General features: G+C 43.4%; 1 protein-coding gene across 1 annotated transcript; it reads left to right on the forward strand.

Annotated features, from left to right (window-relative positions):
* The first annotated feature begins 9,640 nt into the window (after positions 1-9,640).
* On the forward strand, positions 9,641-30,624 carry SPRYD7 (SPRY domain containing 7). Its single transcript, XM_055121181.1, has 5 exons — positions 9,641-9,838; positions 17,372-17,488; positions 19,917-20,083; positions 25,291-25,393; positions 29,690-30,624. Exons 1-5 carry the CDS (start codon positions 9,733-9,735, stop codon positions 29,785-29,787), a joined length of 591 nt encoding a protein of 196 aa, XP_054977156.1. The 5' UTR covers positions 9,641-9,732; the 3' UTR covers positions 29,788-30,624.
* Positions 30,625-72,089: the final 41,465 nt, after the last annotated feature.

The following is a 72,089-nucleotide window of genomic DNA, read 5'->3' on the forward strand; positions in this document are numbered from 1 at the left end:
TAAAATAGAAAAGGATTTATTAGGGGAACAATAAGATCAAGAATGTTCTAGTACTTTCCAAAACCATCCAAGCATAATTACAAACCTTAATAAAACTGAAATTCTTAACATACTAAGATGATGGGCATTAGCAAATTCGACCTTTATTTAATTAGCGGCATCTGTGCCACATTTCCAATGTGACTTCTGGTCAGACACGAGCTTAAATTTCACCTGCACTGGACATTATGATGTTAACAAAGTTCAATAACTTCAGTTATGGAAGTGTTCAATGATGCGCTAAAGTAGAAAGGCTAATAATTGATCTCTCCATAGGCATCCCCTAGGCCCAGCAGCCATTCACTTAGTGAAATGCACGGCAGGTTCCTCTGTGCTTCTACATGAATCAAGTCTACCCCCAGGCATTGCCCAGTAGTGCTTCATTGGTTGGGTTCCCCACACCTTGATCGTTTGTTTGGCAGAAATTGTGAAGACAGTTTTCATTTTCCTTAGGAAAATGGGCTCGGAATAGGGTGTTGCTTGTCATATGAGAATTACATGCCCAACTTTATGAGAAACTGCGCGATTTTCATATTGAGCAACTATCCCATTTTGCCTTTCTATAAGCAGTGAATGGGCCTTCTTCTTGCTCCACATCATGGTCAGATTTTAGCTCTTGATCAGCCAGCAGAGGTCTAGTAATATCCCTTGTGCTTCTAATTTACATGTGCCTCCTGACAAATGATGTGGAGCACCTTTCTTAAGGTTTATTTGCCGTGCTTGTATCTACCTTCTTTGGAAAGAAGCTGGTTATTTGCTTTTCATTATATCACATCTTCACCACCTCCATTTAATAGAACCAAGAATTTTCCCCATTATGAGTCCATTTAAGATTTCAGTCAGGGGCTGGAGCGATAGCACAGCGGGTAGGGCGTTTGCCTTGCACGCGGCCGACCCGGGTTCGATCCCCAGCATCCCATATGGTCCCCTGAGCACCGCCAGGAGTAACTCCTGAGTGCAAAGCCAGGAGTAACCCCTGTGCATCATCGGGTGAGACCCAAAAAGGAAAAAAAAAAGATTTCAGTCAAATATGTTTTATGGCCTTACCATGGCCGATTTAATATAATCAAGACTCTTTAGACTAGAGGCTTCCAAATTTATTTTCCTACCTCCATCTTGAAAGAGAAGGGCGTGTGTGTGTGTGGGGGGGGGGGCGTCTGGTGGTGCTAGAGCTAGGGTACAGTGGATAGGGTGCTTGCCTTGCACACAAACGACTTTGGTTCTATCCCTGCCATCCTATGTGATTCCCAGAGCCCACCAGGAGTGATTCCTGGGTGCTAAGCCAAGAGCACTGCCAGATGTGGTCCAAAAACTAAGGGGGGGGAGAAGAGAGAGAAGGAGGTAGGGAGGGAGGGAAAGGGAAAGAGAGAGAGAGTGAGAGAGAGAGAGAGAGAGAGAGAGAGAGAGAGAGAGAGAGAGGAAATCACTCCGTTTTCCCCTGGAAATCTACCTTCTTTAATTGATCAAGCCCAAGGTCCCCCTGGCCCACCCAGAGACTACTAACACCCCCTAAGGCCCTCCCCCCTCCCTCCACCCCTGATTGTTCCAGCGCCCTCCTGGGGGCAGTTTCACCCACTTTGGGAATCACTGCCAAAGACCCTCCAATTCTGAAAGGTAATGACAGCTGAAGCCCCTGGTTTCTGGTTCGAGCACTTAGAGTGTGTTTAGATTGGTCACTTGCCTTTGCTCACTCTCTGAATCTGTGTCCACATTTTGGAATGTGTGGGTTATAATCTCTACAGTGTGGTCTTGCAGGTCTAATGAGAAACTCCACCCTTTGTTGATGGTTAATGTTAACACCATCCAATTTCACTAACCAGAATTTTAGTTTTGTGCCACAAACCCAACTCCAGTCAGAATCAATCTATCACTTACTTCTACAGATTTTGCATAACAAATGCCCTTTGAATCTGGGGCTTACATTCCAAATACTTCTTGAGTCAGTGTAGCACTGTAGCACTGTCGTCTCATTGCTCATCCATTTGCTCTAGTGGGCACCAGTAACGTCTCCATTGTGAGACTTGGACTGGAGTGATAGCATAGCGGGTAGGGCGTTTGCCTTGCATGCTGCCAACCCAGGTTTGATTCCTCTGTCCCTCTTGGAGAGCCCGGCAAGCTACCGAGAGTATCCCGCCCGCATGGCAGAGCCTGGCAAGCTACCCGTGGTATATTCTCTATGCTAAAAACAGTAATAACAAGTCTCACAATGGAGACATTACTTGAGTCAGTGTAAGACTTCTATTTCACCACTCCTATCTCCTGGTTCTCATAGGAGACTCATCATTAGAACACCAAAATCCTCCAAGATTTAGACAAAGTAGCACCGTACCACTGTCGTCCCATTGTTCATCAATTTGCTCGAGCGGGCACCAGTAACGTCTCCATGACTTATTGTTACTATTTTTGGCATATTGAATATGCCACGGGTAGCTTGCCAGGCTCTGCCGTAAACAAAGCAATCCTTAGAAAAATAAGCCTCTCTTGAATAAATGGTTTTAGGAACACTAAACAGCCACAGAATTAGAAAGAATGAAACTATAGCACAGTCTAACACCACACACACAAATTAATTAAAATGGATTAGATGTGGACATAAGCCTTGAAACTATAAAATACATAAATAAAACATAACTTGTTCAAGCACTGATATCAGTCTTTTATTTTTTTGCAATTATTAGCAAATTATTTCTTTTTTTTTAATTTATTTTTTTGAATCACCAAGTGGAAAGTTACAAAGTTCTCAGGCTTATATCTCAGTTACACAATGCTCAAACACCCATCCCTTCACCAGTGCCCATATTCTACCACCAATAAAAACAAAAACAAAAGCAAAAACAAAATAAACAAACAAAAAAGTATACATCCCACCCCTCACCCCCCAACCCACCCCGTACGTGAGTGATAATTTCACTTCCTTTTCTCTTTACCTTGATTACATTCCAGATTTCAACACATAACTCACTATTGTTGTTAGAGTTTCAAAACAGACTCACTATTTTTGTTGGAATTTATCCCCTAAGAATACAGCTCTATTAACAGGGAAATATTTGATAATAAGTTTTCTACTGATGAGAATGAAGAGATAAAATGTCGCGTGGCCGTGGTAGCGGCCGCGCGGTTTACAATTTCTGTATTATAGTAATTAAGTCCGCGAAGATTTAAGTTTGAAAATGAATCATTTCCCTTCCTGGAACAGCATGTAGCCAAAGTTAGTTCACAGTCTCCATACATGGGTGCAAGCACTTGCTGGAACCCCAATTCCTAAAGCTGTCTCTGGTTCCCGCTCGTTCCACATCCACCGGCTCTGCAGAGGCATGGGCACCCGGGCCGAAAACCCAGCCGGCCGGAGCCGAGCACCGGCCCCGGCTCTGATATCAGTCTTTTAATTTTTGTTTTGGACCAAACCAGCTATATTTGGGGATTACTCCTGGCTCTGTGCTCAAGGAACACTCCTGGCTGGGCTCGGGGACTATATAAATAAAACAATATCCAACCTGACAGAAGATATTTATACAACATACATCTTCCAGGAAGTTAATACTCAAAACATACAAAGAGCTTCTAGCTCTGTGCTTGAGGTTGCCCCGTTCTTGTGGGACTGGACAGTGCCTGGGGCCAAATCGGGCCTCCTGCATGCAAGGCATGTGCTCAACCCTCACCTTCTCTCTGGCCCTGGAGACTTTGATAACTGTTTGAACTTCTGTACTCATGATCCATTTGTTTGAGCTATGAACTTCCGTGTTCAACCTCAGAATCTTGCATAGTTTTCCAAATGTGTCCATTTTTTCTAGATTGTCCAATTTTAGTTTAGCAGCAGGAGTTTTAACTGTACTTCTTTCACTTCTGATTCTTTTTTTAAAATATAGTAGTACTGCTATTTATTCAGCCATTGGTTAAGCTGATTGAATTGGGCATGAACTCCACATTACTTTTATTTATTTTTTATTTATTTATTTTTAGCTCATCACCATGAGATACTATTACAAAGCTTCCCTGTTTGAGTTTCAGTCACACAATGATCAGACACCCACCCTTCCACCAGTGCACATCCTCCACCATCAGTGTCCCCAGTACCCCCCACCCTCCTACCCTTCGCCCTGCCTCTATGGCAGACAATCTTCCCTATACTCTCTTTTGTATTGCTTGTTATGAATACCAGAAGATATTGCGTGACCGCAAGAGTGGCTGCATGCTCCTGGAATTCTAAAATTTTAGATAATTAGGGTGTGGAGAAATCTCTGCAGCGAGCTGCTCAGTTCAGAGATTCCTTTGTGTGTCTCTGGATCATGGAGGTTAAGGAGCTTAAGTAGCAGTTGGAGGCAGTTTGTGGCTGTGACCTCCAGGGTCCCATGGGGACTGGGGAAGAAAGAGACTGGCCATCCCCTATCCTTTGAGGCCTGGAGCTTGCCATCACTAAACCTGCATACATGAACTTCTCATTGGGTTCTGAAAGTTGGCTACCACTGGGGTTTTTAGGGGGCAGGTGGAGGGATGACACCTGCCCCGGTCTGAGGCACCCCGCTATAGTCGGCCTGGCTTAAATTCCAGAGACATCTCTGCAGGGAGCCGCTTGGTTCAGAGATTCTTTTGTGTATCTCTGGGTCATGGCCCTTGTTTCCATCTTTTCCAGAGAAACAAACTATTGGCATATGCCCTGCAAGGTGCACCTGCTCACCTGCAGGGCACCGCATCACCAGCCCTAAGTGCAGTTTCTGATTTCTTTCGAGATTTATGGGTCTCTGAAATATAGCCAGTAAATGGGAAGGAATGGGAGTGAAGATAGATGGTCGGCAACTAAACCACCTCTGCTTCACTGATGACATTGTTCTCATAACATCAAACAGTAGCCAACCAGCACAAATGCTGGCCAGCTTTGACCACGAATGTGGAAAGGTGGGACTGCAGCTGAATCTCAGCAAAATAATGTTCATGGAAAATGAACTAGTCCTTGACGTTCAATTTGCTCTCAATGAAACAAACTTCTCCAAATGCAGCAGCTATGTGTACCTGGGTCAAGAACTCAACATGAGGAACGACTTGGCGCCAGAACTGCTCCGGAGGAAGAGAGCAGCGTGGAACGCCTTCAAGAGCATCAAAGAAGTGGCTAAGGGGACAAAGAATCTCTGGCTCTGGGCACATTTTTTTGACTCCACCGTTCTTCCTATACTGACATACACCTCAGAGACCTGGGCCCTACGCAAACAGGATGAGAACACTATTAAGTTATTCCAAAGAGGAATAGAAAGAGCTATGCTAGGAGAATCACGTTTCACTCAGGTGAGAGAAGGAATCCGGAGTTCCGACCTCCGTTGATGGTCAAGAATGAGGGACACTGTTTTGTTCACCAAGGTGTCAAAAATCAGATGGGCTGGACACGTAATGCGATTCAGAGATGATCGCTGGACTAGAGCTATTACCGACTGGATTCCACAGGATGTCAAAAGACTGCATGGCCGTCCACCAACGAGATGGTCAGACTTTTTCGTCAAAACCCTGAATGAATGGTTTGAGACTCTTCCTGTTCCTGGAGTGAACAGATATCATTGGGCTACACTAGCACGCAACAGGAACGAATGGAGAAGTTACTGGCGCCCGCTCGAGCAAATTGAAGATCAATGGCAATGACAAGTGATACAAGTGAAATGGGCTTGTATAGCTGAGCCAGAGGTGGTTTGTGGTTGTGGCTCCCACATACCTAACTTTTGGCTGTTTAATTTCTTGGTAAATCTGGCCCCAAGTTATTGGGGTCCAGCCAAAGACACAGTGGCAATTTGGGGGTATCAGGAAGCCTGAAGGCACCATTAGGTTGCTGATGCACTCGCCCTGCAGGTACAGGTTGACCTGCTGGTGGCACCATACCCTCCGATTCTGATTCTTTTAATGGGTATATATCTCTCTCTCTCTCTCTCTCTCTCTCTCTCTCTCTCTCTCTCTCTCTCTCTCACACACACACACACACACACACACACATCCTCTTTTTTTTTTCTTGATAAGCCTAGAAAGGGTTTTAGCCAGCCCTTCAAAACTTTTGGTTTTATGGATGTTTTGTGTTATCTTGTTTGCTCCTATTTTATTTCTTTGTGCTCTAATTGTGGGTTGGGTGGCTCCCAGGTCGTGCTCTACAGTGAATTTTGGTTAATCAGCCTAGAGATTCAATGCAAGGGCCCCAGACCATGTGGTCTAAGGAACACCTGGGCCTCCCCAGCAGAACTGAGAGGCCTCAAGGGCTGCAAGTGGTGATGCTCAGGGGACCTTGTGGTGTTGGGATTGAACCTGGGTGTGAGGCAAGGTCCTGACCACTATTCTACTCCCTACCCTCCTGTTCAAGTATCTATTTCATTCTTCCTCAGCCCTGTTTTCTTTTTCAATGTTAAAAAAGTATGCTTTAGGGGCTGGAGTGATAGCACAGCGGTTAGGGAAATGGTTAGTAACAGTTTCTAAGGAAGGTTCAGTGACCCTTCATGACCGGCCAGACCCAACTGCCCAGTTCCTTGTCTCAGGAAATTACTCAACTGGGAGTTTACCATAAACTGCAAGTCCTGCTCCAGGGAAACAGAAACTGAGGCCTCATTGAGACGTGATGTTAGCTGCAGCTTGTCATAGCATCAGTTTCTCCCTCACAGGTGTTCCATCCCATTCATCTCATATTCATTCATCCCCGGAGCCCTGCCGGGAGTGGCTACTGAGTGCAGAGCCAAGAGTAAGCCCTGAGCATTACCAGGTGTGCCTCCCCCTCCTCCAAACTAACAAGAGAGACAGTGGTTAAGAACACACACCCTAGGGGCTGGAGCAATAGTACAACGGGTAGGGCGTTTGCCTTGCACATGGATGACCCGGGTTCGGTTCTCAGTATCCCATATGGTCCTCTGAGCACCACCAGGAGTGATTCCTGAGTGAAGAACCAGGAGTAACCCCTGTGCATTACTGGGTGTGACCCATAAAGCAAAAAAAAAAAAAAAAAGAACACACAACTTGGACCGGGGGGAGAGCTCAGAGAGCTAGGGCAGAGGCTGTGCATGCAGGAGACCTGGTTCCGCCCCCAGTACGGTACGGTCCCCAGAGTACTTCGAGGACTGACCTCCAAGCAGTGGTCCAACAGTAGCCCCTGAGCACTACTGGTGTGGTCTGAACATCAAATAAAAAGAAGAAAAGGACACAGATGCTAGAGATAGACCTTCTGAGCTTGGCTGCAGTTTGAAGCAACCCATCATCATGGTGTGGCTTTATCCAGAGTACTCTGTGTGTGTTGAAGGGGGTGGGGGTGCAGAGGCACCCCATATTGTCCATCACCAAGCCCTCTTCTGCCCAGGAGTGATCCCTGAGCACTGATTCCTGAACACGTTGGGCTTGCCCCCGCCTCCAAATGAAGTCAAAAATCAGAGAGAAAGAGAGAATGAATGAGGGAAGGAAAGACTGAAAGAAAAAGAAAGAAAGGAAGAGAAGATAAAGAAAAAATCCTGGGCCTGGGGTTAAACTCAGTTTGGAAACACATGTTTCCCATTACTGCACTACCAGTTCTGAGCTCCTGGCATTTGTCACTGAAGCATACTTTTTTTTTTTTTCCCAAGGAATCATTCTCTGTTATTGCTTTCAACTTAGATAAACCACCTTCTAACTGTTACTGGGAAACCTTCTGGAGACTGAGTTCTGTTATCCAAAGTGATGGCTGTGGAAGATTGCTGACAATCTTTCACATTGTTCTTCCTAGAAGACTAATTCTTTGAAAATAATAACAAAAGGATAATAGGGTCCCAGTTATAAAAAGGACCCTGAGCTCATGGATGGCATTATTTTCCAGGTCAAGGAATTCATTTCAGCTTCATCTGCTTCAAACTGCTGTGTAGACTCTAGTTGCTGTGATGAGGGCAAAGGGCACAGGGCAAGGTTCAAGCAAATCACTTTTCTAAACAGAAAAGGCAGTTGCTATTCTGCAGTTAGCCACAGTTAGCCTGGTGTTTCACTGAGAATGGGATTAAAGTTTAAGTGATTTAAGTGTGTATTTTGTGTATTTAATCCTGTACATTTATTTTATAGTTGCTTATTTTATTGTCTATACAAAAGTTACGGAAGCTTATTGCCAAAAGGAGATTAATAAAATATAAAAATGAATTGCAGGGGCTGGAGCAATAGCACAGCGGGTGCGGGTAGGGCATTTGCCTTGCACACAGCCAACCCGGGTTCGATTCCCAGCATCCCATATGGTCCCCAGAGCATGGCCAGGAGTAATTACTGAGTGCAGAGCCAGGAGTAACCCCTGTGCCTCGCCAGGTGTGACCCAAAAAGAAAAAAAAATGAATTGCAAATAACGTACTTACATTTTTTAGTGTGTGTGTGGTTTTTTTTTTTTTTTTTTTTTGCTTTTTGGGTTACACCCGGCAATGCACAGGGGTTACTCCTGGCTCTGCACTCAGAAATTATCCCGGCAGTGCTCAGGGGACCATACGGGATGCTGGGAACCAAACTTGGGTCGGCCGCGTGCAAGGCAAATGCCCTACCCGCTGTGCTATTGCTCCAGCCCCACAGTTTTTAGTTTTTGAGTGACACCCACCCTGCCCTCCCACCCTCCTTTTGTTGCTGTGACTTTCAGGGTCCTGCCTGGCTGGGGTGCTGTGGGATGCCAGGGATCACAGTTTGGGGAGCACACGTGGGGCCGTACTAAGGATATAAGAGGTGCTGGGACGAAACTCAGGGACTAGGGGGGTTTGAGCCACAGTGTCTTCCCCCAATCTGCATCAAGCTGAGAACACAGTTACGAAGTGAAGTATTAATGTCAAGATTTAGATCCACAACCTTCCTCCCTCGCGCATCTGTTTTCTTTGCTTGCATCTGTCCACTCCGGAGAAGCCTGTGTTCTCTCTTGGACACATATTTTCCCTCTTTCTCTCCTCTCACATCTTTCTAAGCAAATTTCATCCAGTAAAAATTGCGTTGGTTCATAAAAGAAAAAAACAGATTTTTTCTTTTCCCCTCAATTTGAGCTGCAAAATGAGCAGGTGGGACAAGTGAAGGTTTGGGAGTCCAAATGGGGGCTTTGAAATCCACTTAGTTTATTTCTTACACAGATGACAGAACATGAGTTACCCCTTCTGATTCTTCCTCTTTAAAATGGGGACATGTCTGCTTTGAAACTTTTAGGTTATTTAACGAGCTACATTTGGGACAGATTTTGGGACACCCCGAAAAATATTCGCTCCAACATTCTTTTTAACTCTCTCCTCCCTCCCAGTGGAAATTTTACTACTAAATTCTGAGAAAGATCCAAAGTTTTCGAGTAAAAACTTTCTTCATGTATAAAATCAGGATGCAGGAAATGCTTTCTCGGGGACTGAAGCTCGCCCCGGCCAACCCCAGATGAAGCGCGCCACAGGGGCCCGACCCTGTGCGCAGGCGCCAGGGCTCGCCGCCTGCTCGGCCCCGCCCGCTCGGCCCCGCCCACCTAGAGCCCCGCCCACCTTCAGCTCCGCCCTTCGCCCAGGCGCCGCCCGCCCTGCCTCGGCGCCTTCCGCAGCGGCCGGCTTCCCTTCAGCCTGCGCTGCGCCCTCCCGGCCGCGGGCGTCGCTGTGGCCGACTCGGCGCTCCAGGCGCACACTCCGGGCGCTCGGGCCCGGCTGGGAGGCGGGGCGAAAGGTGAGGGGCGGCGGCGGCGCAGCGACTCGGGCGCGCCCGCCGGAGCCCGGCCGCGGTGCCTGCGCGATGGCCGCCTCGGTGTTCTGCTGCCTGCGGTGCTGCAGAGACGGCGGCGCCGGCCACATCCCCCTGAAGGAGATGCCGGCCGTGCAGCTGGACACGCAGCACATGGGTGAGGTTCCCGGGCTTCCCCAGACCCAACGGCCCGGCCGGGATCGCGCCCCCTCGCCCCGCCCCGCCCGGCCTCGCCGCCCCCCGCCCCCGTGTTTTCCCGACCCGGTTTCCTCTCGCGTGTGTCCCCTCCGCTCCCCTCGGCCCGGCTCTTGGTCAGCGCCGGGCCCCGGAGACGGGTGTGCGGACCTCGGGGCCGCCCGTGCTCCCGCTGGCCCCGAGCTGCCCCCTGGCCGGCCCGTCCCGACTTCCGCGGCGCCGAGAGGCTCTCGGGGGTCGCGGCAGCCCGTCTCCCCGGTGTGGCTCGGCTCCCGGGGGCGGCCCGGCCAGTGGCCCAGTAGCCCGGCGGCCCGGCCCTCCCTCGCCGCCGCGTCCCGGGGCCGCCGCCTCCGCCCCGCCCGGCTGCGGGAGCGAACGACGCCTGGTCCCGGCATCTGCGTCTCCCCCGGGGGTCACCGGCGGGCACGGCGTGCGCGGCCGCCCCTCAGCCCCTCCGCCCTCCGCCCGGCCCCACGGGGCGCGGAAGCGGCCCTCGCTGTCGCTGTCTGCTCCCGGAGTATCCCCCCAGGAGAGCTTCCCAGGGGTCCTTCCAGTGAGGCGCTTGCTTTTGGAGGGGGGATTATTCTGCACCGAACATGCTGTGCTTCATTTTCCTACGTACCCAGAATTCTCTCCTTCCTAGATCTCTTATAATTCTGGAAGTTCTCCCGCTAGTCTCCTTTTTCAGACTGGCTTCTTGAGTGGTGGGTCGGGGGCTGCTCCGTACGACGTCTTGTAGCTTTTTGAAAATTTGTTTTAAAATACTTTATGATATTATCAGCAAATGTTTAATCTGAGATTTTTTTTATCTGCCTGTATACCAGCATTAGGTGAAATTCACCAGGCCAGTGGGATCTTGAGTGAGAAAGGCTATGAGCCCCTGTCCCAACCCATCCACGGAACCACAGACGTGATGCTTGTAGGCTGCCGTGTGTGTGTGTGTGTGTGTGTGTGTGTGTGTATGTACTGTTAACTCTTAGCTCTCCTAGCAAAAGTGAACTTAATACATAAATGTGTACGTGTAGATAATACATAAATATGTACGTGTAAATAAGAAAACTTATTTATCTATCATGAACATAGAACTTGGATGCCCAATTCTTATCATTTTCCCTAGAAAATGTTTCCACCCGTTTATTCGTTCACTCAACTGCTATTTACTGAGCCATTCTCAGTGATGGGGTTTCTCAGGAGAGAACACAGTGAAGGCTGCTCTGTTGCCAGCTACTGAATCACTACTACAGTCTTCTTAGGAGAGCATTCCTCTGCTTTGGTTTCTTGTACCCACGCTTAGATATTTATTGTGTTTTGCCTCCCAAGCAAAGGCTGGGGGTCAGGGCGTCCAAGCCTCTCCTGAGGGTTCTTAGCCCAGCAGGACGCTAAGGCCCGAAGACGCAGTGCTGCCTGGCTGCCTGGTGCACTGGGATTCTCGAGGTCCCCCAGGGGAGGGCAGGGGGCATGGGCCTCCAGGGCTCCACCTTGTGATGCTTGGGGGTCCATATGATGCCCAAGACTGGCATCTGTGTTCCTGCCATACTGTCTATTCAGCCCTCCACTATGTTCTGTTTACAAAAACTGTCCAAAACTTTAGTAAGATTACCCCCAGATTTTCTGTTTGCATGAGGTTTCTTTTTTTTCTCCTGAAATTGTCATCCAGTAAATTAGGATCCTTAAGTTACAAAGGAAGCCTGACTTTTAGAAACCAAATATTAGCACAGAGAGAAGAGAGAGGTTTGTTAAGGTAGGAGTACATATCAAGCATAAATTGACTTTGAGCTGAAAATATTGGTAGCATGATGAGCAAGTATGCATGTATTTGGCTCTTACTTGCATCAAGAGCCTTATGTCTCACAAAGGGGGGTCCAGAGCGATATCACGACCAACTCAGGTGTGATCCGTAAGGTTGACCCCCTGAACCCCGCCAGGTGTGATCCCTGAGTGCAGACCTGGGAGTAAGCCCTAAGCACTGTTGGGTATGACCCAAAAACAAATTCTAAAAGACCGTAAAGAATGTGATTGTATCTCTCTCTCCTGTCTTCTCTTCCTACTCTCCTGTATCCCCATTTGGTCCGTACCCACAGTGCTCAGGAATAGCCATTGCATGGTGGGCATTGAACTCGGGTCCCCTGTGTATGGGCACTAGTTCTTTACACTGGCTCCTCAGCCCTCTTTTTCCTTTTTTTTTTTTTTTTTAAATGAAAACAGTCTAGGGTCCAGAAACATGTACAGTGGGTAAGGCACTGGCCTTGCACACAGCTGACATTCTTCCCATATATTTTATATGCAAGTAAGTGTTGACTCAGAATTTTCCCTTAGCTTGGTGATCCAGCATCATGCAAAGCCACTTTGGAATTCCTCTTTGGGGAGAATTTTTGACATAGTGTTTATACATATACTCAGTTTTACCATATATTCTACTTTAGTCACGAATCAGTTTTTTAGAAATTACAGTCTTCCGAGGTACCTTGAATGGATGTCCTTTATTTGAGAATGTTTCTTAAAACACATTCTGGCTGTTTCTGTGTGTTTATATTGTTATATGTTATAGGTGCTGTGCTAGAATTTGCCTTGACTCATCTATTTTGTCTTTTGGGCCATGTGTGGTGGTGCTTGGGAAGGACACTGTCCCTGGTGATGTTCACGGGACCAGGTGGTGCTGGGGGTCAAACACAGGCCCCCCTCAATGCAGAGCATGTGCCCGACCCATTGTGTTACATCTTCATCCCAGATCTGCCTTAGCTCTGAGTAAGAATACATGGGCCCAAACATAGGATATCTTTGTACTTAAAAGCAAGGAATATAACAAGCTTAAAATAATTTCCCAATGATTCAAAAATATAGTAAACTACTGAATTCTAATACGTCCATTAACTTACCACCTTTGGATGAGGTCCAGGATATTTTATTAGAAGGTTTTTATATATATGAAGACCACAGAATGTTAGTAATTAAGAAAAAGTACCAATTGAAGAATTCTAGGAAATATGTTTCATTTATAGTTCATTCAGTTACAACTAGTCAATCAAACAAACAAAACATGATTATTTAAACAATGATTGGAATTTAAACAAAGATTCACGTAAAGGGGGAAAGTGCAAAACAACTGGTTTCAGTATGCCAAGAATTAGAGGGCTGGAGCAATAGCACAGCGGGTAGAGCATTTGCCTTGCACGTGGCAGACCCGGGTTCGATTCCCAGCACCATCAGGAGTAATTCCTGAGTGCATGAGTCAGGAACCCCTGTGCAACGCAGAGTGTGACCCAAAAAGAGAAAAGAAAAGAATTGATTTACCCCCCTCCCATTATTTAATAATTATAATAGCATTTTTTATTTTTCCAACTTGTAACTTTAACTTGCTTAACCGTCTCCTTGTTTCATTAATCATAGACACATACAGATGTATGCATCATATCCTTATTTGTTCTCATTCCTTTGAAATTATCTCATTGGTTTGAGAGTCATCTGGGGGTAGTCGAGGGCTATTCCTGGCTCTCTTCTCAAGAGTGACTCCTAATTGGGCTCAAGGGATCACATGTGATGCCAGGAATTGCTGCTTGTCTTACTCCTGTGCTCTCTCTCCACCCCCCACCCCCCATCACTCCTTTTTCACTGTATCTTTAAGTTCTATCAGTCTGACATGTATATGGTTATGGTTAATGCAATGCCCCTTTCTCCATTGTAACCAACCATAATAACTTGCTTAAAGAATAGCTATGGGCAAAGACATATTTTGTATATATGGTGCTAGAGATTGAACCCAGGACTTTGAATAAATATCACTGTATCACTGTCACTGTCATCCCGTTGCTCATCGATTTACTCGAGTGGGCACCAGTAACATCTCCATTGTGAGACTTGTTGTTACTGTTTTTGGCATATTGAATACGCCATGGGGAGCTTACCAGGCTCTGCCTTGCGGGCTAGATACTCTCAGTAGCTTGCCTGGCTCTCCGAGAGGGAGGAATCGAACCTGGGTCAGCCGCTTGCAAGGCAAATGCCCTACCCGCTGTACTATCACTCCAGCCTGAATAATGTATATGCAAATAAATATATGCAAGGAAAATGCTCTATTGCCGAGCTAAAAGATGAACTTTTTTTTTTTTTTTTTTGCTTTTTGGGTCACACCCAGTGATGCTCGGGGGTTATTGCTGGCTTTGCACTCAGGAATTACTCCTGGCGGTGCTTGGGGGACCATATGGGATGCCGGGGATCGAACCCGGGTCGGCCACATGCAAGGCAAACGCCCTATCCGCTATGCTATTGCTCCGGCCCCAAAAGATGAACTTTAAGACTGAGCCCAAACAGACTCTGTCATTGTCTTATTTTTATGTAGGTAGTATGCCCCAGTTACAATCCCTTTTCTGGATTTTGATATCCTGCTGTTTCTCATAGGTGCTTGTTTCTATATCAAGGTTAAGTAAACACTGACTTTTGTCTTAAAATTTAAATTGTCTGGGCTGGAGTGAGAGCCAACTGGTTTGATCCCTAGCATGTCATATGATCTCCTGAGCCCCACCAGAAGTGATCCCTGAACACAGAGCCAGGAGTAAGATCTGAACAACACCGCATGAGCCCCCCTTTTCTTCCTCCCCCCCACCAATAAAAGGGAATTTAGAAGTCATTTTTATTTTAAATTCACCTCTGTAATTTGCTTTAGTTTGGATGCTAGGAGTTTCCTTCGTTTTCATTTTATGTTGCACCTTTTATTTATTTTTTTTTTGGTAAAATTTATTTCTTCTGCTTTCTGCTGCTTATATTTGAAGCCTGACTTCCAGGATAACTTGCAGCAGCTCCCTGGGGTGTGAGCTTTCTCATTCTGGTCCAGCAAGAATGATAGTGTCTATTCTGTCACCCACAGACGTCCTGAAACCATCTCATCATACTAGTGACTCAGGTCAAATAACCCATCACTGTGGCCAGGAAATTAGAAATGCACTGATTGATTTAGCCCAGGTCAGAACTATCCCTGAAGCCAGAGATTGCGTCAGCTTCCTTGGAACTTCTTAAATCTCCGGTGGGCTGTCTGTTGGGAAGGGGAACACAGATGCTACATGTGCATTAACCGGGACATTCATTTCTTTCTATACCAGTTATTTGTTGAGCATCTGCCAAGAGCCAACTACTCTGTGGTCTCTGGTGCCAGGGAGAAGCTAAGCTCTAGATACATTCCAGGGCTAGATGGTGTAACTGTATATAATGATGTATAAAGGTATTTTCACAGATTTAGAGGCTTAATGTTATAAAGAAAAAGTGAGTGCTAATTAATTTTTAGTAATTGTATAATAGTATTCCACTTTTAAGAGTTTCTTATTGGTTTAGAATTGTGATGGAATCGAAAAAGTTTTCACTTCTTTTATGTATTTGGTCCCAATATTTTTTCTCTTAAATATGAATTTAATCGTGAAGTAGCTACAACCTTATTCACACCTATTGTTGTGGTCTCATTTTCTTTAACTAGCTCTGGAGGATTCCCACACAATTAAAGGATAGCTCGAATAAACTATCATTAGCTTTATTTCTTATGTTGGTGTATGCTCTAGTCACATTCTCTTTTCTGGATTTTGGTATCCTGTGTTTCTCATAGGAGAAACTTATTTCTGTAAGATTAAGTAGATGCTAATTTCCTTTTTTTGTAATTTTTTTTACTTTTTAATTTTTTTATTGAATCACTGTGAGATTCATAAAAAGCTTTCATGGTTGAGTTTCAATCATACAATGATCAAACACCCATCTCTCCACCAGTGTGCATTTTCTGCCACCATTGTCCCCAGTATCCCTCCTGCCACCCTCACCCCTTCCTGCCCCGTGCCTCTGTGGCAGGCAACTTCCATCTTACTCTCTGCTTTGGGGCATCATGGTTTGCAATACAGATACTGAGAGGCCATCATGTTTGGTCCTTTCAGCACACATCTCCCATCCTGAGTGACCCCTCTAAACCACGGAGTGATCCTCCTGGCCCTTGTCTCTTCTGTCCTTAGGTGTTAGCCGCATATTATTATGCTATTTTACATTCCACAAATGATTGCAGTCATCCTATGACTGTCCCCCTCTTTCAGACTCATTTTACTTAGCATGATATTCTGTGTCCATCCACTTACAAGCAAACTTCATGACTTCATCTTTTCTAATAGCTGCATAGTATTCCATTGAAAGAGACATGCATTTTCATTTAAAATTTAAAAGTTTAAACCTGTGTGATAAGTTTACTCGGTAACCAAAAACAGCCAGAACTGCTTGGTTTATTTGTTACCAGTGAAGTGGGGATATGTGCCATGCATTTTGGGAGTCATGATAGTGTTGTGGAATATTTTTGTTTGTTTGGGGGCCATACCAGGCTGTACTCAGGACTTTCTCCTGGCACTGGCTCTGCATTCACGGGTCACTCCTGTGGGTTCTGGGAACTCTATGATGTGCTCGGGATTGGACTGGGGTTGGCCACATGCAAAGCAAGTGTCTTACTTGGTGAATTATCACTCTGGCCCGTGGGATATTTTTTGCATGGTAGAACTAAGCCTCTTTTTTTTTTTTTTTTTGCTTTTTGGGTCACACCCGGCGATGCACAGGGGTCACTCCTGGCTCTGCACTCAGGAATTACCCCTGGCGGTACTCAGGGGACCATATGGGATGCTGGGAATCGAACCCGGGTCGGCCACGTGCAAGGCAAGCGCCCTACCCGCTGTGCTATCACTCCAGCCCCATAGAACTAAGCCTCTTTATGTGTGCTAAGAGACATACTTTCTTAAACCAAGATTTGGGATCATGTTACCGAAAAATAACTTTCTTGCCTTTATCCAGTGTTATTCAGTTAAAATACTAAATGAGAATGAAGTGCAGTTATGTTTTTCGAAGCTTTGCTTGCATATTATAGTTAATTGAGAGTAGCAATCTTAAAGCATATTTAATATTCTAAAGTTAGCATTTTTAGTATCAGCTACAAGAATGTAGATATTCTTTCTGTATTTCATGTTCTCCCCAATTCTTACCTAAAATGTACACTAGCATAGTATATTGTGTCTAGCAGATATTAAACCAGTATACTATATATTATGCTTATTGAAATGAAAATTGTACCAATTTACCAGCATTTATTTTACATGCTTATAATTTTATTTAAGAAATTTATTGTAAAATTGATTTATTGATGACAAATTTGGAAATGACTTATGCATGTCTTGAGGTATATTTCTCAAGGCTGGAGAAATATTACAGTCATCAGGTGCTTGCCTCAGTTGGATCCTCAGCCATGAGAGCCATGAGTAAGCCCTGAGCACAGCCAGGTGAGACCCTCCGAAACCAAAAAATAAACAAATACCTCTTTGTGAGAAAATCCTGAATGAAGTATTTAAAATTATTTAGGATAGTTTCTGCATTTCAGAGTGCAAATAGTATCTATGTTTTTGGTGGGCCAAAAGCCAAAAGTTGAACAAAAATTAACCATGATTTTGAATTTAAAAAAAATAACAACACTTTACACATGTCTGCTTTTCTTGTTTAGGAACAGATGTTGTCATTGTGAAAAATGGGAGAAGAATATGTGGAACTGGAGGTTGTTTAGCCAGTGCACCTTTGCATCAAAACAAAAGTTACTTTGAGTTCAAAATCCAGTCCACAGGTTGGTATAATGTATGTATGATTCTGAGTTTTTTTCTTAATTATAATAATATAATCTTGAGATTTCACAGTTCAAAATCTTCTGAAGTAATCACATTTAGAATTTGGTTAGAAACCTAAAGTCTGTACTTAACTTTTAAAAATAATACATGAAGTGTTTTAAACTGTATACCAATTTCGAGTATTATAATAGTTAATAGTGAGATCTGCGGGGCTGGAGTGAGTACAGTGGGTAAAGTGCTTGCCTTGCATGCAGCTGACTTTGGTTCATCCCTGGTGCCCCATATGGTCCCCACAAGTACCACCAGGAGTGATCCCTGAGCACAGAGCCAGGAGCAAGCCCTGACTGAGCACTGCCAGGTGTGACCTCAACAAAAACAAAACACAAGCAATAACAACAAAAAAAGTGTGGCTATATTATAAATGGAAAACTTTTTTTTATAGACAAGTCAGCTGTAGTTTTACTCAACTAGTATAAGTGGTGTAAAATATCACTTCGGGGCTTGTTTTCTAAATTAGCTTTAAATACTGATTTTTCTCTGTGTATAAGATAAACATGAATCTGTCCTCTGTTTTGTTTTTGGTTTGGGGTTGTTTTTTTTTTTTCCTTCAAATTTTGGCCATGCCCAGCCATGCTCAGGTAATGCTTGCTTCTCTTCTCCAGGGTCGCTGCTGGCAGTGCTGGGATTAGAACGGAGGCCATGACTGCAGCCTCATGCGAGGCAGGCACCCTAATCTTTGTACTTTAGTCCTGTCCCATTCTTTACAACTTAGTTCACTGGCAGCAGAATGTCTCAGGTTAGAGTAGGCCCTGTGTGCCACCAGCTGTGGCCCCTCGCCCCCAGAAACCAAATGATAAAAAAATTCTAATGCCCATATACAGCACTTTTACGAGTATTTGAGTTATCTTGTAATCCCTATTATGACTAATAATTCCTAGGTGAGGAATCGGAGAAGCGTCGGTAACTTGCCAAAGCCGCCATTGATCAGTCAGGATTTACATCCAGGGAGTAGGGCTCCGGGGGCCACTTTCTCAGCTCCTAAAGTCTGTGGTTTTTAACTGCCAGTCCTCAGACCAGTGTCAGCCCACAGGAATCCTGTTGGAAACCAGTCCTGGGGGTAGCTATACTGCATCTTCAAAAGTCATAGTATAATTTGCAAACTACCTTCAAGTGACATATTTTGTGTGACTGTGGAGACAATACCAACGCTATGCGGGGAGCTTAGACTCAGGTGAGGCATGTTCCTGACCCTTGAGCTACATCGCCACCAAAAGAATTTTTACTTTAATTAAGAAAAAATAGGTTATTGATAATATGTCACTTAAGAAGTATAAAAACACTTGCTCTTCCATTATTTATTCTTTTCAAGGGAAAAAACACATTTCAGAAATTGAATCGAATACCAACAGATTACCTTTCAAAGATATTTTCATAAAGAGTGTTCTAAAACTTGTTTATGTGCTCTTGTGTTGAAATCAGTGCTTTTTCTCAAGTGCTAAGACACATGATTTCTTTCCTTTTATTTTATTGATTTTTTGCTTGGGGCCATATCCAGTGGCGATCAGGGGCTGTTGCTGGCTCTGTGTTCAGGAGTCCCGTGGGAGTATTCAGTGAATGGTATATGATGCTGGAGATTCAAACGGGTTTTTGGGATTCAAGGCAAATGCAACCATGTCACTGACCCCCAGCAAATGATTTCTTAAGGGTCCAGTTTTTATTCCAATACTGCCTAAAATCAAAAGGAAATAAGAATGTACTAAAGCACCTATTATGCAACAGAATTTTCTTTCCTTTAGTAATACTGCTTCCTCAGTATTGTGATCAGTCTCATACAATTTTTTTAAATCTTAATAAAAATATCTTAATTTTTTAATTAACTTTTTCAAGATTGATATACTCTGACAAGTATGGAATGGTTTTTTGTCCCTTCCCCAGATGATACAAATCTTATTGAGATATCGCAGGTGAAACAGGAGAAACATTCAACTTAAAGTACTTTAGGGGGCCGGAGCGGTAGTACCCTTGCATAAGGCAGGCAGTGAACCCAGGTTTGATCCCTGGATCCCTGGTACCCTATATTGTCCCCTGAGGACCTCCACGAGTGATCCCAGGGTGCAGAACTAGGAGTGAGGCCTGAGCACAACCTTGTGTGCCTCTGCCCCAAGTAGTTTTTTACCTGGTAAAATGTGACAGTCTCTTTCCATAGTGGGGTGGGGACTAGAGGGGAAGTTGAGCACACCCAGCAGTGCTTAGGGCTTACTCCTGGCAGGACTCCGGGGACCATATGGGGTGCTAGGGATTAAGCTCGAGTCAACTGTGTGCAAGGCAAGTGCCCTACCCACTGTACTATCTCTCCAGCCCCATGTCCTTTAAAAATAATTTATATTCTCCAGACTTGATGGGCATTTTAAATGGTCTCCATTACAGGAATCTGGGGTATTGGTGTTGCAACTCAGAAAGTTAACTTGAATCAGATTCCTCTGGGTCGAGATGTGCACAGCCTGGTGATGAGAAATGACGGGGCCCTGTACCACAATAACGAAGAGAAGAACCGGCTGCCCGCTAACAGCCTTCCTCAGGAGGGAGATGTGGTGGTGAGTTTTCTTGAGGAATTGCTTTCCACAGTAAATGACTAAATTTCAGCTGCTCTTAGTACACCGAAATAGTTGTGCCTGAGTTTGAATCCCAAGGCGCTGGGATTGGCTTTCCTTGAACTGTTCCTTGGTGTGAAGCTGCTGCCTCATCTAGCTGCTGCTGCCTACGTCAGGCTGTTGATGGCCAGCTGATCCTCATGGATTCTTCTTTTCCACTCAAGGGAGGATATTAGTGATGGCTTGGCTGCTAATCAACACTTGCTGAGCTTTATTTATGTTAGGAAACATTAGGTGTTTTTGCAGCTGAAACTATCTTAGAGAACAGTTCGCACTCATTACTTAATTTATTATGAATTTCTGTTACAGGGTTGCAGGAGTAATTTTATCGGGAGCGTTGGTCCTTGTTAACTCAGTCTTTTAAAATTCCCTTCATTTTGAGGGCTCTTCAGAAAACTGGCCTCAGCATTCTAAGACTTGACTGTAGAAGTGTTGTTCTTTGAAAATTGGAATTAGAAAGGATTATTGAAACCATGCTCTTTTTTTTTTTTTTTTTTTTTTTTTTAGCTTTTTGGGTCACACCCAGCGATGCTCAGGGGTTACTCCTGGTTCTGCACTCAGGAATTACTCCTGGCAGTGCTTGGGGGACCATATGGGATGCCGGGGATCGAACCCGGGTCAGCCGCGTGCAAGGCAAACGCCCTACCCGTTGTGCTATCGCTCCGGCCCCCAAAACCATGCTCTTTAGAGATCCAAGTAGATGTATTTTACTTTTTGCCAAATATTGAAATTATAATTAAAGATGTCTTTCCACCTACTTGCTCTCATACAGTGTCATCTTGTAGATATGAGTTGAGCCTGTTACCACCCGTAAGAACAGAGTCCTAAGCTGCTGTCCTCTAACCAAGGTACCTTAAAAACAGCCTTGGGGGCCTGGCTCTGGGCCCTCGTGATAGGAGTCTGTAAATAATGAAGGAAACTTTAGAATGATGGTGCAGACGGGTTGACAGGTTATTTGGATCAAAGAAAGGTACAGTATTTTCTGTTTAAGTGACAGAGGGTTACAGTAGTTGAAATGATTATTTTCAGCCACACAGTATTGCCACACTATACCCACCTCCAGAGTGCCAGCAGCCCTCACCACTGTAGGAGACCCACTCCTGAGTGCCCCCCCACTCCCTCCCCACCGCCCCAGCCTCTGCTTGGTAACCTTGTAATTTAGAGTTGGAACATGTGGAATTTAAGATTTTTAACTACAGTATTCTCTTTTTGCTACAATTAAAAAAAAGAAAAAGAACAGCAATTGCATTAAACATAGCCAGTTAAATATGTTAACATCTATTGTAATAAGTCACATTAAAACAGATTTTAACTAGATAAATCCTTGAAAGTGATTTTTTCTCTAAATTGATTATAGTCAAAAGGGGACAAAAGGCATAAACCATTTTTTGAAAATCTGCTTTTCCCCATTCTTTCTTCCTCAGTAGTCGGTTCAGTATTTGCAGATCATTGCCAGATGTCTGTAATGTAAAACACCCTTCATTGAACGGTTATTTCTTGAAAAAAAATCTTGAAGTCACGTTAATGCTGTCAGCCTATTTACATTAAAAGATGAAATTCAAGCAGTAAAAGTATAATCAGCTACAAATGTTTTTTGGTTGGTGTAGCAAATGTCTACTGTGTGTTTTTCTTGCCTTCATTCACTGAAATGACTGATACCCTACATTGACAGATTTAAGAACCATTTTTAGGTTGTCAGATTTGTTAAATTAGACTGTTTTTCATGCCCATTCTTATAAAAGGAAGACTAAAAGAAGAATTACATGCAGAATCAAGAGAAGCAAGACATTTCTCTACCATATTTATCTCCTTAGTTTGAACATGTGACAACAAATTTCACCAAATTGCTGGCAGTGGCATAGGAAAAGTAAAATGGATTCTAAAATAGAAAAATGTTTTCATATGTGTAGAATTTTAGTCATATGTCATTCTTTGAGTCGAAATTAAGGAAAATAGGTTTTTAATATCCAACCAAATGATTTGTGTTTCTATAGTATTCACGTAGTATTGATTGGAGCTGGCCCAGCATGAGGAAAGAAGACACGAAACTTCTCAGGCTTACTCTTTCCATCCATATGTCGTTTGAAGATGACTTTCTAGAATTGTTTTTTTTTTTTTTGTAGTTTAATTATGGGGCAGGTACTATTGTGAGTGCCTGGCAAGGGTTTTGTATTTTAAGTAACTTCTTGTATGGGATTATTCCAGGGTTGATGAGATAACCAAGGCTTAGTTCAGAATCTTAGTCTCTAAGGGGCTGGAGCAATAGCACAGCGGGTAGGGCGTTTGCCTTGCACTCGGCTGACCCGGGTTTGATTCCCAGCATCCCATATGGTCCCCTGAGCACCACCAGGGGTGATTCCTGAGTGCAGAGCCAGGAGAAACCCCTGTGCATCGCTGGGTGTGACCCAAAAAGCAAAAAAAAAAAAAAAAAAAAGAATCTTAGTCTCTAAGCTAGCACACAGTTAATGATAAATGGACACATTTTTTGTTACCATGAGGGCAGAGTCAAACCTAATTTCTAGGTAATTAACTAGATGGTGCTGGCTGGAGGTCCGGGTTCGCACGGCTCCCCTCACTTCTTCCCTTGTATTGGGATGTAGGTTGGGTTCCAGATTGCATACTTCTGTGCATACTTCTATGTTGGCAACAGGTGTTGCCAACAGATGGCGAAAGACACCTGGATTGCAACTGCTGATCTAAACTGCTAGCTTCATCTATTGGAAGGAAACCAAAGCAATCCGCTTTTTCTCAATATTCCTTAACCAGTGTTAATATTAACTAACTTTGCTAAGATTCGAAGGGCTCATACCTCTTCATCCTCAGCAATGGAAAACAAATTATCTAATGCTTCCTTTTCAGCAGGTCTGACTTTAGGGGAGAGACTCTCCAAACAATAATAGTGAGTTTTGTTGAAATATTGTATGCAATCAAAGTGAAAGTAAAGTGAAATTTATTAGTTACACAGGCGGGGGGGGGCGCTAAGGGTGGGGGGGCTAGGGGCGTGGGGGGGGTTAGGGGTGTGGGGGGGCGGGGTGGAGCTATACTGGGACTCTTGGTGGTGGAATATGAGCACTGGTGAAGGGATGGGTATTCGAGCATTGTATAACTGAGATTTAAACCTGAAAACTTTGTAACTTTCCACATGGTGACTCAATAAAAAATTTTTAAAAAATAATAAAAATAAAAAAAAAAAAGATTCAAAGGGCTTTGGGGAAAGAGGCCCGGTGTTGGGCTGCACCTAGCAGTGCTCGGGAACCACATGAGGGTGCTGAGGGTCTGAACGGGTTCGGCTGTCTCTGTGTTTAAGCTGTTCCATCAATAATGTGATTTATGGGGGGCTGGAGAGATAGCACAGCGGGTAGGGCGTTTGCCTTGCACGCGGCCGACCCGGGTTCAAATCCCAGCATCCCATATGGTCCCCTGAGCATGGCCAGGGGTGGTTCATGAGTGCAGAGCCAGAAGTAAACCCTGTGCATCGCCAGGTGTGACCCAAAAAAGCAAATAATAATAATAATAATAATAATAATGTGATTTATGTCATTGGGGGCACTACAGGGGGAATGATGATAACACCTTTCTAGCTGTGAGAATTAATGAGTAGATTTTTAAGGGACTACGATGGTGCTTAGGGCATAGTCCAGGCTATCAGGTATTTTCTAGAATTTTTAATAGTACTTGTTACTGATATTTCTGTACCATCAGCGATGTATAAAGTGGTATCTTTTGTTCATTGTGTTTTTAAAAATACTTCAGGGCTGGAGAGATTGCACAGCAGATAAGGGGCTTGCTTTGCACACAGCTGACCCGGGTTCCATCCCCTGGCATCCCTTGTGGTTCCTGACTGCTAGGAGTGATCCCTGAGTGCAGAGTCAGTTGTGGCCCAGCTCGACCACCACCACAAAATCTCTCAATCAGCTGTTTCCTGTTGTCAATATTAATTTTTAATTATATTCAGTAATAAACATCAGCTTTACTTTAGTAATACTTGACAAACTTGAAATCAAGAGAGAGAGAGATTGAGAAGTGTGTGATCTCTGGGCTGGAGCAACAATACAGTGGGGGAGACGTTTGCCTTGCACGTGGCCATCCCGGTTCAATCCTCAGCACCCTGAATGGCCTCCTGAGCCCCACAGCACTGATCTTGAGCACAGGGCCAGGGGTAGTCCTACGCTCTGCTGGGTGTGGTCCCAGCCCCTTCCTCCTCCAAAACAGAAGGGCAGGAAGTGGAGAGGGCAAGGCACCAGGCAGGGAGGAAAGGAAAGGAAAAAGGAAGGTTTTTTGGGAACTAAGTTGTAGGAGGGCACTTCTTGCTTCTTTGCAACTTGAAAACAGGCAGAAGTGGAAGGCCCTAATGGTGAAAGTGTCACAGTTTCCTCAGCAAGGGAAAAGTTAAGATAGGAAGTTCAGTGCTTTCCATACAGATTTAAAAGGTCACTCCCTTCACCTTTTCTGAATACAGAAGTCTGTTATCTGACTTTAACACTAGGATTTGAACTGTTAGCATTTGTTTTACTTCTGATACGAACTCTTGGGATTTATATTTAATATACATTTAATATAAGTATTTGAGTAGTTTGCCTATATACTTAAATATTTATATTATGTAAATATAAACATAAATTTTCTTACAATTTTTATCCTTCCATTATCACCAGTTTTTGTTTTTAGATCAATTTAAATAGAACTATCAAATTGAGTACACTTAAGAAAGCTACTGTAATCTGTATTGCAAACCATAATGCCCAAATTATGAGAGAGAGAGAGAGAGAGAGAGAGAGAGAGAGAGAGAGAGAGAGGGAGGGAGAGAGGGAGAGAGGAAAGTATCTGCTGTAGAGGCAGACTGGGGAGTGGGGAATGGCAGGAGGGAAACTGAGGACATTGGTGTGGGAAATGTACACTGGCGAAGGGATGGGTGTTGGAACATTTTATGACTGAAACCCATCATGAATAACTTTGTAACTGTGTATCTTACAGTCAATTAAAAAGTTAAGATATTCAAGATTTTAATGAAAAAAAAATTTTTAAAGAAAGCTATTGTTAGCTGATTATACTTTGTTGTCACGCTTCTTAGTGCTTTCTGTCTAGGTTATTTATGAAAAATTTATAGAAAAATACATAATTTTACCTTAAAAATTTTTTTTTATTCTTAGGGTATTACATATGACCATGTAGAGTTAAATGTATATTTGAATGGAAAAAACATGCATTGTCCAGCATCAGGTATACGAGGAACAGTGTATCCAGTTGTTTATGGTAAGCTAAAAAATTTCTAAATATTAAATTTATGTTAACTTTTGCTTGACCTTTTTTTTAAAGAAATATTTTATTGAATCACCGTGAAAAAAAGAATGAAAAAAAAATTACAAAGCTTTCAGGTTTAAGTCACAGTCAAATACTGATTAAACCCCCATCCCTTCACCAGTGCACATGTTCCACCACCAAGAACCCCAATACACCCCCCTCCCATCCCACCCCCCATTTAAGTAGCTAATGATATTCCCTTTATTCTCTATAAACTTTGAGTACATTCCATATTTCCATACAGAACTCACTATTATTGATTGGAAATTTTCCCCAATAATCAGGCCTGCTGAATAGGCATCATCTAATAATTTCCCTTCATTGCTGAGAGTGAAGACTTTGAGTCCCGCGGCCGCGCGGTTTTGGGTTTCTAATATTTTAGCTTAGTTCACAGTCAAAATGGATGGCTGCAAGAATCCGCTCTGGTGCCAAAATGGGTTAGGAGACCTCAGGATCACAGTCTTTAGGCGCGGAGGGTCTGTTTCTCGTGCCTCGGCTCCGGGTCATCTCTGGGCGGAAGGTGCACTGGGAACGCCCCCCCCCCCCCCCCCGACCACCTGCAGGCTACGTCACTAAAGAAGGTCCTACCTCCGGGTTGAGGGGTCTTAGAGGGTGGTTCTCACCATGTGGGCGCTGCCGCTGCCGCCATTTTCGCTCAGAAAAATGGGGTGGAGAGGGAAAAATCCCTCCCCGGGCTGCACGAGGTTGTAGCTCAGTTCACAGTCAAAATGCATGGCTGCAAGAATCCGCTCTGGTGCCAAAATGGGTTAGGAGACCTCAGGATCACAGTCTTTAGGTGCGGAGGGTCCTTGCTTGACTTTTTAAAATTAACATTATCACTGTCATTTTGAAGCCTGGGCAAAATGTTAATGTACTCAGTAGGATATTATTAAAAGTGTTTATTTTCCCATGTATTTTTTTGAACTTGCCAAATACAGTGCTTATTTTTAATTATGCAGTGACATGTTTCCATTTTTGCTTTGTGATCGTAGATTCTAGAAAACTCAAAAAAATTTACAAAAACCTTTCTGCCACTTAAAGTTTTGTGGAACTTAAAACTAGGAAATGTTATTGTAAAGAATACTTTGGAACTAGAGATGGGGGTTTTAAGTAGATCAGACATTAACTACATTTATAAAATTACCTAAATGTTAAGCCTCTACTGAAAGAAATTCTTTGGTTTTTGATAGCTGTGTGTGTATTTTACTATAGTTTCTATACGAGTGTGTCATTGCAAGAATTGGGTTACTTAAAAAAAGATGGCTTTCTGTCATTAATTACTTGAATTCCCTCATTCAATACAGAAGATCTTTATTAGGAAAAAGTAAAAAAAAAAAGCCTCCTGCTTCTTTTTTTTATTATTTTTATTTTATTGAATCACCATGAGATAGTTACAAACTTTCATGTATGGGTTACAATCTCACAACGATCAAACACTCATCCCTCCACCAGTGCACATTCCCCTCCACCAGTATCCCCGGCATACCCCACCTTTCCCACCCTTCCCCTGCCTCCATGACAGACAATATTCCCCATACTCTCTCTCTACTTTTGGGCATTATGGCTTGCAACACAGACACTGAGAGGTCATCATGTTTGCTCCATTGTCTACTTTTGGCACGCATCTTCCATCCCGACTGATTCCTCCAGCCCTCATTTTCTTAGTGATCCCTTCTCTATTCCATCTGCCATCTCCTATCTGCTCATGAAGCAGTCTTCCAGCTATGGGGCAATCATCCTGGCCCTTGTACCTACTGTCCTTGGGTATCTTTTCTGGAAAACAATATGGACAGTCCTTCAAAAACTAGAAATTGAGCTTCCATATGAATCTGCAATACCACTTCTGGGAATATATCCCAAGGATGCAAAAAAGCACAGTAGAAATGACATCTGTACCTATATGTTCATTGCAGCACTGTTCACAATAGCCAAAATCTGGAAACAACCTAAGTGCCCTAGAACAGATGACTGGTTAAAGAAACTTTGGTACATCTACACAATGGAATACTATGCAGCTGTTAGGAGAGATGAAGTCATGAAATTAAGTGGATAGATACGGAGAGTATCATGATAATGAAATGAGTCAAAAAGAGACAGACATAGAAGGACTGCAGTCATTTGTGGAGTATAAAATAACATAACATGAGGCAGACTGTGGCTTCTTAAACTGAAAACCTCCTAAGGTTTTTTTTTGATCCATTCCAATCTGGTTTTCTATTCCATTGCAGAGGAAGTGCTACCCTTCATGTTAATAAAACTTTAGTCTGTAGTTTAGATTTTAGTATCTGACATTGTCATTCTCCTTCAATGCCTATAAATATTCAGTCTTTTTTCTTTTCTTTCTTTCTTTTTTTTTTTTTTTTTTTGCTTTTTGGGTCACACCCGGTGATGCACAGGGGTTACTCCTGGCTCTGCACTCAGGAATTACTCCTGGCCTCCTGGCGGTGCTCAGGGATATGGGATGCTGGGGATCGAACCTGGGTCGGTCTTGTGCAAGGCAAACGTCCTACTCACTGTGCTGTCGCTCCAGCTCCTCAGAGTCATTTTTGTTCCCAGAATTTCTTTTCCTAAACTAATTCCCTTAGTAGTGCTGTGGTTCCCTTCTCGTATAGGTTGTATTACTTGCAGGATAGCCTATACTGTATTCTTCATTTGTTTTTCAGCCTGGACTGGCTTCCCTGAAGCCACTTTTGATAAAATCTTTAGTGAGCTTATGAACTTTAAGTTTAGAACTCAAGGTTTTATTCTGCATTTATTGTCAGTTAGAAAATACTTAGTAATGCATAGTAATGCACTTGTTTAACAAATGGCCATGAGGTAATTTCCCATGTCCTTACCATAGTTGAGATAATGGATGTATTCATCACCCTTAAGAATTTTCTCAGGGGCCAGAACAATATTACTGTGGGTGGGTAAGGCATTTGCTTTGCACTCAGCTGACTTGGGTTCGATCCATGGCACTACATATGGTGCATCATGCCCTACCAGATGTGATCACTGAGCACAGAGCTAGGAGTAAGTCCTGAGCACTACTGGGTGTAATCCCCAAACAAAGCAAAAATAGTTTTCTGTTCACATATAATGCTTCCTGTTCACCTGTTACCCCAGACCCATTCAGACAGCCAGTGACTATGATTTGTTCATACTGTCCTGCGTTTATAGATTACTCTTATCAGTAAAATCACATTGTTTGTACATTTGCTTGGTCTGGATTCTTATACTCAACATGACGGTTTTAAGATTTATACGTAAATCTTAAAAGTATAACTGTAATATGTATCAATCATTCATTAATTTTTATTGCCACGTAGTATGCAGTTCATTGTGTTATGATACCTGTTAGTTTTTGAATAATCATGTAAAACTTTTTAATCTTTGCCATTTTAATTTTTATTTAATAGTTTATAGAATGTGTGTGTTTTTTTATTTAATCACCATGAGATACAATTACAAAGCTTTCAATATCAGCTTTCAGCCATATGATGTTTCAATACCCATCCCTCTACCAGTGTTCATTTCTCACCACCAGTGTCCCCTGTATCCCCCCTGCCAAACCCCCCCAGCCTGCATCTGTAGCAGACACTTTTGTTTGTCCTCTCTCTCTTCCTCCTTCCCTCTCTCCCTCTATCCCTCTCCGCCACTCTCTCCCCCCTCCCGCCCCCTCTTTTGAAGGACATTATGGTTTGCAATACAGATTCATGTAAAACTCTGTGGATTGTATGCTCTCATTTCTCTTGGGTAAATGCTGGTATAAAAACATGTCGAAGCAGCCTACAGTCTAGTTCCCAGTATGATACCAGTGTCAGTTTTCTGGATTTGATGTGCTGCTATAGTTAAGTAATATGTTACCCTTGGAGAGAGCTAGGTGAAGGATATACAGGACTCTATTATTTTTGCATCTTCCTGTGAAACTATAATTTTTTTCAAAATAAAACTTTTTTTAAAGTAATACCTCTTAATAGAATAAAATTGAGACAATAAATCTTGACAAATAGGGAAAAAATCTTTTCCTTAGTCAGCATCTAGAGATGATAATAATATTTTAATGTGTATCCTTTTAATGTTTTGACAGATTTTGATCTTTATTGTGGCTCTTTTTGTGTACCCTGTTTTGTAACCTGGACAACATAATGTGCTTACTCTTTTTGCCTATTGATACTATATTATGGAAATGGTTTATATTATAATTATGTATTCATTCAAATTAAGGTGATGTTTCTAATTCATTGTCTTTTTTCCTATCTGTAGTTGATGACAGTGCTATTTTGGATTGCCAGTTCAGTGAATTTTATCATACTCCTCCACCCGGTTTTGAAAAAATATTATTTGAGCAGCAGATCTTCTGAATGTATCTTTTTTTGAAACTTGTATTTCTGCACTGTTTAAAGTGTTTACCATTTAATAAAGCTTTATGTGACCTATAGATAAAAATATATTCTTAAAAATATGCTTGTAATGTCACTTAAGGAACAAGGTGTATTCACTATGTTTATACCACCTGGAAGATGTGATTTTAAAATGCTTACATTTTGTGATACGAGTCAGCATTTTGGGTGGTCTATTTAATTCTTATTTAAATGTAATATGGGTTTGATTAAAAGTATTAAGTGGAGATATTGTACATAGATATTTAAAAGAAAATCTTTGATATATAAAATAATTGTTTTGATAGAGATGCAGAGTTGGGTGGGCTTTTTGTCATTTTTAAATTTAGACCTCTAACTTTTTAGTTGTACACTTCTGTAATGTCGTGTCTTGGTGTCCTTGTTTCATATACAGTATAACAAAGTGTCAGAAATTATATGTGGTGAACTTCATATTTGATTATTTATGTACTGTAAAATTTGCTACTTTTGTTAATATTCAAGTTGTATGTCATTGCTTTTGATTTGGTTTGTAAATATGTCTCAGTGCTTGTCACCGTTTTGTTGAAGACCATTATGCTGTGTCACTTCAACACCCAAATAAGTACTGGTTGGTTAGTGACGTTGCACACACTGGCAGTTAGAAAAGTATGTATGATGTCTTCAACTTGAATGTAAATGAGATTATTCTTTTAAGGACTTGATTTGCAATTCTGGTTTTGGTAAGAACAAATAAAATAATAGTAAATAAGGAATATTCAGTACTATGTTAGACATGTGTTCTTCCTTTGTTACTTAGTAAATTCATTTCTCCCTTGATTATTTGAGAATTATTCATTTCACCCTTAATTATTTAATTAATTAATTGATGAGTTAGTTCTGTGAGATCAGGCCTTTACCTTTCAGTAAAAATCTGTTCCTCAGCTATCTCGCCATTCACATGAACTACTCACTCATCTTTAGTACAAACCCCTTTTCACATGAACATGTGGGATGCACACATTTCACTCCTGCATCAACAGGAAGTTGTATGTTTCCTTCATTAGGACTGAAGGGAATCTGAATTGTAAGTTCACCACTTGATCCTATTACTTCCTTAGTCTCTCCACCCGGTTACTTTTGTCAATATAAAAAGGAAACTCACCCTTGCTTACTAAGTTCTTTACAATTAGTCAAAGAAGGTGACACGTGTTAGTAGCTGGTCTCTTCAGCCCCTAGTGAATGCAGCTTCCTTGCTGACTCCGAAGCAGTCATTTTCCTAGCAGTGTCCTCAGACCAGCAGCTCTATCAAGTGGGAACATGTTCAAGTGGACGTTCTCAGGTCTGAAACTTCTCAGGAAAGCACCCAGCACTCTGTTTGAACAAGCCCTATAGGTATAAAGTTTGAGAACCACTGTTCAAAAGAGAATTATTTGAGAGTGATTTTCTGTTACAGACTTTTAAGAATATTTAAGATAGACATTTTGATCCACATTTTTTACTGCATAATATGTATTGTGTATTTGGTAAGGCAGTTTGAAAATACTTGAGTAACGTTAACATAAACCCCAAATTTTATTTATAAATCTATAGAGAATTTATAAGTAATTATATCACATATACTTTTTTGGTCTATGTCATAATTTTAATTTTTAGAGAACATGCTATATGGGAAGGTGGATTAAAGACGGCAGACAGGCAGGTAGGTGCTTGCCTTGCAGGCAGCCGCCTGGCTTCAGTCTTCAACACCACGTTTCCCCAAGCCACGTAAGCGATCCCTGAGCTAAACTCTAAGTATAGCTGAACGTAGCAAAACAACAGCCCCCCAAAAAGCAGTTTAACAGTCTTTTATAATGTTACCTACCAGTTGGATTTGGGTTTTTTTTTTTAAGTCAAACTTTTATTTGGTCATTATATTCTTTCTAAAGCCTGTCTTCTCTAGTCATGTAAAATAGAGTGATCTGAGAGTCACAGACATAGCAACGTTTTGATGAGGTCTAATGTGTTTTCAATCTGTGATTCTAAATTGAGGGTTATATCAAGCTGATTTACTAACTTTAATCTTGAGAAATGTAACAAATTCCAGTGGAGAGGTGTCCTGTGTCATCAATTGAGGACACTGGCCAGGTCATCAAAAAACAGGAAAGCCAAATTATCCCGCCCAACTGATGCCCCAGGGAAAGGACAAGTGAATGAAGGATCTTATTTGGGGTTCTCAAATAGAGAAAGGGCAGGTAAAAACTAATGAGATATGAAGAGGCTACAGACTCTTAAGTAATATAAGAATTAGGGTTCACATGCTAACTAGTAAAGTTTAATGTAAGATGTATGGGATTTAAATATTCACTAAGATCTGCATTTGTTCTTTTTATTTGTGTGGGGGCCATCCCCAGTGATGTTCATGGCTTAGTCCTGACTGCACTCAGAGTCTCTCCTGGCAGTGCTTGGGGATGCTTTATGGGATGTCAGGGATCGAACCAGATCAGCTGGTGTGCAAGGCCAGTGCCCTATCCACTCTGCTATCACTCTAGCCCTGCATTTTCTCTTGACTGAAGATAATGACCACTGTCTTAATTCTATATATTGTAAAAGTCAATTTTCCACACAACTATAGTTTTTCATACTCGGGCTAAACATTAATGGTTTGTTTTCTTATAGTTTTGGTGACATTCATATTACTAGGAGTTTGTAATGTCCAATATGTAGAATGAGGAAAATCTTATCAGTTTAACTACTAAAAACTTAAAGATTATTTGGCTTTTATACTGTAAACTGCCTTTGGCTTGTCAGTTATGATATTATATTTTCAATATGGATTACAAGCTATTTATAATTAACGGTATAAAATGGTTTGGCTTCACCAAACCATCAGTTCTCCATATCTGGGTGAGTATTCCTCTCAGTTGTTCTGGGGTCTCCTGAGCACTTCTGGGAATATCCTCCCCCCAATAAAACTGGGACCAAGTTATTGAAATAGTGGCATTAAACAATGTCAGCTGTAGTTAACAATGTAAATTAATTACATAGCATCTATTCAAGAATTCTATAGAAAATTTAAAATCTCGTTGTTGCCCGAAATGTGTAATCAATAGTTATTTAGGAATCACTACAGTGTAATGTAATTATGTAACAGTTGAATTGCCCATGTGTTGTGTTTCATAAATACTTAAGTATAATCCCTGCCTCATGCAACTTTGCTAATTGTAATTGAATCTTAAGTATGGCTCTAAAATAGCCAACACGGGGCTGGAGCAATAGCACAGCGGGTAGGGCATTTGCCTTGCTCGTGGCCGACCCGGGTTCAATTCCCAGCATCCCATATGGTTCCCTGAGCACCACCAGGGGTGATTCCCGAGTGCAGAGCCAGGAGTAACCCCTGTGCATCAGCAGGTGTGACTCAAAATGCAAATAAAGAAATAAATAAAAATAAAATTGCCAACACATACTGAAAAAGAGGGGAAAGGCGAGTTGTTAAACGTATGTGTACAAGTATATCCATTAAACAGCAACAAAACCGTATAGAAAAGATCATAAGGTAATAGACTTAAAAACGTTATGTTGGAAATGTGATTATAGATTTTATTGGATTTTATATTTAACTGATAATTGGGGGTGGTGCCCCACTGACTGCCACACTGCCCAGGGTCTCCTGAGTCAGTGAATGAGTAATGCTTGAGGGCATTGGAAGAGTTAGAAGAAACTCACTAGGTTATTGATGCAGAATTGACTTGTGAATGAGCATCATTCCAAGGAGAGGATGAGGAATAAAGTTTTTAAAAAAGTATGAGTCTCACAAATGTATTTCCAGAAAGACCCATAAGAGATGTGTTTCAGATGACTAAGGATTTATCAGTTGAAAAAAGATGTTTTATACTCACTTGGCCTTGAGGCAGAGTTATTGGGAAATTACAGGAAAAGAGGTTTCAGTTTAAATTACAGGAAAAGATATTTCAGTTTAAAATGGAAAAGAGGGTCCACCCTCACCTCCATTCCTCTGGGTGAGGCCCATATATAAAATATATTAAAGAACTTTACTATTAGTTCAGTGCAACAATTATTGCCTGGCAAAGAAAATGCACTTCTGGTCTCTGGAATTATCCTCACAGCTGCTTTCAAGTAGACATTTTATCATTACTCAGGTAGGGAAGCCAGCAGAGAGGAGACAATTGCAATTCCCTGAGAAAACTGTTTGTTACAGCTCCCAAGAGAACGAGCACACCATGTCACACAAGACAGTCATGCAAGTGGCAGGGTAGGTCAGCAGGCAGAAGCAACAAGGGCCCTAGATCGTGCTCCTCCAGGGAAAGGAGATTACACATACCTGACATTTGCTCAGGCAGGACACTTGCCTCGCCTCGCACGGTGCTACTGGAGTTTCATCCTCAGCATCCCATAGGGTTCCCCAAGCACCACCACGAGTGGTCCCAGAGCACAGAGCCAGGAGTAAATACTTAGCACCCCTGGGTAGCACTGTAGCACTGTCATCCCGTTGTTCATCGATTTGCTCAAGTGGACACTAGTAACATCTCCATTGTGAGACTTGTTACCGTTTTTGGCATATCGAATACGCCACGGGTAGCTTGCCAGGCTCTGCTGTGTGGGCAGGATACTCTCGGTAGCTTGCTGGGCTCTCTGAGAGAGACAAAGGAATCGAACCCAGGTCAGCATGTGCAAGGCAAACACCGTACCTGCTGTGCTATCACTAATCCAGCACCACTGGGTGTTGCCCCATAACAATAAGAATTCACTGACGAGTTATTCCAGCAGATCCTGGGATACAGGAACCCGCCAGAGCCAGTCCATACCTGCCTGGAAGTGACTAGGACTGTGGAATCTTCACCACCCTGTGGTTTGGTTTGCAAATGAAAGCATGCTCCTGGGCCAGTGGTTGCTGCCCCTAGTAATTATCTCTGGGTGAGGCAGTTCCTCCTGTGATGCCAGAGCATCATGAACGAGGAGACTAGGAAAATTGATACAAAGGCTGAATGATTGTTCTGAAGATCTCATGCCTATAGCTCCCTAGAGACAGAGTTTTCTAGAATTTGGTGAATCTGATTCACTCAGACTGTTGCCAGATCTCCAACTAAATGGCTCTCCAGAGATCAATATTCTAATTTGCCAAAATAAAATCAGTTTCTGGAGAGACAATGCTCATGTTATTTAGGAATATAGTAGAAAGTTCTGTGCATTAACAGAGCCAAGATTTTGTGAGGTTATGTATTTGAGATAAATAATCAAAACTAGGAGTCTGATGGTTTCTGAAGCCACAAGTCTAGTATATGACTAACACCAGAAGCCGGTCGGTGTAAAATGCTAATGTTAGGAAGGGGCCTTTAAATGTAAGCAGAGATTCATATCAATTGTTTTAAGGAATAAGACACTGGAAGAGACAGTGTTTAGAGCGCATGCCTCGCATTCCCCCTACCCAGGTTCAATTCCTGGAACTCTAGGATCCCCCAAAGCATTGGGTGCAGCCTGGAGCCTCAAGCACTGCGTCGGGCATGGGTGCCAACTGTGTGCTGCCATGAACCGAGCTGCTGTCCTGGTCGACGGAGAGTCCCTAGCCCCCTGGGGCCTCCATACATGGTTTGCTTATTAGGCTGCAGGTGGAAAATGACTTGAAAAATATCCAGGGAAGAATGGTAAGGTCACCCGGCAAGGGATAATATAAACCTTTTTGTCTGGAAGCCAGAAAGACGGCTGGGAGATAGTATTGGCTTAAGACCTTTTGCCCTGTATGTGGATGCTTAGAGTATGACCCTGGTTAGATCCCAGTGCTATATATGGTTCCCTGTCCAGCCAGTGGGCTGGAGCGATAGCACAGCGGGTAGGCCATTTGCCTTGCACGCAGCCAACCTGTGTTCAATTCCTCCGCCCCTCTCAGAGAGCCTGGCAAGCTACCGAGAGCATCCCGACCGCACGGCAGAGCCTGGCAAGCTACCCGTGACGTATTCGATATGCCAAAAACAGTAACAAGTTTCACAATGGAGATGTTACTGGTGCCCGCTCGAGCAAATCGATGAGCAATGTGATGGCAGTGACAGTGACAGTGAGTCCTGCCAGGAGTGATCCCTGAGTGCAGAACCAGGAGTTAGCCTGAGACCATCAGAACCAAAAATAAATAAAACAAAAAGGCCATGGGTGGCAGAGCAGGGAGATCAGCTCATGAGGCTGGATCGCATGCTTCACACACAGGGGCCTTGGGCACTTGGGGCAGCCTTAAGCACAGAGCTGGGAGGATTCCAGAAACACTGCTAGGTGTGGCCAAGGCGGCGATCTCTAGAGTAACATTTCCTCTCTTTGTAGTCAACACACTGGTTCTACAAATGTTTCAGAAATCTTAGGGGATAATCTTGTATAAAAATAGTTCCAGGGTATATTAAAAATCCATATTTCCTATGGATGTCAGACAACCATACAATGAGACAGTGGAAACACCCCCCCCCCACACACACACACACATCTAGTCAGATAGGAACAGGATTCGCCATACGAATACTCACATACTGAATCAAGGAAAATAATTTAAAGTTACAGGTATAGCAACTTGCACTGCATTTCAGAAGGATCACAAATGAAAATAGGATTGTGGGGTATGGTGCCGCCAACAGGCCAACCTGTACCTGCAGGGCTATCAGCAGCCTGATGGTGTCCTTGGGCTTCCTGTTACCCCAAAATTGCCACTGTGCCTTTGGCCAGACCCCAACAACTTGGGACCAAGTTTACCAAGAAATTAAGTGGCAAAAATTTAGGTCTGTGGGAGCCACATCCATAAACCTCCTCCAACTCAGCTATACAAGCTCACTTATTGGCCTTATTTTAGAGACCCATAGACCCATAGACAAATCTTGAAAGAGATCAAAAGCCAGTTAATCTTGGACCTGCGCATGGCTGAACAGACTGGGGTAAATCAGAGAGGGCAGGTTGGCCTGTTTCTGCCCAAGCAGAGCCCCCAGCAGCCACTTGCTTCCACACTCCAAAATTGCTGCCATATCCCCAACCTGACTCCACCGTCTCAGGACAGACTTCATCAAGATATAATCGCTGACAATTCTGGTATGCAGGTTTTGTGACTGAAATCTCCAGGCTTTCACAGAGTTGGGGTGGGCTACCTCCCCCCACTTCCCAGTACACATGGAAGCACTGGCAGTCACCCCCACGAACCAACTCCAGTGCCACCCTATAAACTCTACTACTGGCCTTGCTTCAGAGGCCCCTAAATAAATCTCTAAAGAGATCAAAAGCCACAGATAAGCTCGGACCCATGCATGGCTGAACAGACCGGGGTAAATCGGAGGGGGGTGGGTTCACCCAAGCAGAGCCCCCAGCAGCCACTTGCTTCCGCAATCCAAAATTGCTGCCACACCCCCAGCCTGAATCCACCGTCTCAGGATGGACCTCACCAAGATATAATCTGTGAAAATTTTGTAATGTGGATCTTAGTGCATCAACAGCCCTGACCCAGAGACATAGCAGCAAGTCCCAGAAGACACCACAGTGCCGGAGATCTCTGTGGGCCCCATACTGAGCCAATTTCACTGGGGCACCCCAGAAGGAACAGGTGCAGTCTTCCCTGCTACTTTAGATGGAACCCCAGTGAACAAGAGCTTCCACAAGCAAGCCCCCGTCCCCGCCCCTGTATGCAGTTCCAGGACTGAATCTTCAGGCTGCATGGTGGCAGAGGACCCGGGCTGTCTCTCTCCAGGTCCCTGCCCGTCCAGCAGACTGGCTGTCATGCCCAGAATTTGCCTCCAGGTGCCATCTTAGCGCACCAACATCCCTGGCCCAGAGACTCCCAATTGAATCCCAAAATGGTTAGTGCCATATAGAGATGACTCTGGAACCCAACCATTTATAATCTATAAATTTACATTTATAATAGCCACTGTGCAAGCTCTCATGATATTCAAAATGAGCAATGGAAAATAAATTATCTAGTATCTGCCTCTGGCAGGTAGGATTGAATGGTGGTGGGAAATTTTGAGCAAAATGTAATGCCCAAAATTAGAGAGAGAATATTGGGGAAATTGTCTGCCATAAAGGCAGGGTGTGGACTGGGATATGGGTGGTGGAAGATGTCCACTGGTGGAGGGATGGATGTTCTATCATTGTATGGCTGAATCTCAAAAATGAAAGCCTTCTAACTCTCTCTCATGGTGATACAATTTTTTTTAAAAAGTAATGTGGAATTCATGCCCAATTCAATCAGCTTAATCAATGGCTGAACAAATAGCAGTACTCCTACATTATAGAAAGAAAGAAAGAAAAAAAAGAAAGAAAGAAAGAAAAAAAAGAAAGGAAGGAAGGAAGAAGGAAGGAAGAAAGAAAGAAAGAAAGAAAGAAAGAAAGAAAGAAAGAAAGAAAGAAAGAAAGAAAGAAAGAAAGAAAGAAAGGAAGGAAGGAAGGAAGGAAGAAAAAGAAAGAAAGAAAGAGAGAGAGAGAGAAAAAGAAAGAAAGAAAGAAAGAAAGAAAGAAAGAAAGAAAGAAAGAAAGAAAGAAAGAAAGAAAGGAAGGAAGGAAGAAAGGAAGGAAGGAAGGAAGGAAGAAAAAAGAAAGAGAAAGAAAGAAAGGAAGGAAGGAAGAAAAAAGAGAAAGAAAGAAAGAAAGAAAGAAAGAAGGAAGAAAGGAAGGAAGGAAAAGGAAAGGAAGGAAGGAAGGAAAGAAAAAGAAAGAAAGAGAAAGAAAGAAAGAAAGAAAGAAAGAAAGAAAGAAAGAAAGAAAGAAAGAAAGAAAGAAAGGAAGGAAGGAAGGAAGGAAGGAAGAAAAAGAAAGAAAGAAAGAGAGAGAGAGAGAGAAAGAAAGAAAGAAAGAAAGAAAGAAAGAAAGAAAGAAAGAAAGAAAGAAAGAAAGAAAGAAAGAAAGAAAGAAAGGAAGGAAGGAAGAAAGGAAGAAAGGAAGGAAGGAAGGAAGAAAAAAGAAAGAGAAAGAAAGAAAGGAAGGAAGGAAGAAAAAAGAGAAAGAAAGAAAGAAAGAAGGAAGAAAGGAAGGAAGGAAAAGGAAAGGAAGGAAGGAAGGAAAGAAAAAGAAAGAAAGAAAAAGAAAGAAAGAAAGAAAGAAAGAAAGAAAGAAAGAAAGAAAGAAAGAAAGAAAGAAAGAAAGAAAGAAAGAAAGAAAGGAAAGGAAGAAAAGTAAGAAAGAAAGAAAGAAAGAAAAGAAAGAAAGAAAGAAAGAAAGAAAGAAAGAAAGAAAGAAAGAAAGAAAGAAAGAAAGAAAGAAAGAAAGAAAGAAAGAAAGAAAGAAAGAAAGAAAGAAAGAAAAGAAAATAGGATTGAGCATAAACCACATGCCCAACACTGTTGTAAAGAACTTCAGATTCACTGGTTTCACATTAACACATTAACAATCTTAGGAGATAAGTATAGTCACCCCATAGCTCAGAAACTATCTGAGATCATATAAGAAGTGGTTTCATGGAGCCAGAGAGGTAGGACAGGGGTTATAGCACTTGCCTAGCTTGCAGTTTACCCTGATTTAATCCGAAGAACCATATAGGGTAATCCAAGCACCACCAGGAGTAATCCCTAGGCACAGAACCCAGGAATAAGTCCTGAGCACTGCCAGGTGTGGCCCACCCCACCCCTTCCCCTTCCCAAAAGGAGAAAATATTCCAACTCACACTTCTCAATGATTCCTTTACATACATTTCTGGGGATGCTGGTCTAACTTTCTCTCATGAGGTTGTACCCCTTCAGGACTCCTTCCCCTGCCCTTGATTCTAATAGTTATTCTCACTTGTTTATTCTTCCAGAAAACCCATAGAAGAATTTGATGTTCTATAAATAGAATAAAAATTCAGTGGGACTTCTATTGAAACTGTTAAAACTGTAAATTAATATCAGAAGAATTGACATTGTCTGACATTCTGTCTTCTAGCTCAGGAATCTGATCTTTAGCTCTCAGTTTCTCAACAGCGTGTAGTTTTCCTCAAGAGCGTTAACTCTGGGCTCAGGAATGACCCCTGGCAGCACTCAGACCATATTTGGTGCCAGGGATTTGATCCTGATTTACGGCCACGGCACCCTCAGAAGGCCAGTGCCTCATTTCCTGCACCATCCCTCCAGCCCTTGAGCAGATTGTAGTCCTCTGTTTCTGTAGTGATGGGTGGCGCTTTTCCAAACAATTTCCGTTCTTCTCTAGCACTTCCCCTGCCTTTGGCTCCCCTTTCCTCTTAGAATCTAGCCTTAACCCTTCCTCTTTCCTGTCTACCCCTTGACAGATTTTGGAAACCTTATTCTTTCTTTAAAAAAAATGTTAATATGTACTTTAATATATTCAGAATACTTTTATCTAAAAACCTGATCTATTAAAAATATTGATTCTTCCATACATTTCTTTTTCTTTCTTTCTTTCTTTCTTTTTTGCTTTTTGGGTCACACCTGGTGTGGCACAGGAGTTACTCCTGTTTCATGCACTCAAGAATCACTCCTGGTGGCGCTCAGGAGACCTTATGGGATTCTGGGAATCAAACCCGCGTCAGCCACAGTACACAGTTTTTCAGTACACAGTTTTTATCCAGAGTGATCATTTCCAACTATCTTTACCATAATGAACCAACTTATTAAATCCAATGACTATTTTAGAGAAAACTCATCTTCTCAAGAGTCACCTCCTAAGCCTAACTTAACAGTGTAGATAGCACCTATCCAGTTTCTTGTGCATATCTACCATGCAATTAACAGTTTCAAGAAATATTAGAAGATGTAGTCATAAGAAAAAATATATACAATAGAAAAAGGTGAATAATTACATTGAAAAAACATTGATTTTATATATTTTAACTGTGAATTACATATTCATTTAATATAAAGCAACCATAAGTTCAAATTGCTAAGCAGAGAATGAAATAAAATTTTACAACTAAAAAGTCAATAACCGGGAGCTGTAGTGATAGCACAGCGGGTTGGGCATTTGCCTTGCACGTGGCCGACCCGGGTTCAATCCCCTGAGCACCACCAGGAGTAATTCCCAAGTGCATAGCCAGGAGTAACCCCTCTGAATCACCAGGTGTAACCCAAAAAGAAAAAAAGTCAATAACTGGTTCCCCGAGTTCCTGAAGTCGCACCCCGTGCGCCCCGCGCACCCTGTCTTCGGATCTGGCTCTGTAACTGCGACCGTCCATCAGGTATCAAGCTCTCTAACAGGAAGACACTGGGGGCGTGGCCTGTGTCTTAATGGGCGTGGTCTCAAAGTGGGTGTGGCCTCCTGTCGGAGCGGTGGCTGCTAACGCAGCTGCAGTTATTCTTTGTTACCTCAGCTCAATTGGTACTGTGTATTTCTTTGAAAATTCACTTTTGGGATCTCAAACACTTACGCAAAATATCCATTAGCTTAGTTTGACACTATAAAAGCTGTCAGTGAATAAGGGAAGTTTAGCACAACCAGAGCCCCTTCTTTCCACAAGAGGGAACAGGAATAAATAACTACAAAGTTCCAACTCTCTACTTCCGTAACAATATGAAGAAGCAGCTAAAATCCCCTCCACGAAGAGAGGGAGAAGAAAAGATACCAGAAACATCAACAGGGGCTATTCACATCTGCGACCTCTCAGATAAACAATTCAGAGAGGAAATCTGGAGGAGAGTCGACCTACTCCAAGCAAACATGGAACAGACATCCAATAAATTAAGGGAGGAGATGAATGAAGCACTGGAACGGTCCACCAAGAAAATACAGGAAGAAATGAGAGCAGAAATCTCAAACCTATGAACGGAAGTCACACAAATAAAGGAATCGGTAGATGAATTAAAAATCTCACTAGAGGGGCTGGAGCAATAGCACAGCGGGTAGGGCGTTTGCCTTGCACGCGGCCGACCCAGGTTCGATTCCCAGCATCCCATATGGTCCCCTGAGCATCGCCAGGGGTAATTCCTGAGTGCAGAGCCAGGAGCAACCCCTGTGCATCGCCGGGTGTGACCCAAAAAAAGCAAAAAAAAAATAAATAAATAAAAAATAAAAATCTCACTAGATGCCCTCAACAGTAGAATGACTACAGCCGAAGACAGAATCAGCGACCTGGAAGATGAGCTACAGAAAGCTTATAGACAACAACAAATCATGGCCAAAGACCTCAAAATGGCTATAGAGCGAATCAGAGCCCTGGGGGATAACTTCAAGAGGAACAACATAAGAATCATTGGAGTACCAGAACCACAGGGAAGTAACCCCAATGAAAAAAACACAGTCAAAGACATCATTACTAAAAAATTCCCAGAACTGGAGAAGGCCGGCATCCAGATACAAGGAGTTCGAAGAGTACCAGCAAAAAGAGACCCGAATAAAAAGACTCCAAGGCATATCATAGTCAGAATGATGGATGCTATGGATAGAGACACAATTCTGCAAGCAGCAAGGTTAAAGAAGGAAATCACATACAAAGGATCACCCCTCAGATTTACAGCAGACCTGTCAGAGGAAACCCTCCCAGCCCGAAGACAATGGTGGGACATAGTGAAAAAACTCAACGAAATGAAGGCCTCACCAAGAATACTTTATCCGGCTAAACTCTCACTCAAACTCGAAGGAACCATACACTATTTCTCGGATAAACAACAGCTCAGGAACTTCATAGACTCAAAACCAATCTTGAAAGAAGGTCTAAAGGGGCTACTGTAAGACAAGGAGGAGCCCCATAAGAACAACAAATCCCACAGAAAGATGACACAAAACCCCATCACAATAATCTCTCTCAATGTCAATGGCCTAAATGCACCTATCAAGAGACACAGAGTGGCAAAATGGATCCGGAAATTAAACCCAACATTCTGTTGCCTGCAAGAAACACACCTGAACAAACAGAGTAAACATAGACTCAAAGTCAAAGGATGGAAAACAATCCTGCAAGCAAACAACCCCCTTAAAAAAGCTGGAGTGGCCATCCTGGTATCCGACAACATAGATTTCAGGATGAAAAAGATTAAAAGGGACAGCGAAGGTCATTTTCTGTATATCAAGGGATATGTACAACAGGAAGAAATCACACTCTTAAACGTATATGTTCCTAATGAACGACTGGCTAAATATTTAAAACAACTCCTAACAGATTTCAAAGAGGATATCACTAACAGCACAATAGTAGTTGGAGACTTCAATACGGCCTTATCGCCTCTAGATAGATCGACAAGAACAAAACTCAACAAGGAAACACTGACTCTGAAAGAAGAGATTGAAGAGAGAGGCCTAATAGACCTATATAGGGCTTTACACCCCAAAAATAAAGAATACACATTCTTTTCCAGTGCACACGGAACTTTTTCTAAAATAGACCATGTACTGGGCCCCAGAACATACCTCAATAGAATTGGAAAAATAGAAATTGTATCAACCAACTTTTCAGACCACGATGCGCTGAAGATAGAAGCTAACCACTCACAAATACGGAAAATCAAATCAAATACCTGGAAATTAAACAATTCAATGTTGAACAATGAGTGGGTCAGGAAGGAAATAAAGGGAGAAATCAAAAAATACTTAGAAACAAATGAGAATGAAGACACGAGCTACCAAAACCTATGGGACGCAGCTAAAGCCGTGTAAAGGGGAAAATTTATAGCTCTCCAAGCATTCCTCAGGAAGGAAGAAAGGGCCCACATAGATAGCTTGACTTCACGACTCAAGACCTTAGAAAAGGACCAAACAAAAGGAATCCAAACCAGACCGAAGGAAAGAAATAATAAAAATTAGAGCAGAAATTAATGACATCGAAACCAAAAAGACAATCCGAAAGATCAATGAAACAAAGACCTGGTTCTTCGAGAAAATAAATAAGATTGATAAACCGCTAGCAAGACTCACAAAGAAAGAAAGAGAGAGAACTCTAATAAATCGAATCAGAAATGAAAAGGGGGACATCATAACAGAAACCAGTGAGATTCAAAAGATCATTAGAGACTACTTTGAAGGTCTATACGCCACAAAAAAGGAGAACCTAAAAGAAATGGATGGATTCCTTGATTCCTACAATCTCCCAAGACTGAACAAAGAAGACTTGGAATACCTGAATCGACCCATCAATGTTAAGGAAATTGAAACTGTAATCAATAACCTCCCCAAAAACAAAAGCCCAGACCCAGATGGTTTCACTGGTGAATTCTTCCAAACATTTAAAGAAGACCTGTTGCCAGTTCTCCTCAACTTTTCCAGGAAATTGAAAAAACAGGAACTCTCCCAAACAGTTTCTATGAAGCACACATCTCTCTAATACCAAAAGCAAACAAAGACACCACTAAGAAAGAAAATTACAGACCAATATCCCTGATGAACACTGATGCGAAGATCCTCAACAAAATATTAGCAAATAGGATTCAACAACTCATCAAAAAGATCATACATCACGACCAAGTGGGGTTCATCCCGGGGATGCAAGGATGGTTTAACATTCGGAAATCAATCAACATGATCCATCATATCAACAAAAGTAAAGATAAAAACCATATGATCATATCAATAGATGCAGAGAAAGCATTTGACAAGATCCAACATCCTTTCATGATGAAAACCCTCACCAAAATGGGGTTTGGAGGAACTTTCCTCAAGATAGTCGAAGTCATCTACCACAAGCCTACGGCAAGCATTATCCTCAACAGAGAAAAACTAAGGGCCTTTCCTCTAAGATCAGGTACAAGACAAGGATGCCCACTCTCACCACTCCTCTTCAATATAGTACTGGAAATACTTGCGATAGCTATTAGACAAGAAAAAAAGATTAAGGGCATCCAGATAGGAAAGGAAGAAATCAAACTCACTATTTGCAGATGATATGGTACTATATCTAGAGAAGCCTAAAGCCTCTACTAAGAAACTCTTAGAAACAATAGACTTATACAGTAAAGTTGCAGGCTACAAAATCAATACCCAAAAATCCATGGCCTTCCTATACACAAACAATGAGGCAGAGGAAAGGGACATGAAAAAAGCAATCCCATTCACAATCGTGCCCCAGAAAATCAAGTACCTCGGAATCAGCTTAACCAAGGAAGTAAAAGACCTCTACAAAGAAAACTATAAAACGCTACTCCATGAAATAAAAGAGGACATGAGGAAATGGAAACATATACCCTGCTCATGGATAGGGAGAATCAATGTTGTCAAAATGGCAATACTCCCCAAAGCATTATACAGATTCAACGCGATCCCTATAAGGATACCCATGACATTCTTCAAAGAAACGGATCAAGCAATCCTAAAATTCATATGGAACAACAGACGTCCACGGATAGCTAAAACAATTCTTGGGAAAAAGATGATGGGAGTCCTCACCCTCCCCAACCTCAAACTTTACTACAAAGCAGTAACAATTAAAACAGCATGGTACTGGAACAAAGGCAGAGCCGTAGACCAATGGAACAGGGTGGAATATCCCTACACACACCCCCAAATGTATGATCATCTAATCTTTGATAAGGGAGCAAGAGATGTGAAGTTGAGCAAGGAAAGCCTCTTTAACAAATGGTGCTGGCACAACTGGACAACCACATGCAAAGAAATGGGCTTAGACCTTGACCTGACACCATGCACAAAAGTCAGATCAAAATGGATTAAAGACCTCAACATCAGACCACAAACCATGAGATATATTGAAGACAAGGTCGGCAAAACCCTCCACGATATTGAAGATAAAGGTATCTTCAAAGGTGACACGGAACTAAGCAATCTAGTAAAAACAGAGATCAACAAATGGGACTACATTAAACTAAAAAGCTTCTGCACCGCAAAAAATACAGTGACCAGAATACAAAGACTATCCACAGAATGGGAAAGGATATTTACACAATACCCATCAGATAAGGGGTTGATATCAATGGTATATAAAGCACTGGTTGAACTCTACAAGAAGAAAACATCCAACCCCATCAAAAAATGGGGCGAAGAAGTGAACAGAAACTTTACCAAGGAAGAAATACGAATGGCCAAAAGGCACATGAAAAAGTGCTCTACATCACTAATTATCAGAGAGATGCAGATCAAAACAACCACAAGATACCACCTCACACCACAGAGACTAGCACACATCCAAAAGAACAAAAGCAACTGCTGTTGGAGAGGATGTGGGGAGAAAGGGACCCTTCTACACTGCTGGTGGGAATGTCGACTCGTTCAGCCCTTTTGGAAAACAATATGGATGATTCTCAAAAAATTAGATATTGAGCTCCCATTTGACCCAGCAATACCACTGCTGGGAATATATCCCAGAGAGGCAAAAAAGTATAGTCGAAACGACATCTGCACTTATATGTTCATCGCAGCACTGTTTACAATAGCCAGAATCTGGAAAAAACCCGAATGTCCTAGAACGGATGACTGGTTGAGGAAACTTTGGTACATCTATACAATGGAATACTATGCAGTTGTTAGAAAAAAGGAGATCATGAATTTTGTATATAAGTGGATTGGCATGGAAAGTTTCATGCTGAGTGAAATGAGTCAGAAAGAGAGAGACAGACATAGAAAGATTGCACTCATCCATGGTATATAGAATAACAGAGTGGGAGACTAACACCCAAGAATTGTAGAAATAAGTACCAGGAGGTTGACTCCATGGTTTGGAGGCTGGCCTCACATTCTGGGGAAAGGGCAACTCAGAGAAGGGATCACCAACTATAATGTAGTCGAAGGCCATGCGGGGGAAGGGAGTTGTGGGCTGAATGAGGGCTAGAGACTGAGCACAGTGGCCACTCAACACCTTTATTGCAAACCACAACAGCTAATTAGAGAGAGAGAACAGAAGGGAATGCCCTGCCACAGTGGCAGGGTGGGGTGGGGAGAGATGGGTTTGGGGAGGGTGGAGGGATGATGGGTTTACTGGTGGTGGAGAATGGGCACTGGTGAAGGGATGGGTTCTCGAACCTTGTATGAGGGAAACATGAGCACAAAATTGTATAAATCTGTAACTGTACCCTCAAGGTGATTCACTAATTAAAAATTAAAAAAATTTTTTAAAGTCAATAACTAAAATTAAGAGCCCAACAAATGGGTTTAATGCTAACTTGATTACAATTGAAGAAAAGATTACAAACCTGAGGAACCAAAGGAAATACCCCATCTTGAGAATTTGAGAATTATAAAGTATGCCCCAAAGTAGTATTGAGTACCATTTTGAAACAGTCCAATATACATAGAACTAAAATATCCAAAGGGAAGGAAAAAGAGATTGTGGTAGAGACAACAATATTTTATGAGGATTCCATCATTAACATGCGGATCTTATTTATACTGTTGCTACAGTCCCCAGAAATTTCCAGCAAGGTTCAACCCTTAAAGTCTCTATCACATCCCATTCTCTCTCTCCGTCCTCTTCACCCACATCCTCCACACCCCGCACTGCCTCCCCTCCACACACATACACACACACAGCATTGCAGTTCTTACTGTGCCTGTTCCATAGGATTAGCTTTTGTTGGCATGCTGCCCCACTCACATTGAGCCATAATTGTGCCCTTATCTCCTTGGATGTTTCCTCTCTACCCCTACTGACACCTGTGGCAAATAGGACACGCTCTGTCCTACATACGTCTTCATCCCTGCTCTAGTGTGCCCTGTGATAGAATCTCAGCAAATGTTTCCTCTCTTCCCCTAAGCTGAAAGAGATGGAGCAATTGGCCTTACTAAATAAGATAACACTTGCGTTCATCCTTCTCCACCTTTGAAAAGGTCATGCCCTCCTCCACAGGTTCATTTTAATTTACCTAAAACACAAAGGATGCTTTTTGTTTGGCTTTGTTGTTTTGGTTTTTGGACCATACACTGCTGTTCTCAGGGCTTAGTCCTGGCTCTGTGGTCAGGGGACACTTTCATTGGTGCTGGGGAATCATATGGGATTCTGGGAGTCTAAGCCAGTTCAGCTACGTGCAAGGCACAGACGCTTTTAGCAAGATGGGAAAAGAGTGGTGGCCAGGCAAGAGAAGGCAGATTTGGCAGCTGCTCATTTGTATAGTTACTCAAAGACTGATTGTCAGGAGCTACCTATATCTCTGGTATGTTATTAGGACATAATCATTTAGCTTAAAAACATAAGGTCTTAATTTTTACATACCCTTATAGTTTTATTATATCAGGAGATTTCTGTTAAATCCATATCTGGTTTTGTTTTGTTTTGGGGTCACACCTGGAAATGTTCATGTCTTACTCCTAGTTCTGTGCTTAGGGATCACTTCTGTGGGACTCAGAGAACCATCTGGGGTGACTCGGGTCAGTCTCAGGTTGGCTGCACGCAAGACAAGCACCCTATGTGCTGCACTCTCTCTCCAGTTCCCTGAACATATATGTTTTTATTCAGTAAAGCACTTCACTCATTTGGCAACTAAATCCAATGAACCAAAGAAAGGACAATTATAACAGTCTTGCTGGCCTCTGCTGTGCTCATCTATCTCTAGGGTTGTCACTGTGGATGACATTTATTGATATCAACAGCCAAGACTGCTCAAACTTTCTCAGGGCAGGGGAGTGAACTCAAGGGAATTTCAATACTTCTCATAGTCCTTGACCCCATCCTAAATTTTCCGGCCCTGAGAATTTGTGTTTCTTGTTAGTTTAGGGGGTATGGATGCTCTCAGAACCACAGTACAAGGGTAGTTGTGCCAGTGGTGGCTTAGAACATTGTTTTGAGACTAGTGACGTCAAACCCTCTCCTTTTACCCCACATGCCTGCTTTGCAAGGACGAGGGTTTCATTCAGTATCTGTTTCCAACGCTCATCCCACTTAATAACTGAGCTGAAAGTTCCACACAGCGTCTTGGTCTGCACTGACGCCTGCGCCCTTTGGAGCTGCAGGAGCACTGGGCACGGCCAGTAGGGCAGTCGTCACTCCAGCTAGTCTTAGTCAGAGCCTCCTTTGGCCCAGGTGCCCACTCAAGACTGTCAGCTTCTATGTGGACTTCAAAATTCTAGACATCGGGCCTCTTCTTTGGCTCTCGGAGGGAACACAGACATTGTAAGGAGCAGGGATTCACCTGCTCCATGTCACGAAGGACAGAGTATCCACATCATGTATTTGGATTCTTCTGCACAGGCAGTTTGTCTAACTTTTCTTTTAGGGTATTTATTAGTTCACTTTGACCCATAAGTATTTCTTTATTTCTCCCTCCCTCCCTCCCTCTCTTCCTTCCTTTCTCCCTCTCTTCCTTCCTTCCTTCCTTCCTTCCTTCCTTCCTTCCTTCCTTCCTTCCTTCCTTCCTTCCTTCCTTCCTTCCTTCCTTCCTTCCTTCCTTCCTTCCTTCCTTCCTTCTCTCTTTGTTTTGTTTTGGTGTCATATCCAGCAATGCTCAGCTATTACTCCTGCCTCTCCGTGACCATACAGGATGCTGGGAATTGAACCGGGTCAGCCTGAGCAAGGCAATCCAATCCCCATAGGCATTTATTTCTATTTGGGGTTGTAACCCAAAACTTCTTGACAAATTCTGTTGCTCAGATTATTCCAGGCCACGGTGCCTACAAGAACAGATTATTATCCACAAAGAACAGTTCACTGAGGTTTTTCTTATTTCCCTCCCTTTCTAGTATTGACTGTGTAATATACAAAATAATGATATGATCTTCTTCATTAGGACAAATTTGAAATAAACACTAGAAAAATGCAGGATTCTGTTCTTGATTCAACAAGCTGAGAAAAGAACACTAGACAGCAACCTTTGTTCTGGGCAATGGTGATGATCCAACACACATCAGGTGTGTGTCTGCAGAAGCAGGTGTTTGGGTCTGGTGAACTGCCACTTGAAGTTGTTGTTTTTGTTTGTTTATTTGTTTGGGTGGTCACATTCAACAGTGCTCAGGACTTACTCTGACTCAACAACCAGGGATCACTCCTGGCAGGAATTGAACCCAGGTTGGTCACATGCAAGGCAAGCTACCTACCCACTGTACTATCCCTGTAGTCCTGCCTCTTACAGTTTGGATAAGTGGTCTTGACTCCTATCAACTGAGCAGCTTCACTGTCCGTGCAAAAGTCAATGCTGACTTCAACGAGGATTTCTAATGTCTGCTCAGGGTGTTCTGGACTGTCTCCGTCTGCAGAAGACTTGGGAGGTTGTTGGCTCACAGGAGTCCTTTTCCCAAGTGTGGGACCAGCCAAAGACATAGCTATTCCAGCCTCCACAGTAGTAGCTAGGGCCGACTCTTGTGATGGCTAGTCCTATCAGCGGTCTGCCAGTAACTTCTAAAAGCAATGACTGTGAGATGAACTAGGATAATTCTGGAGAACAAATGGAGGGAGAAGCAGCATTCTCAGAGCTGACATGATTTCCCCTGTCTAGGGCTCCTCAAAGCATTTCCTCCAACTGAGAGGGAACTAGCTGAAAACCAAACTTCTCAGGCACAGAGACTTCAGGGCAGGGCCCAGCATGCTGTGTCCACTAGACCTGCAGCTAGTAGGTTTAGGCCTCAGGTTTAGGCCCCTGCCCCAAATTAATCCAAGCAGTTCTCTCCTTTCACAGGTGATATCGTGACGGGCAGGAGCTGATGATGCTGTGATGCTCAGACCCAGGGATGCTGCATGGTGCCAGGGATCAAACTAGGCACCTAGTGCCTGTGAGAACATGCACTGCAGCCATTTTCTCTCTCTCCTCATGCCTCCTGGCGTTTGCTATGATGATATCCTGTTGCTCCTGAGATGCGGCAGATAAGGCAGGAACCATTATTGTATCAAAGAGTCCAGCACCTGGTACACAAAAGGTGCTCAATCACATTCACTGGATTAAAGAGTGAATAATAGATCATGGAAAAGGGAGCCTCCCAGGAGGACGCTGGGGAATATTATCACAGTGCTTGGGGGGAGGGGCTTCTCAGAGAAGGGTAAGTATGGCTCCCCCACCCCATAAGCTGGTGGGGGCTCTGTAATTCAGGGTCTGGCCCTGGCTCCTCCCCAGCTCTGCTTGGGTCATTCTGCCTTCCCATTCCTCCAGCTTGCCCACCTGGCCCTGCTGTAGGGGTCTCTTTGCACATGCTCTTTTCTCTCAGTTTCTCTCCCCTCAGGTGTGCGTATGGAAGCACCTGCTCATTCAGATTACAGCCCATTGGTAAGTGTGTTCCTTCAAACCAGCCTCTCTAGTGACTAATCAAAACTGGACTCCCAAAGACATCTTCTCACCCTACTTATCCAAGTATTTCTTATTGTATAATATATCTTATATATAATATATTATGGGCTGAAGCGATAGCATCGTGGGTGCACTTGCCTTGCACGTGGCCGACCTGGGTTCAATTCCTCTGCCCCCTCTCGGAGAGCCCGGCAAGCTACCGAGAGTATCTCGCCCACATGGCAGAGCCTGCCAAGCTACCCGTGGCGTATTCGATATGCCAAAAACAGTAACAACAAGTCTCACAATGGAGACATTACTGGTGCCTGCTCGAGCAAATGGATGAGCAATGGGATGACAGTGATACAGTGATAATATATTGTATAATATATTTCTTATTATATAATATAATAAAACAAAACAAATGATTTGTTTGTCATTTTCCTCTTCCCTTTGAAACGTCAGTTTCCTAAGGTGACTCCAATAGCTGCTGCATCTCCAGGACTGAGATGGATCGTGCTGCATTCCCAGTGTTCAGTACATACAAATTTGTTATTGTTGGTTTGATTTGGTTTTGGGGCCACACCTAGTGATGGTCTGGAGTTACTCCTGACTCCGCACTCAGGAATAACTCCTGGCAGTGCTCAGGGCACCATATGGGATGCCAGGAATCCAACCCAGGTCAGCTGCATGCAAGGCAAACACCCTACCCCCTGTATTACCTCTCCAGCCCCTCAGTAAATCTGTTTGAACAAATGAGTGTAGCAGGGAACCTCAACATTCTTTCATATGAAATCTTAGGCCTCTGCCCTCTCGGAGTTGCCATGGTTGAATCTCCTTGTTTCCCACCCCTTTTGCCCCCAGCCCCACTGGCTACCCCCTCACACACTGAGGACTGCAGCTGTTGACCAGTGCTCCTTGTCACCCAGTACTGTGCCTTGCTCAGGTGGATGCTGAATGTGTTTATTTGTTTCGTTTGTTGTTATTTTATTTTGTTTGTTTTGATTTTGGGTTTCCACCTGGCTGAGCTCAGGGCTTACTCCTGGCTTTGCTCATGGATCACTCCCGGCAGTAGTTGGGGGACGACATAGGGCTCTGGGGGTTGAACCGGGCTGCGCTACACGCAAGGCAAGCACCTTATCTGCTATGGCAAGGCAAGCACCTTATCTGCTGTGCTGTCTCTCTGGTGTTTCAAAAAATTTTTTTGAATGGATTAATATTATAGCAAGGAGCTCATATTTATTTGTATCTTTGAAGCATTAATGAGATTTTGCGTACAATATTCTATATTGGGGAAGGGGGTTGCGCCACACCTGATGGTGCTTTGTGGTTACTCTTAGCTCTGTGCTCAGGAGTTTCTCCTGGCATTTGGGGGATAATATGGGGTCCTGGGGATCAAACCCAGGTCAACTGTGTGCAAGACAAGTGCTTTCCTGGCTATACTGTCTCTCCTGCCCCATACATATTCCTAGCAGAGTGTTGGCACATACTAGGTAACAAAAAAAGAGTAACAAACAATAGAAGAACTGGTAGGTCCAGACTAACAACTCAGCAAAGTGAAGCTAACACAGAACTAACATGTGAATTTAACATGGGATTAACATGTGAAGCTAACATGGGACTAACACAGTGACAATAACACGGGACTAACATGTGAAGCTAACATGGGACTAACACAGTGAAGCTAACATGGGATTAACACAGTGAAGCATTGTACTAACATCAGAATAACAGTGAAGCATTGTACTAACATTGGACTACAGTAGGGAAACTAACACAGGACTAACACAGTGAAGCTAAATTGAGACTAACAGGGTGAAGCTAATATTGGACTAACATGTGAAGCTAACATGGGACTAACATAGTGAAGCTGACATGGGACCAACACGTGAAGCTAACATGGGACTAACATATGATGCTAACATGGGAGTAATATGTGAAGCTAACACAGAATTAACATAGTGAAATTAACATGGGACTAACATGTGACGCTAACACAGGACTAATACAGTGAAGCACTGTACTAACATTGTACTAATGTAGGGAAACTAACACAGTACTAACAAAATGAAGCTAACACAGGACTAACATGTGAAGCTAACAAAGGACTAACACAGTGAAGCTAACATGAGACTAACACAGTGAAGCTAATGGTGGCCTAACATGTGAAGCTAACATGGGACTAAAATAGTGATGCTAACATGGGACTAACATGTGAAGCTAACATGGGACCAACACGTGATGCTAACCATGACTAACATGTGAAACTAACATGGGACTAACACATGAAGAGAGCATAGGATGAACATGTATAGCTAACCGGTGTCTTCTAACTACCTGGTTGGAAGAAGCCTGCAGTTTGATGGGCCTGAGCCATAGTACAGCAGGTAAGGCATTTGCCTTGCACATGGCTGATCCGAGTTCAATTCCACGTACCCCATATGGTCTCTTGGGCACCTCTAGGAATCAGAGTGCAAAGCCAGGAGTAACCCCTGAGCAAACAAACAACAAATAACCAAACCAAAAAACTCTACAGTTTGGAGCAAAAAGATAAATAAATACCTTTAAGAAGTGTTGATGTCAGTGGCCCATTAAGTCCCACATTCAGACCGGAGAAGATGGTTGCACAGGGTGACCCAGGTCCTGTCTCTGGCACTCCATATGGTTTTTTGAGCCCCTCTAGGCTTATTCCCTGAGCACCGACCAGGAGTAAGCCCTGAGCACCTGAGCACCACTGAGTATAGCACCCCACCCTCCAAAAATCTCACATCCAATGTTCCACAGTGCAGTGCTCTAGTTCCAGGGCTGCAAGGCCTCACCCTGGGTCCCGGTGTGGCACGCAGTGCTGGGGGCACAGCCAGGACCTCAGCAGGCGCGGGTGCACTGCGCCCTGTAAGCGCGTGTTTTCCACTGCTGATGGAAGTTTCCCTTCAGTTTCACAACTCAGATTGGTAATGTCTTATAAATGTTTGGGCTTGTTCTATAGTTTAGGAGAAAATTTATCAAGTTTCTTCCTATGTGAATTTAAAATTTTAGGGCATGAGCAAGCTTATCTCTCATAGTAAATCTCTCATCAAGAGAACCCAATTCTCTGCCCCCAGTTTTTGCCCTAGATGGCCAGAGAGCTCCACTGACTGCTGCAGCCCCACGCTCATGCCGGCGTGGCAGGGCAGGCCCGTGAAGACCCTGGCCCGGCCTCCTCCTGGCACATCTGAGAAGTCAGCGCAGCTCGGCCAGAGGAGGCCTGGAGTGCACACTCCATGTGCACAGCTCCAAGCAATGAAATGACATAGGAAATGACTTTTGTGCCACAGAGATACAGCCAGAACCCCCTGCTACACGGATCCCCACACGAAGCCCCCTGAGTTAGATCCCAAGAATGCTGGTCACTAATCCAACACAGAAGGAGCATGGCAGAGGGCAAGTAGGAGTGAAAACGACAGCACTGTTTGTTGGTTGTTGCTAAAATGACTGATTTTTGTAAATTTTACAGAAGCACATGACCGCTGGAGTATATTATTTCCCAGGACAAGACAGGTCCTGAGCAAATGAGGGATCCAGAGTTTCAAAACTATGGATCTATGAATTAAACAATTGAGTGAGGGTTTGGAGCATGCAGGAAACCTGAGTTTGAGCCGAGTGGCCCCTGAACACCACCAGGAGTGATCCCCACAAAACGAATGATAAACAAATGAGAAAAATTAGTGAATATTGAATAAGTGAGTAAATGGAATGAGTGAATGACCGAGTGAATGTAATAAATTGAAGGGCAAAGAAACAGTCTCATTTTGGAATTTTCTAGTTGTGGGGCTGAAAGATCTGACCAAGCCAGCAGTACAATCCAAACTCAATTTCCGTTTTTCAAAGGAAAAGCTCACGGTGATGATCAGGAAGCATTGAAACCAGTGAGTGTATTTTTTTATGGTAACCATTGTTTCTGCAAATTAAATTCCAATTAAAAAAATAACCACCAAATCTCTGTTACATATGAGCTGCTTACTTGGTAATATTTTTTGTTTGTTTTTAGGGCCCCACCTGGCAGTGCTCAGGGGTTACTCCAGACTCCAGAGATGAATCCTGGTGGACTCAGGGGACTATATGGGATAACAGGGATCCAACAGGGTTGGCCACATGCAAGGCAAGTGCCCTATACTATTGCTATTGTGCTATTGCTTCAGCCCAGGATCTGAATTCTTCATGAAAGCATTCTACCTTCTAACCTTCCCGGCCTTCTATTCAAGTGGCACTCATTGCCATATTTTTTTCAAAACTACAAAATCTCCAGCTACCCCAATGCTTGACATTGCTCAGTTTCTATGTAGGTCCTAGTATAGCCACAGGCTACCACTACAGTTACTCTCTTTGAATTCCCTCACTCCCTGTCTGTCTGCTTTTATGGCAGATCCCCAATCCTGAAATAACTCTTGCATGTTTAAATTAAAGCAATTGAATGTTGCTTGGACAAAAACTACATGGACCCACTTGATTTCACTTAAGCATGTTTTAGTTGAAGTAAAGTATGCTTGAAGACAGTGAAAAGCTTAGGAATGGGGAGTGACTGATTAATGGACTTGGTGATCCTCAATATCTTAGTACTGGGTAGAGGTGTTGCTTGCAAAACCCTGGGGATATACAAAGTGCCACTGAATTGTTCACTTGAAAATGGCTAGTAGCCAATTTTTTAAAATTTGAATTTGACCTAAAAAATAGGAATCACTGTATCGCTGTCACTGTCATCCTGTTCATCAATTTGCTCGAGTGGGCACCAGTAACGTCTCCACTCGTCCCTGTCGCATGCTAGTGTAGACTGATGGTGTATTGGGGGCTCTTTTGGGATCAGGGGAATGAGGACTGTCATTGTTACTGTTTTGGCATATCGAGTACGCCACGGGTAGCTTGCCAGGCTCTGCCGTGTGGGCAGGATACTTTCAGTAGTTTGCTGGGCTCTCCGAGAGGGACAAAGGCTTTTGGGGCGGCCTCTAATCACCTTTACAGGTGTTCCCAGTCTACCAAATGTAAGCTTTTGGTTGACTGGCATGTTGTAAGGATCTGCACACTGACAAACACGCACCTGCCTGTGTCTCTGGGTAACCTCTGGGTAACACCTGGGACATCTGCGGCCTCAGGTTGATCTCCTTGAGGTTGATGGAGCGCGCCTGGAGGTTGTTGAGCAGCTGGCAGAGCAGAACCCTATCTCGGAGGGTCTGTGCCAGGTCGAACACCTGTGCCAAGTCCCAGATCACCCGGTGGTTGGCTGACAGCACCCCACAGTGGATAAGCCACTGCTCGCACTGCCATCATGGCTCCATGTCCAAAGGTGCTGCGACTCAGCCCAGCAGGGGCAGGCAGCGATGCTGCGGCTGCCGCCGTGGTTTCTCCATGCCCCACCAGAAAAAAAATAGGAAGTTCCATTAATTATTGCCAAATGTATGATCACAAGGGTCAGAAGATGGAACATATTTTCCAGACGTTCCCTTTTTTTCCCTGCTCCTAGTCACTACTCTCTTCTACCTAAAGCAACCAGTATTTCTTTTTTCTTTTTTTGGTTTGTTTATTTGTTTCTTCGATTTGGGGCCACACTTGGTGGTGTTCCAGGCTTACTTATGTTTCTGGGCTCAGGCACCACTACTATTAGTCTTGGGGGACCATGTGAATGCCATGAATCAAAATTGGGGCAGCAATGTACAAAGCAAACGTCCTACCCACTATACTGTTGCTTCAGCACCGAGAAATCACTCTGTCTCTTTGAGTTCTTTCACCCAAAATTATGTTGTGGGAAGCATCATGTTATGCATATAACTATAATTCACTTACTTGTAATTTTAATTTTTCCTTTAAAAATCTATACCACAATTTAAATACATTTATACAGATATATATATATATATATATATACATCACTGTATCACTGTCATCCCGTTGTTCATCGATTTGCTCGAGCGGGTGCCAGTAACGTCTCCATTTGTCCCTGTCACGTGCTAGTGTAGCTAGTGTAGCCCAATGCCATATTGGGGGCTCTTTCAGGATCAGGGGAATGAGGACTATCATTGTTACTGTTTTTGGCATAATTGAGTACACCACAGGTAGCTTGCCAGGCTCTGCAGTGCAGGCAGGATACCTACCTACACACACACACACACACACACACATATATACACACATACCTACATACATATGTATATATAAGCACATATATATGTATATATAAGCACATATATCTTAACAGCATGTTACTAATCTCTTCTAGAAGGGTTTAATGGCTCCTGGGTGAAATACAACAATCGTCACACAGTTTAAGAAAACTTTTTTGGATCATTTTTAGTGGATTTTTCATAACAAGCAATACAAAATAAATTATTTTGGTTCTGCTTTGGGGGCAGGGTTTGGGGTTTGGGATAGAAACATCTGAAATATGGGAATGGGAAGGTGTAATGATGGTTGGATTGGTGTTCAAATACTCAATGTAATCAAATATTGTGAATAACTTTATAAAAATAAAATAACAATAAAAATCTATACCACAAATTATTTAGTCTATTGTTAGTGGACATTTGATTATTTACTGCTTAAGTTATTATGAAAGATGCTTCTTTGACATTCCTGAGTGCGCATGTGCAGTCTTTTAGTTGGTTTTATACCTAGGAATAGAATTGCTGAATCACAAGGTCGGCATTTCTACCAGCAGAAAACTTCCAGCAATGCTTGTCTTTTAAAATACTGACATTTTTCTACAGCTATTTCCCCATTTCTCTCTTCCTCTTCCCAGTAAAAAACCGTAAAATCTCTCCAAAAATCTCTGTTCAAATGCTGCCTTTATTCTTTCTTGCCTGTTCTTATTTTCACAACTCACTTTCTCACTTTTTATTTTTCATACTCTCTTCTATCATTTCTGCCTTATTTTCTCCCAAAGCTTGGAGTTCTTGGATGGTAAATATGAAGAATAATTTATTATACTTAATCTTAAATTAAATTTGATTTTTGTTTTGGTTTTAGGGCTACACTTGGCAGTGCTCAGGGATCACTCCTGGCAGTGCTGGGGGGGATCCTAGGCAGTGCCAGGCATTGAAAAAGTTTTAGCATGTGCAAGGCAAATACTTTCCCCATTGCACTACGTGTCTGGCCCCCGTTACTATTTTTTTTAATATCATATCATTATCACCCAGTTGTAATGATCACTGTACATCTTACCAGTGGCCTTTATCACACAGAATATATTTTCTCTTACAGGCCACACTGGTGGTGCTCAGTGGATCAGTTATCCACTGCTCCCCTGGGACAAATGAGATAAGGAACCACATTAGTGACAATAAAGTAAAAACCAGTTTTATTCCATTCACGTCTAAGCTGACATAAATTCCTTATAAGTGCCTTATATAGGTGTCAAGACAGATACTTGAGAACCAAGCATACATCAGCATCTGTTTACAGGCAGCAAAGCAAAGTTCAGGGCACATCTCTTCAATTAGCTGCAGTAATGCCACATAAGAAAGACAAAGGACAGAATAAGTGGTTATATTTTATACATTTTAATAGCTACTATGCCTTAATATTTTTCCTCTAATAAGCTAATGCACATTTCTTTTTTTTCTTTAATTTTTAAAATTTTATTGAATCACCGTGAGATAGTTACAAGCTTTCATGTTTGGGTTACAATCTCACAATGATCAAATGCCCATCCCTCCACCAGTGCACATTCCCCACCACCAGTATCCTGGGTATACCCCCCCTTTCCCACCCTCCCCCTGCCTCTAAGGCAGACAATATTCCCCATACTCTCTCTCTACTTTTGGGCATTATAGCTTGCAACACAGACACTGAGAGGTCATCATGTTTGGTCAATTATCTATTTTTGGCACACATCTCCCATCCCAACTGGTTCCTTCAGCTATCATTTTCTTAGTGATCCCTTCTCTATTCTATCTGCCTTCTCCTGTCTGCTCATGAAGCAGTCTTCCAGCTATGGGGCAATCTGCCTGGCCCTTGTATCTACTGTCCGTGGGTGTCAGCCTCATGTGATGCTACCCTACACTCCACAAATGAGTGCAGTCATTCTATATCTGTCCCTCTCTTTCTGACTCATTTCACTTAGCATGATACTCTCCATGCTTATCCATTTATAAGCAAATCTCATGACTTCCTCTCTCCTAATAGCTACATAGTATTCCATTGTAAAACACATTTCTTTTATTTAATTTTTATTTTGGTGTCATGATTTATAATGCTATTAATATCAGAGTTGTTTTTTTCTTTTTGGGTCACACCCAGCGATGCACAAGGGTTACACCTGGCTCTACACTCAGGAATTATCCCTGTCGGTGCTCAGGGGACCATATGGGATGCTGGGAATCGAACCTGTGTCTGCTGCGTGCAAGGCAAACGCCTTATCCGCTGTGCTATTGCTCCAGCCTCAATATCAGAGTTTTAGCACTATAATGTTCCAGCTCAACATCCTCTACCAATGGCAGTGTCCATCCAGCAGTGTCCCGGCCCCCAATACCCCTACCTTAGCAAACTCATTTATTGGATAATTATTGTTTGGGATACATGTTTATAACAGAGTTGGCTCTTAAGGTTTTGATACAGTTACGTCTACTTCACTGATGTCTCCACCCTCTCTAATTCCTTTTTACCCCTGCCACCGTGCCACTTCTCCTCTTTGGCATTTTCACTTCTATAATCCAGGACCATTGGTTTCCACGCCTTTGATATCTTCCATTACTTTGTCTTGTTCACTTTATATGTCACAGACAGAAAAATGTCCACTATTTGTCCTTCTTCCTTTGAATTACTGCATTTAGCATGACACCCCCAGTGCCAAGTTGCTGCACACTGCGTGATTTCATCCTTCCTTGTAACTGCATAATATTCTGTTGAAAACCCACTTATTTTAAAATCCTGTCCTGTTCTCTGTTTTTGAGATGATAACTCTGTTTTGGTTTATTAAAAATAATATATACTTCAAGCACCTCAAGTACTGTACATTCTGTAGACAAAAGTCAAAACAGAGTTAACAGAGCACAGATACATTTCATCTGGTCATATGAAAAAAGACTGGATTCCCATCAAAGGTTTGGCTAGGGTCTGGAGAGCTAATACAGGGGTTAAGGCACTTGCCTTTCATGCAACAGACCTGGGTTTGATCCCTGGCATCAAATGGCCCATGAAGCACCACTGGGAGTGACCCCCAAGCACAGAGCCAGAAAGAGCCCCTAAGCAGTTATTGTGGCCCAAAACTCCACAAAATATAAATTTTTTAATTGATTAAAGTCTGGCTAGAATGTTCATGCAAAAGCAGGGCCGGGGGGGGGGGGCGCTGGAGAGATAGCACAGCGGGTAGGGCGTTTGCCTTGCACGCGGCCGACCCGGGTTCAAATCCCAGCATCCCATATGGTCCCCTGAGCATGGCCAGGGGTAATTCCTGAGTGCAGAGCCAGGAGTAACCCCTGTGCATTGCCAGGTGTGACCCAAAAAGCAAAAAAATAAAAAAGCAGGGCCAGGGGGCATGGACACCCACACCCAAAGAGAAGAGGGCCCCCTTTCAAGGAAAACTCAACAGTCATGGTATGAATCCACACAACCCCAGGGCTATAGTGATATATAAAGGTCTGAATTTCAGCACTCATGACTTTTGTTTTGGAAGGGGGGCACATCCGTAGTTCTCAGGGCTTACTCCTGGCTCTACACTCAGGGCTCACTTTTGATGGGCTAGGCATCAAAAGTGATGCCAAGGATTGAACCATATAGGATGCCAGGGATTGAACCTGGGTCTGCCATTTGCAAGGTAAATGGTACCTGCTGTACTATTGCTCTGGGCAAAGACTAATTTTTATGGCAAGTAAAAGGATATGAGAGACAAGCTGGTAGTATAAGTACATTGCTCGTATTTCTCCCCTCTTTTGCCACAAGAGCAAATCTATTACTGAGCAAGTGTTCTTTTTTTTCTTTACAATTTTTATACATTTTAGTTTCATAAAGTAGTTCACAATAGTTCACTACAGATAATTTTCAAACACCCACCCAGCCAGCGAGCATCTTCCCACCACAATAAGAGGGGAAGTGTGTGAAGGTTGTTGTATTTCATTCTGGGGCCATTTAAGCCTGTACATAAAAGAATACAAGTGAGTATGTTAAAACCAAACACACGTGTGCTACTTTAGGTACATCAGTGCGCTAGTGTACAAGAGGTCACGCGGCTGCAAATGTGGCCGTGCTGAGCAAGTGTTCTTTAGAACATATTTTATTTCTTGTCATGTTCAGAAATTTTGCTATAGAGATAGTCACTGCTACTGTTTACACGAGGCATTCCAAGTCTGACAGCTTAACTGTAAAGTATTTACTGTGCTTAGATAAATCACATATTTTTCTTTGTAAGTACAGCTCGTTCAGACTTATACATACCTTTATGTAATTCTCCAAGCATAACCTTATTTTTGTGGAAGTTTATATGAAATGATTTTGCTATTTAAAATACTTGTTAGTCAGACCAGTTAAGGGGCCAGAGAGTTAAGATTCCTCTGTCTTTAGAGCCATAAAGTGTTCTGCCTATGTTTCCCTTGATATAACTTGTGAATCAAAGTCCAATAATGAGGTCTTTACTCATTTGAACTGACTTTTGTGTATGGCATTAGAAAGCAATCTGAATTTTTCTTTTTGCATATGTATGATCAGTTTCCTCAACACCTTTATGGTGTATTTTTTCTCCTTTATTAAATATTTACTGTTCATATACCTGGGGACCTGCTTCTGGAATCTCAGTTCTATTTCACTGGCCTGAGAGTCTGTCCTTACTCCAGTGCTACACCATTTTGATTACTACAGCTTTATAGTACAGTCGCAGCGGGGTGGGAAAAGCCTTCCATCTCCCCCACCCCCCGCCCAGAATTGCTTTGGTTATTGGGGGGTGGGGAGGGAGTGGGGTTATCACTCCATTATAAATTTAAATAGCATTTGAGCTGTCTTTAAAAATATTATGGATCGGGGCTGGAGCAATAGCACAGTGGGTAGGGCATTTGCCTTGCACGCGGCCGACCTGGGTTGGATTCCCAGCATCCCATATGGTCCCCTGAGCACTTCCAGGGGTGATTCCTGAGTGCAGAACCAGGAATAACCCCTGTGCATCGCCAGGTGTGACCCAAACAAACAAACAAACAAAACAAAAACAAAAATATCATGGATCATTTTACAGGGACTGCATTGAGTCTGTATCACGCTTTGGGCCAGATTGTCGTTTTGACAATGTTGTTCGTCCTACCTGCCACAGGAGCAGCGCTGTTCCCAAGGTCGGCCTGTAGGGGGCGCGCTGAGCCCGACCCGAGCCAGGCTGAGAAGCGCTGCCCCGGCGGGGGCTTGGCAGAAACTCGGCGGAGACGCCCTCCTCGTCGCCCTCTCCGTGCTGCACGTCGCGACACGAGCTCGATGTCGCCTGCCCCGGACAGCGGCGTTGTCGCTCCGGAGGTGAATCCACCGGCTCGGGGTTGCACGGCTCAGAGGCTCCTTCCCCGCCCGACCCGCAGCAGCAAAACCCCGACGCGGTGAGCGGCCGGCCCGGGCTCCGGGGCTCGGGGGTCCTCAGAATCAGCCACGGGCCCAACAAAGATCCCAGATCCTCAGAATCAGCCACGGACCCAGCAAAGATCCCAGAAGCTAACGGGGCCGAGCGACAGCCCCGCGGCGACGGCATCTGCCCTGCACGCGGCGACCCGGTTCCACCCTCCGCAGCCCAGGCGGTCCCCGAGCCCGAGCACAGAGCCAAAGTCCAAACCAGAAAGACCCCCGGGGCTGGGAGTCACAACAGCTACAAACACTACCCCCTACAGCACCCACTACCCGCCCTGCTTGGTCCCGGTGCTGCTTCGGCTGTCCCGGACACTCCCCCCCCGCCCCCCCCCCCCCCCCCCCCCCGCCGCACGATCTTTTTACTGCCCTGATTTATTCTGCAAGGGAAGACATCAGGTTGAGTCTCTTTTGCTGATGCTTCTCCTCTTTACTGTTCCGCCGGACGGTCGGTTTTCACAGTGGCTCCTCGGGAGGGAGTCTTGGAGACCCCGTTGGTTGAGGACAGTTTCAGTTGCTCACTGCCTCTGCCTCGAGCTCTTAGGACGCTTTCAAAACACGGGTGGTAGGGGTGGAGAGAGACAGTACAGAGGGAGGGGCACTTACTTGCCTTGCACTTGGCCAACCTTGGTTCCAACCCCAGCGCCACAGTTCCCCTCAGCTCTGCCAGCAGTGATCCCTGAGCACAGAATCAGGAGTGAGCCCTGAGCACTGCGTGGTGTGCCCCACTCCCCCATTTAAGGCACTCCTGATAACTGTATGTCATTGATTTGGGTTGAGGGAACTCCAAGCCGTGCCTAGGGGCTGTGAGGTTACAGTCAGCCTGGCAGTGGGGCTGATGTCCTGCTTGAGCCTGCTGTGCTGGGGGGAGGAGGGAAGGAGGGAGGGCCAAGGGGGGTGTCTCCAGGCCATGCCCAGTGCCGCTAGAAGCAGAGAACTCCATGGTTGTATGTTACGGTCAGGGGATGTTGGAGGGGCCATGAGATACACAGGACTGAACTGGGGTCCCCTGCAGGCATCCTGAGTCCTGTGCTGTCTCCCTGGACCCTGTGATGAACTTTCTTTTTCCTCTGTCATTGATTTTGTACCCCAGCCCACCCCAGAGACCATCCTCCAGCTCCTTCTATATAATGAAGCGTCCATCCATTGTCACCGTCCATCGACCCACTTCTCTATCCATACTGCTACAGAACAGAGCCATGGAGAAGAGGACCTGGTGGCATCTGCCCACCCGGCCTGAATGATCCAGAAGGGCAATTACGCCAGAGCTAGCACCAAGAACATATTTAGAAAACTTCCAAAAGGCTGCATGTTCTCTCTGCCCCTAATCTGCTTTTAAAGGTCATTGAAGGGGCTGGAGCGATAGCACAGCAGGTAGGGTGTTTGCCTTGCACACGGCCAACTCGGGTTCGATTTCCAACATCCCATATGGTCCCCTGAGCACCGCTAGGGGTGATTCTTGAGTGCAGTGCCAGGAGTAACCCCTGTGCATCGCCAGGTGTGACCCAAAAAGCAAAAAATAATAATAAAATAAAATTAAATAAATAAAGGCAATTGGAGTAATTAGATACTACTGGGAGGCCAGGGGCCAGGTGTTCTTGGTTGCACCAACACCCCCTGTGGCCTGGGGTCTGTGTTAAACAATGAACACAAGCTCCTTTATGTCTCTGCCATCCCTGGCTCTGAAACTCCTCAAGTCCAACCCCGTAGAAGAGGAGAGAGTAGAATCTAGTGGCAACTGCTTCCTGCCAGGCACAGGAAGTGATGGATTTAAACAGCAGCATGATGACCTGTCATAAATAAATGCTAACTGCTTTGAAAAGTGTTGTCTTCCCAGACTCACTAACATTTGGCCAAGAGATAAAGTCCAGTCAAATGAATGAACTCAGCAGTGAATTATAGGTCCTAGCCAGGAAGGGGAGATTTGGAGGGATTGCTAATCTCTTAATTCTTTGTACCATAGCAGTTGGGGGAGTTAATAATCTGAAACACAATAATTTTACAACAATTATGAGAAAATTTGGAATATTGCTTACCTATATTTGTTTTAAAAAGTGATTTGAATCATCAGTGTGGTTTTTTATTTGCTCTTTTGTTTGTGTGATACACTCAGCAATACTCAAGGGACTCTGGGATGCTGGGGATCAAACACGAATTGGCCCCGTGCAAGGTAAATACCCTACCTCCTGTGCTATCACTTTGACCCCTTGTTTGCTCATTTGACTCTAAGAATGACCCCAGGAGCAGGGTGCACAGGCATCATAGAAGTCGGAACTCACAGAGCGGGTGGAATGTTTTGGTGGTTAGTGACCTATACCCAGGATGCAGACTCGTCTGAATTCCAAGCTCAGTGCTCTTTCCACCATGCCTCCTTCTGTAAGTGTGAAATCTTAAGAAGTGTACCCAGGCCACTACACTGTCGCACTGTAGTATAGCATTCCTATACCCCCATACTGTATAGGAATCAGTGTAGCTTCCTGTAGACAGGGGTGAGGGTAAGGGGGGTATGGGGGGAGGGGTCTCTCTTCTTTCCTTTTTCTTTTTCTTTCTTCCACTTGCCCAAGTTCATCCTGGGAACAAATGTGGGTTTTTTTTTTTTTGGTCTTTTTGTTTGGGGGGGCACATTCAGTAAAATGCAGGGCTTATTCCAGGCTGTATGCCAGGCCTCACTTCTAGCAGGCTCAGGGGACCATATGGGGTACCAGGGATCAAACCCTGATGGACCACATGCAAGGCAAATGTCTTCCCTCTGTGCTATCTCCCCAGCCTGGAACGTGGTTCATTCTTCACCACAACTTTAGTTTCTGGCTGTCGTCTCCAGAACACTTTTTCTCTGTACCAAGAACAGAACTGAACTCTTGATCTTGCCCTGCCATTGCTCCTCCCTCTATCCTTCCCATTCTCTGCACAATCCCCCATCTGTCCTTGTCTGCTCCCCGGAACCTGCCACTCCCTCACCCACACAACCCAGGATCTGTCCTAGTCCCTATAGCTCCACAATGCTCTCTCTCAACCAGTCTTCCCTTTTCTTTTATCTGACACTAACTTTCATCTAAGCACTGGGAGCGTTGTTAACAGGCAGATTGCGAGTCCCCACCCATGGGATTTCTGACTCAGTAGGTCTGGAATGGGACTCAAGGATGTGCATTTCTATCAAGTGTCCACTGAGAGTGATGCTGCTGATATCCCTTGTCACTGGTCTGAAAAATTGTAATAGCCTCCTAATGCTAAAACTAAAATACTTTAAACCTCAGATCTAAAAGAAATATAATTCTCCTAATGCCCCCAAACATTCCTTCATGCTATTCACTACATAGCAGTCAGAGAGAGAGCTCTGCAAAATCTCCATGGGATCACATAACTTCCTAGCTTTCTTATTCAGTTCCAGTTGCTAATGTGCAATACTATAGGCTCCATATCTTATAATTTTTTTTCTTTCTTCTCTCAGTTCTCAAAGCTAAGAAGCCCAAATTAAAAGTATCAGCAGAATAATACATTAGTGAGGGCCTTTCTCTGGGTTCACAGAGGCCTCTTTCCCTGTGTCCTCACAGGGCAGAAAGCGCAAAGTTGCTGTTTGGGGTCTTATTTATAAGGGCACTAATCCATTCATGAAGGTTCCACCCATATAAACTAATCACTTCCCAAAGATCCTACCCTCAAGTACTATTACATTGGGCATGAAGAGTTAGCCCATGGGAGGCTGGAGCAATAGCACAGTGGGTAGGGCGTTTGCCTTGCACGCGGCCAACCCGGGTTTAATTCCCAGCATCCCATATGGTCCCCTGAGCACCGCCAGGAGTTAATTCCTGAGTGCAGAGCCAGGTGTGACCCAAAAAGAAAAGAAAAAAAAAGTTAGCCCATGGATTTGGCATTAACATTTGGTCTATAACACCTGCATACACCCCTCATGGTTCCCACTGCATTCAGGAGAGGGAGTGTGTTTGTGGGACCCCATTACCTGGCAAAGGGCTGAAGCAAAGTTGCTTAATGTCCTAACTCCAGGATCCATGCCCTCAGACTGAACACCTAATTGATTGTCTTGTCTGCCAGCCTTTTTGCCACTCCTGGTTTCTTGAGAAGTTGAGTATTGAGCTCAGAATCTTCACTGTCACTCGCTGGTTCTGTCACTGTCTGGGAATGATCCAGCGAACACTTTAGCCTTACAGACTCTTGGTTGCCTTGTCTGAAGTGAAGTTTAGTGGTCTACTATGGCGGTCATGTGTTTGACTTTGTCATTACTTCCAAGTCTCTAACTTTCTGGTCACCTCCTCCTCTTTCTGATTTCTTCAAAGTCTCTTCTGGCAGTGCTCAGGGGACTGTGTGGTGCCAGGAATGGAACTTGGAGTTCCTACATGCAAAACATGTGCTCCATGTTTAAGCTCCATCCTTTAAGCTCTCTCCTTGGTCCTCTTTTTAACTTTTTCAATGTGTACAATCCCCCGTCTGTCCTTGTTCTGCTCCCTGAAACCTGCCACTCCCTCACCCACATGACCTAGCATCTGTCCTATTCCTTAGCCACCGAAAAAGAACTCCACAATGCTCCCATTTCAACCTTTTTTTGATTTCCTCAAGGCTCGTGATTTATTTGCCTTATCATTTTTTCACCACCCATCATATCTTAGTTTTCTACTCCTTCCTGACCCATCTTAGCTGAATGGTCCATCATTACAAGTCTTCATAAATAACCACTCACCCTTGACTTCCTCAAGCGACTAAACCCAACTCTGTTGCCTCCATCTCTGTACCCAAACTGCAAAAGAAATGACCCACCCAGCCTCCTTCAGATGAATCGATGGCCACAACCTCAAATCTCTCTACACACTGCCCATAAAACCTATAGTGATGCTATACGCTTTCTGATTTAAAAGGTGGTCTTGGACCAACAGCACAGACACGACCAGAGAACTTGCTGCAGATGTCAAAGCTCAGGCCCCTCAGACCTACTGAATCAGAATCTGCTTTGTAAGTCCCTGGGTGACTCAGTTTCATCTTGGATGTGATTTGCTTTCTGAAGCATCAGAAATTTACCTCTCTCCTCCTTTTCCCTCCTACCCACAGCCAGCTTGCTGCCTGTGAGACACTCCCCCCTTGCAACTGGCTCTTTGAGGCTTTATCAGGCCCCTCTTGTCTCTGCTACTCTCTTGCGCTGATCTCTAGTTTCTGTGGCCAGTGCTCTATTGTCTGTATCATTCTACATCCTCTGCAGACCTCCTTTTCCACTCACTATCAAATATTCAAATAGGTACAGCAGGTAGGGCACTTGCCTTGCATGTCGCCAAGCTGGCTTTGGTCCTTGGCACCAGATATGATTCCCTAAGCCTTGCCAGGGATGATCTCTGAGTACAGAGTCAGGAGTAAGCCCTGAGCACCGTTGGGTGTGGCCCAAAACAAAACATTCAAATGGCAAAAACAAAGAACCAAACAAAACAGTTGTCAGTAATTGGTCTATACCAGGAATTGTTCAGTTTTTGCTATAAAGATTGGGTGGTAAATGTGCTAAGTTTTAAGTCCTGTGCTTTCTATTGCAACTGTTCAATCTGACTCTTGTCTTTGGATCGCAAGAACACTGGTGGATAATTCTGCATAAATGGGTGGCTGCATTCCCAAATAATTTGTTTACAGAATCAGGAAGTGGGCTGGATTTGACCAGAGGGTCATGGCAACTAACCTCTGAACTGCACTGCTCCAGGCCCAATGCCATCTGATTGGCCACTCTGAGACCTGGTGTCCACTCTTTCAAATATATTCTGTCCAAATAGACAGAAGGAAGAAAAAGAGCTGGTTTTCCCAAAAAGAGAAACCACACTAGGAAATAATGCACATCTTTAGCAGTATCACAAGTGGTTAGCTCATTAGTGTTAATTGAACTTTTATTGGCCATCTACATTGCACTGAGCACGTTGGCAGGATATGTAAATATAGATGACTAATACTTGCTTTCTAATAATAGTTATCATATAACTCAGGCTTAAGTGTGTCCGGCTTGCTGCTAAGTGCTTTATGTGCATTATCACATTTAATTCCCAAAGCAACACTATAGAAAATTTAATTTAGGAGAGTAACTTATCTAAGGTTACACAGAAACAGGGGAACAAACTGCCCTTCACTCCAAAATCTCTCAGCCCTTATGATTCCAATGTCAGTGCTGTCTCCGGGTTTCCTAAGAATTTCTGCTTTCTGTTGAATTCATGGTCTCCAAAGAGTTCATAAACTTCTTTTTTTGGGGTAAATTTTCTTTTTTTGTAAATTATTTTTTAATTCTTGCTCTAAACATCTTTTTTTTTTTTGCTGCTGTTAAGACCAGTTATATACACATGACCTCAATTATTTCTCAAGTGATCTATGATAGAGAAATGGTGCTGGAAGGAACGCCCATTCACTGGACAGTTTGCACCTGGTCCACTGCCTGGCCCTTGGGATTTTCGAGCCACTTATAGGCTGGCAGTCATTGTAGCCCGCAGCTGCTGTGGCTTATCACTAAGCTCACTTAGCTCATTGTTAGGAGGTGCAGGCTTGGCCCCTGTATTTTTTTTTTCATTCTCTAAACTCTTAGAAGTTGCAGCATGAATAAAAATCTTAACAATCCATTTGCCTTATTTAGAATATTAGAGAGCATGTTGCCATGATTTTATTACCTCATTTCTCAAAAGAGGCTTCTTATTCTTTTCATCATGGAACATTTTAATTGTTAAAGTTGGAGAGTTCTAAGTAGAGGTTGTTGGGAGGACCCATTCGGGTTGGAAGATGTGAACTGAAAGTAGACTATAGACCGAACATGAAGGCCACTCAGTACTTCTGTTGCAAACTACAACACCCAAAAGGAGAAAGAACAAAAGGGAATGCCCTGCCACAGAGGCAGGGTGGGGTGGTGGGTGATGGGGTGGGGGTGGTGAGAGGGATACTGGGATCATTGGTGGAGATGAATGGGCACTGGTGGAAGGATGTATGTATTCACTCACTGTATGAGTGAAATGCAAATACAAAAGTTCATAAGTTTGTAACTGTACATCACAGTGATTCTCTAATAAAAAATTTAAAAATAAAATTTTTTAAAAAATTGACAAAATAAATAAATAAAAATTTTTTAATTTTTTTTACAAAAATCCAGTTAGATACATTAGATTTAAATCTTAGAGATATTAATTGAGATTTCAATTAGAACAGGTGTTTATAATGCAGGTTCAAATCCCCCTGGGATTATCTGCCTGAGACGAAGTAACTGAAAGCACCTTCCTTGAAAAAGACCATCATATGAAGGGATAGGCATCGGAACATTATATGACTGAAACCCAACCATGATCAACTTTGTAACTGTGTATCTCACTGTGATTTAATTTTAAAATCACTGGATCACTGTCACTGCCATCCCACTGTTCATCGATTTACTTGAGTGGCTGCCAGTAACATCTCCATTCGCACCAGCCCTGAGATTTTAGCAGCCTCTCCTTACTTGTTTTTACCAATGACTGGAGGCTCTTTTCAGGGTCAGGGGAATGAGACCTGTTATTGTTACTATATTTGGCATATCGAATATGCCACGATACTGGGGAGCTTGCCAGGCTCTTCCGAGTGGGCAGGATACTCTCTGTAGCTTGCCGTGCTCTCCATGAGGCATATATATATATATACATATATATACATATATATTTCCCTTTATGATAATGTGTTGCATGGCTGCAAAAGTTTTTAAAAAATCACTATATGTAGTGCGAGAGATCAAACCCTTAGTCCCACCAGGAGTGACCCCTGAGCATAGAGTCAAGAGTAAGCTCTTAGTACAGGTGTAAACCCCCCTAATTTTAAAACCAAAAGAAAAAAAAAAGAATACCATTACATTTGTATTGACCAATATTTTTGATTTTCAGTTAAAGTTACAAATCAATAGGAAATCATTATTCAGGACGTATGTTGCCATCAGCAGGTCAGCCTGTACCTGTGGGGCGAGTGCATCAGCAGCCTGATGATTCTTTCAGGCTTCCTGACACCCCAAAATTGTCACTGTGCCTTTGGCAAGACCCAAACAACTTGGGACCAAGTTTACCAAGAAGTTAAATAGCCAAAAGTTAGGTATGTGGAAACCATGCCCACAAACTACCTCTCACTCAGCTATATAAGCTCTTCTATGAGCCTTGCTCCAGAAATCCAAAATAAATCTCAAAAGAGATCAAAAGCCACAGGTAATCTTGGACTGTGCATGGCTGAACAGACTGGGGTAAATCAGAGGGGGATGGGTTAGCCTGGTGCCCACCCAAGCAGAGACCTCTGAAACCACTTGCTTCCACAATCCAAAATTGTCACCATACCCTCAGCTTGACTCCACTGTCTCAGGACAGAACCTCATTGAGACATAATCTGCTGAAAATTCTGGTATGTGGGTTTTGTGACTGAAATCTCCAGGCTTTCTCAGAGTTGGGATGGGCTACCTCCTCCCACTTCCCAATACTCCTGGAAGCACTGGCAGTCACCCCCACAAAACAACTCCAGTGCCACAAGTAAGCTCTTCTACCGGCCTTGTTCCAGAGACCTATAAATAAATCTCTAAAGAGATCAAAAGCTGCAGTTAATCTCAGACCTACATATGGGTGTTTGTTAATTTTCAGCAGATTGTATCTTGATGAGGTCCCGTCATGAGACAATGGAGTCAGGCCGAGGGTATGGCAGCAATTTTGGATTGTGGGAGCAAGTGGCTGCCCAGCACTCTGCTTGGGTGGGCACCAGGCTGACCTGCGCCCCCCACCCCCCCACTCCAATTTATCCCTGTCTGTTCAACCAGACATGGGTTCAGGATTAACTTTGGATTTTGATCTCTTTTGACATTTATTTATGGGTCTCTGGAACAAGGCTGGTAGAAGAGCTTACAGGGTGGCGCTGGAGTTGGTTCGTGGGGGTCACTGTCAGTGCTTCCAGGAGTATTGGGAAGTGGGGGGAGGTAGCCCATCCCAACTCTGAGAAAGCCTGAAGATTATATTGCAAATCATAATGCACAAAAAGAAAAAGAGACAGCAAGAAGGAAAGTGCCTTCCATAGAGGGAGGCTGGTCGTGGGGGGCATTGGGGGTGGTGGGAGGGAAACAGGAGATATTGGTGGTGGGAAATATACACTGGTGGAGGGATGGGTGCTGAGTCATTGTATGACTGAGACCCAATTATAAACAGCTTTGTAATGGTCTATCTCACAGATATTCAATTAAAAAAAACTTTTTTTTAAAGTAATGTGGAGTTCATGCCCAGTTCAATCAGCTTAACCAATTGTTTAATAACTAGCAGTACTCTATGTTAAAAAAAAAAGAAATCACTATGCAATTGAATGGATTGTTTTTAGTCTGGACAATAGAACTGTAGTTTTGTTGAAATAGATGAGACTTTGATGGAGAAAAAACCTGGCCAAAGCACTTTGCCCTTCATCAAGAGAAGGCATTTGCTTTGCTCTTCCCGCATCTGGGCTGACCTTGAGATTTGTTTAGAACAAAAGAATGAGGTGAGGGCTAGAGAGATGACTTGAAGGGTTGGAACATAGGCTTTGCATAGGGGAGACCCTGATTTCAGTTTCAGCACCACGTCAGCATTGGCTGATCTGGGTTCAATCCCTGGCATCCCATATGGTCCCCCAAGCACTGCCAGGAGGGATGCTCACGTGGTTCCTGAGCACTGCCAGTAATGGCCTAAAAAGAAAGAAAGGAAAAGAATGTGGTGCATGAAGAATGTGGTGCATGTGATGAAATTATCTGTGGATGCTGTGAATTCTGAA

This window comes from Sorex araneus, chromosome 1 (genome assembly GCF_027595985.1).
Source record: "Sorex araneus isolate mSorAra2 chromosome 1, mSorAra2.pri, whole genome shotgun sequence".
Taxonomy (NCBI): domain Eukaryota; kingdom Metazoa; phylum Chordata; class Mammalia; order Eulipotyphla; family Soricidae; genus Sorex; species Sorex araneus.

Excerpts from the sequence above, each read along its gene's own strand:
- SPRYD7 (XM_055121181.1), top strand. The coding sequence starts at position 9,733 with ATGGCCGCCTCGGTGTTCTGCTGCCTGCGGTGCTGCAGAGACGGCGGC. Across the intron at positions 9,839-17,371 it reads GCTGGACACGCAGCACATGG|GAACAGATGTTGTCATTGTG; the intron begins GTGAGGTTCCCG and ends TTTCTTGTTTAG. Across the intron at positions 25,394-29,689 it reads AGTGTATCCAGTTGTTTATG|TTGATGACAGTGCTATTTTG; the intron begins GTAAGCTAAAAA and ends TCCTATCTGTAG.